The following is a 72,089-nucleotide window of genomic DNA, read 5'->3' as shown; positions in this document are numbered from 1 at the left end:
AATAATGACGATTATTATGACAATGAATACAAGGAAAAAATGGACGACTATAGACATAATGACGAAAAAAAAGTTGAAGAAAAAAATAAAGATGGTGATATAAATTTAAAAGAAATGGAAGATCTTGTAAGCAATGATAAAGATTCAGATGAATTAGATGAATTTGATGAAGAAAATAAAAATGATATTGTAAATGAAGATGGAATTGTTGTAAAAATAAGAAATATGAATTTTGATGAAAATCTTTTAGAATTAATCGAAATGAATAATGTTATAAATATAAAAGATGTTTCATTTATATCTTCTTTACTAGAAAAGGAAGAAATAGAAAAAATATTTTTAAATTGTATGTCTAATTTAAAAGAAAATATAATACCTAATATTGACAATAATAAAAATAAATGGCTATCTGATGAAGGAATTCATGACTTAACAATAATCGCCAAAGTTTTTTTTTTTTTTTATTTAAATAAATTTGAAGATTGTTTATTGTTAATAGAAGAATGGGAAAATAAACCTATATTTAGTATATATATTTTATACATAAAAGGACTATGTTATTTTTACCTTGGAGATTATGAAAAATCGGCATATTTATTAGAAAAGATATTTGATATAGAATGTTTGTATACTAAACACCTTCCATATTTATCTACATGTTATTGGTATAAAAAAGATATTGAAAAAATAGAATATATATTATTAACATATGAAAAGAAAGAAATAAATGAATATTATTTATGTCTTATTGGAAACTATTTTTCTTTAAAAAATAATAAAAGATTAGGAACCTTTTTTTTTAAAAAAGCTATGAAATTAAATATTTTTTATGAATATTCATATATTCTTTATTCTAGTGAACTAAAACACACAGGAAATATTAATAAAGCTAAGTTAGTATTACTTAAATGCATTTTAATAAATCCTAGTAATTTTAGAGCTCACTTATTATTGAGTGTAATATTTTTTAATGAAGGGAATATAAATATAGCAAATGTGCATTTAAGTTTATGTTTAAAATTAAATATGACAAATCCAATAATATGTTTATATTGTGCTTGTTTATATAACTATAAAGAAAAATATGAAACAGCTTTACTTTGTTTAGAACAAGCTCAAAAAAATAATTATAAGGGACCTGAATTATTTATCTTACAAGGTATGATATTCTTGAAAATGAAAAGAAATGTTGATGCCTTAAACAGTTTTTTGAAAGCTGAAAATTTATATCCCAATTGTGTTTATATTAATACATTTATTTCTTTAACTTTAACTCTTGAAAAAAAATTTGATAAAGCGAAAAAAATTGTGAAAGAAATTTTTTTTGAAAATGCTTATATAAAAAGCACAAATGCGTTATTAAAAGATATTTATAAATGTTGTAATTCTAAAACACTCCCAAGTAAATGTCTTTTAAATAAAATCGACCTCTTTCTTAAGCAAGAATGTTTTAATATATTTATGTAAAGTATAATATGGTTAACTTGATATAAATTAAAAAAAAGGATATCAATAATGTGATAAGCAATATTCACAAAAGGGTGTGCAGATAAAAAAAAAAAAAATATATATATTTTCAATTTAGATAATACAGACAATTATATTATATTATTTTCTTCTTTTTTTTTTTTTTTTGTGTTCCATAAACATATCTTTTGTTTGGAAAGTGGATTTTAAAACAGTTTCGTTTAATATAGGTTGAATGAATAAATAAATATAAAAAATAAAAAAAAAATATATAAATAAATATATATATATATATATATATGTTATATACCAAAATTTTTATATATTACCATAATATATATATATATATATATATATACATATTTTATTGTAAATATAATAAATGAATTGTTGATAAGATATTATTTATATGATGAATACCAAAATGCACTTATTTTTTTCTATTTTACTCAAAGAAAAAAAAAAAAAATATATAATGTTAATTAGGAAATTATTATATATATAATATATTATTTTATTTTTTTCTTTATGTTTCTATTCATATATATAGTTTAAATTAATAATTCTTCAATTTTTTAAAACATTATAATAATATATAATATGATTAAAAAAATACATGAATATTTGTTTATAAAAATTTGTGAAGCACCGAATGTGCACTGTGTGTGTTCTTTTTTTTTTTTTTTAAAACGTTGTATATATTTTCAACGGTATCATATAAATAGTGGTTACATATATATATATATATATATTATATATATGTATGATTCCAATTTAAAAAAAAAAAAAAAAAATTTATTTATTTATGATTATATATATTTAATTATATAATAAAATATATATTATTTATATGCATATGAAGTGCAAATGATAATATAATACATATATAGTATATATTAAATATATTTTTATATAAAAGAATATATACATAAAATAAAAAATAAAAAAAATAGACAACTTTGTTGTTCCTTTTCATTTTATTTTATTATGTTCTATATATTTTAATGTGTATATATTACAATTATAATGCCTGATAAAATCTTTAGGAAAAAAAATTATGAATAAAAAAGTGATAAAAATTAAAAAAAAATTTATTAAAGTACTAGATAATCATATAAATTTATTATTTTATACATTTCTTTTTTTCTTTTTTTTTGTTTTGTTTTTTTTTGTTTTGTTTTGTTTTGTTTTCTTTTTTTTTTTTTTTTTAGTGATTTCACCTTTTTATGATTTTATTACTCTTTAATGATTATTAATTTTTTATGATAATTTTTTTTATATTAATATTTTCAGTTTTTTTTTTTTTTTTTTTTTTTTTTTTGGTTATTGATTGTATATTTATTTGTAATCATTGAATATTAAAAATTAAATATTTTAATTTTTTGTTTTTATTTTTTTTTGTATAGTTAAAGTTTTTGTATAATCATATATATGTATATATATATGTATATTAATGAAAAGAATTTTTAAGTTTTTATTTTTTGTATAAGATATAAAGTATATATATATATATATATATATATTTGTTTTTATTTTTAATATAACATCATACAGTTAAAAAAAAAAAAAAAAGAGCAACAAAATGGGTTTAAAATTTTATGTATTAGTTTTTCTTATTTTATGTTTGAAGAATGTTGTAAAAGGGGATAAGTGTGAAACTGAATTTTCAAAATTATATCCGGAATCAAATTCTTTGACTGGTTTAATTTATGCACACACTGCAAATGTTCATAAATTATCTATGTGGGTTTATTTTATTTATAATCACTTTAGTAGTGCAGATGAATTAATAAAATATTTAGAAAAAACCAACATAAATACTTTAGAAAATAGTGATCATACATGTTTTGCTAGAGCAGTTACTTTATATTTGTTTTATTACTATCTTAAGGATATTAAGTCTATGTTAAGTACAGATGATTATCAATCATTTTTTAAGAATAAATTCAAAGATATTAATCCATTGTTTATTAATGATTTTATTTTAATTCTTAATGATAAGAAATTTATGGAAAATCTGGATTTATATATAATGAAAGAATCTGAGAGAGAACATTTGGTTATAAAGAAGAATCCATTTTTACGTGTATTGAATAAAGCATCAACTACTACACATGCAACATATAAGTCTAATCCATACTTTATAGTAGGATCAAGAGTTCATACACCTTATAAAGATTACTTAGGAGATTTTAATAAATATACTGAGATAAGTGTACTTAATTATGTTCGTGATTACAATTTTTTAATTTATGCTGGTTCAAGGGAAAATTACTACAATTCAGATATAGCTGGACCAGCAAGAAGTGTTAATAATGTAATTAGTAAGAATAAAACATTAGGATTGAGAAAACGTAGTAGTTCTCTCGCTTTAGTAGGAACAAATAACAATGACCCTATATTTGCTTATTGTGAAAAAGATAATAAATCAGAATATTACGGTACACCAGATGATTTAATTACATCTTTCTTTTCAATTATAAAAACTAAAATGTTAAATTCTCATAAAACGTTTTTAAGACAATTTGATTATGCTTTATTTCACAAAACATATTCAATACCTAACTTAAAAGGTTTCAGATTTTTGAAACACCTTTTCCAAAAAAAGAATTTAGTGAATTTTGTAGGTATGTATGAAAATCACGTATCAACAGAAATAAATTTCTTAGCTGAAGATTTCGTTGAATTATTTGATGTAACTATGGATTGTTATTCTCGCCAATATTCAAACCGTGCTGCAGAAAACTTCAAAGCTATTAGAGAATTAAATGTTCTTTAAATAAAATACATTTATAAATAAACATATAACTATTACAAAATACACATTTTTATATTTAAAGGTTTCTCATAAATATGTTTTTGTTTGCTTTTGTTTTATTAATATTATTATTACTTTTTTGTTATTTTATTTTATTTTAATTTTTTTTTTTTTTTGTTTTAAATATTTCTTTAAGTTGACATTTAAATATTATATTACAAGGAAAAGGACTTAAATATATATATATATATATATATGTATATATTTTCTTTTAATGGGTAAAAAGTAATTTTTTTTTTTTTTTTTTTTTTTTTTTTTTTTTTTTTAATCTTTAGTATGTTTTTGAGTGGAACCAATTTAATTTATATGATATTTTAAATTATGTTGTTTTATACAAAGAATATAAAAAAAAAAAAAAAAAAATGCAAATAGTAAAACTCATAAAAAAAAAATAAAAGGAAAAAATAAAAAATAGGAAAGCATATTATATATATATATATATATATATGTGAAGAATTTTTTTAAAATATTAAAAATATAAGTTTCGATAAAATCAATAAGACTATGTTGTCTTTTTTTTTTTTTTTTTTTTTTTTCTATTTTGAGGAGAACTTATCTCATAAACCTTCCATATACATATTAAATATTAAATGTATATTAAAATGAATAAGTTAGGATATTACATTGATTTCTTTAGAGGAAAAATATTCTTTTATATATATATGTATAATTTTTGTATGAAAATAGAATATATATAATGAGAATAATACATGATGTGTATTGTATTTGAATACCTTAGAGATATTTATATTTTTCCGTTGTTTTTTTTTTTTTTTTAATTATTATCAATATCCTATAATGTAAAGGTACTTAATATTAAATATATATATGGAATTACGGGTTTGTTCGCTTTTTTGTTTGTTTCTTTTCTTTTTTTTTTTTTTCTTTTTTTTTTTTTTTATTGTTTTGTTAAGTTATTTAATTTTTTATTTATTTAATTATTTATTTATTTATTTGTGTTTTTCTAAATAAATTTATATTTTATATTTACCTTTTAATTATAATGATAATTTTAATATTTAATTAAAAAAAAAGGAAAAGAAAATTAAAGTATTATTTTTATGCATGTGAAGTGCAAAATAAAAAATAAAATAAAATAAACTCTCTTTTGAATGAATATATAATTTAAATATAAGTATATATACATATATATACATATAATATAATACACTGATTTTGTTTAAATGGTGTATATTTTTTCTTTATTATATTGTCTTTTTGTCTTTTTTTTTTTTTTTTTTTACTTACATTTTTTTGTTGTATTATATATATATATATATATATATATATATTTGTTTGTTCTATATTCCCTCATGTGCACATATATCGTTTCATATATATTTCATAGTATTTTAAACATAATATAAAAATTGGATGGCGAGATATTTAAAAAGAAAAAAATATTTTTTCATAAAATTGTATGATGATAATTTATTGTATATTATGTTTTAATTAATTTTTTTTTTTTTTTTTGTAAAAATGATTATATGTATGTGAATAATATATATATTGTTTTGTTTATAGGTAAAATAATATTTTTGAATAATTAAAGTAATTGATATATATATATATATATTTATATATGTATATATTAACACATTTGAGTAATATATATATATACCTGTTTTATAAATTTATTAATATAATATTTAAGACTTTTAAAAAATGATTAGAAAATTTTTGATTTCGTTATTTTTAATATTTTTATGTTTGAACAATGTTGTAATTGGAAATAAGTGTAAGAAAGCATTGATAGATATTGATACAAAGGATTTGTCTTTGTCTAGTATATTACGTGCACATAAACCCGATAATACAACATTAGGTTCATGGGTTTATTTTTTCTTTAATCATTTTTCAAATGTGGATGAAGCAATAGAATATTTAAAGGGATTAAATATAAATGTATTAGATATTGAAGATCATGCTTGTTTTGCAAGAGCTTTTAGTGTATATTTGCTTCATTTTTATGCAAAAGATTTAAAAATGATGATTAGAAATGAAGAACATGAATCATTTTTCAAAAATAAATTAAGTGAAATTAATAATATAATATCTGGTGATTTCCTTTCAACATTAAAACATGAATATTTTTTTGATAAGTTACCATCTATTATAGTTAAAGAAAAAGATGCATCCCATATAGTAAAAAGGACTGATTTTTTACAAGATATATTAGAAAAAGCAGATTTAAATAACCATGCAATTTATAAAAACGATCCTACAAAAGTATTTATTTTTAATGAAATAAATTTTTTTAGAACATTCCAATTAGAAGGTAAACCACATATACCTGATGATCAACTTTCTTTTATGCGTGATTATGCTTTATTAATTTATCTTGGTACTAAGGAAAATTATTATAATTCTGATATAACAGAATATGCACAAGGAAATTATAATATTTCGAAAAATAGAACAAGATTAGGATTAAAAAAACGTAGTAAAACATTTTCTTTAGATGATCCCCAAAAAAATTCCAATATATTTGCTTTTTGTGAAAAAAATGGAAAAGAAGAATTTTTTGGTACACCTGATGATTTAATTTCATCATTTTTTTCTGATATGAAAGCTAAAATGGTTAAAGGGCATAAGAGATTTTTGATGGAATTTGATTATGCTGTTAAAAATAGAACTTATGCTTTACCTAAAGTTAAGGGATTTCGATTTTTAAAACAACTTTTTCAAAGAAAAAATTTAAAAAATTTCGTAGGAATGTATATAAACCTTCTGTCTACTGAAATTGATTTCTTAGCAGAAGATTTTGTAGAAATGTTCGATACTACTATGAATTGTTATGGACGCCAACATGCCGCTCGTGCAGCAGATCATTATATGGATATGAAACTATCGAACATATTCAAATAAAAAGATAGTTGGAACAAATATTTATATAAATATTAAAGTTTCATTAATTTTTAATATTTAATTTTTCATAAAAGGGGAGTATTTTTTAACATAATATGTCAACATGACTGGTATTATATATATATATATATACAAATATTAAGTAATTTTTTCTATATATATATGTTTTCATTTTAAAAAACTTTTTACTTTTAAAAATAATATAATTTTTAATAATAATGAATTATTAAAAAAAGATGATTATGAAAACATTCTTTGCAATGTCATGAAGGTATAAAAATATATATATATATATATATATATATATATATACAAACAAATGAGCAATGGAAAATATATATATTTTCGTTACATATATAATTTGGAAAATATTAAATAGTAATTTTAATATTTATATTAAATATAATAACCATTTAATGTTAAATATAATATTTTGTCCAACAAAAATGAGAGTATTGTTGTGGCAACGTAAACTAATGTTTTTATTCTGTTCTTTTTACTCTGAAAATTAAGAATATCCTTTAAAATTTTCTTGTATTAAAAATGTTTAAAAATTAAAAATTAGTTAAAATCAGTTATTTCGTTTTTACATATATATATATATATATATATATATATATATATATATATTGAAAAAATAGTAATGGAATCATAAAAAATGAAAGCAAAAAATGAATAACCATGAAATTACGAAATAAAAGAATAAGTGTATTATATATATATATATATATATATATATAATAAATTCGTAAATATGTTAAGAAATCATATAAAATTATTATTTTTTTTATTTTATTTTATTTTATAATTTTTTTTTTTTTTTTTTTTTTTTGTTCTATATAAATATACTATTCAAAAAAATTATATTTAAAGAAAAATAAAATATAAAAAAAAATTCTTAACCAATTAGCCCAAATTTATATAATATAAATATGTAATTTATTATATTTTAATATATATATTTTTGAATTTTTTATAATATATGTAAATACCCAAATTTCTTTTAAGATTTATTCTTATAAAATTTAATTCAAAATGTTTATATTATTTCATTTAAAATAATAATTATTATTTTTTTTTATTCCTCTAATAATTGTTCATTTATATAACTATAAATTTGTAAGATATGAAATGTTTCATTTAAATATCTATAATTTTCTTATAATTGTATTATTTATTGTATACTCATTTAACATTTTTTTTTCTTCTTTTCAATTATTTTTATAAAACTATTGCATTTCCCTTTATTTTGTTTATTTAGTTTTCATTAATGTTTCTTATATTTCTTCGATTATTTTTTACCCTTTCCAAAGCTCATCCATGATTTAGCGCCCCTTTTACTTTTAGTTGGTTGTCCTTCATTTTCCGTCGATGGACTTTCTTTTGATTTATCATCTGCATTTGATTTACTCTTATTTTTTTTATCACTCTTGTCACCTTTTCCAAAGCTCATCCATGACCTGGATTTTTTGTTAGCAGAAGATGTTGGAGCATCTTTCGTAGCAGCTTGTACTGAATCATTTACTGGTGTTACTGGTTGTTGTGGTGTTGCTGGTTGTTGTGGTGTTGCTGGTTGTTGTGGTGTTACAGGTTGTTGTGGTTTTACAGTTTGTTGTGGTGTTACAGGTTGTTGTGGTGTGACTGGTTCTTGTGTTGTTACTGGTTCTTGTGTTGTTACTGGTTCTTGTGTTGTTACTGGTTCTTGTGTTGTTACTGGTTCTTGTGTTGTTACTGGTTCTTGTGTTGTTACTGGTTCTTGTGTTGTTACTGGTTCTTGTGTTGTGACTGTTTCTTGTGGTGCGACTGTTTCTTGTGTTGTGACTGTTGCTTGTGGTGCGACTGGTTCTTGTGTTGTAACTGGTTCTTGTGTTGTAACTGGTTCTTGTGTTGTAACTGGTTCTTGTGTTGTAACTGGTTCTTGTGTTGTAACTGGTTCTTGTGTTGTTACAGCTTCTTGAGTTGTTACTGTTTCTTGTGTTGTGGCTGGTTCTTGTGTTGTGGCTGGTTCTTGTGTTGTTACAGGTTCTTGTGTTGTTACTGGTTCTTGTGTTGTTACAGGTTCTTGTGTTGCGACTGGTTCTTGTGTTGCGACTGGTTCTTGTGTTGCGACTGGTTCTTGTGTTGCGACTGGTTCTTGTGTTGCGACTGGTTCTTGTGTTACGACTGGTTCTTGTGTTGTAACTGGTTCTTGTGTTGTAACTGGTTCTTGTGTTGTAACTGGTTCTTGTGTTGTAACTGGTTCTTGTGTTGTAACTGGTTCTTGTGTTGTAACTGGTTCTTGTGTTGTAACTGGTTCTTGTGTTGTAACTGGTTCTTGTGTTGTAACTGGTTCTTGTGTTGTTACAGCTTCTTGAGTTGTTACTGGTTCTTGTGTTATATAAGGTTCTTGTGTTATATAAGGTTCTTGTTCTTCTGTTTGTGTTTCTTTTTCATATGTTTCTTTCACACTTCCTAATGATGCCTTTTTATCCTTTTTATCTTTTCTTCCAAAACTGAGCCAACTGGATGTTTTCTTTTTTGTTGAAGTTTTGTTTTCAGATAATTTATTCAATGCATTATTATCACTTTCTGACCCTTTTTTCTTGTCAATATGTTCTTGTGTAGTTATTGATACTTGAGCTGTATCTGCTTCTTGTGTTGTAACTTGTTCTTGAGTTGTGACTGGTTCTTCAGTTGTTACTGAATCTTGTCCATTAACCGATATATGTGAATCTGCAGGTTGTTCTTTTTGTTCTTCAGCATTTTGTTTTACACCTTCTAATGAAGGTTTTTTTTCGTTTTTACTTTTTTTGTCATTTTTATCTCCTCTTCCAAATTTAAGCCAGCTACTTTTTTTTTTTTTTGTGTGAGATTTTTCTTCAGTTTCTTCTGATAAGCTGCTCAATGAATGGTTATCACCTTCTGATGCTTTCTTCTCATCATCATGTTCTTGTGTTGTGGTTAGTTCTTGTGTTGTGGTTGGTTCTTGTGTTAAGGTTGATTCTTGTGTTAAGGTTGATTCTTGTGTTAAGGTTGATTCTTGTGTTGCGATTGATTCTTGTGTTGCGGTTGGTTCTTGTGTTTCGGTTAATTCTTGTGTTGTCACTGGTTCTTGAGCTGTAACAGGTTCTTGTGTCGTTATAGATTCTTGTTCTGTTACTGTTTCTTGTGTTGCGATTGGTTCTTGTGTTGTAACCGTTTCTTGTGTGGTTAAGGGTTCTTCAGTTGTTATAGGTTCTTGATCTGTAACAGTTTCTTGAGCTGTAATAGGTTCTTGAGTTGTTACTGAATCTTGTGCATTAACAGATATTTGTGAATCTGTAGGCTGTTCTTTTTGTTCATCAGCATTTTGTTTTACACTTTCTAATGAAGGTTTTTTTTCGTTTTTACTTTTTTTGTCATTTTTATTTCCTCTTCCAAATTTAAGCCAGCTGCTTTTTTTTTTTTTTGTGTGAGATTTTTCTTGAGTTTCTTCCGATAAGCTGCTTAATGAAATGTTATCACCTTCTGATGCTTTCTTCTCATCAGCATGTTCTTGTGTTGTGGATGGTTCTTGTGTTGCGATTAGTTCTTGTGTTGTGACTGGTTCTTGAGCTGTAACAGGTTCTTGCGTAGTTATAGGTTCTTGTGCTGTTACTGTTTCTTGTGTTGTTGTTGGTTCTTGTTCTGTTACTGTTTCTTGTGTCGTGGTTGGTTCTTGTGTTGCGGTTGGTTCTTGTATTGTTACTGAATCTTGCGCATTAACAGATATTTGTGAATCTGTAGGTTGTTCTTTTTGTTCATCAGCATTTTGTTTTACACTTTCTAATGAAGGTTGTTTTTCGTTTTTACTTTTTTTGTCATTTTTATTTCCTCTTCCAAATTTAAGCCAGCTGCTTTTTTTTTTTTTTGTGTGAGATTTTTCTTGAGTTTCTTCCGATAAGCTGCTTAATGAAATGTTATCACCTTCTGATGCTTTCTTCTCATCAGCATGTTCTTGTGTTGTGGATGGTTCTTGTGTTGTGGATGGTTCTTGTGTTGCGATTAGTTCTTGTGTTGTGACTGGTTCTTGAGCTGTAACAGGTTCTTGCGTAGTTATAGGTTCTTGTGCTGTTACTGTTTCTTGTGTTGTTGTTGGTTCTTGTTCTGTTACTGTTTCTTGTGTCGTGGTTGGTTCTTGTGTTGCGGTTAGTTCTTGTGTTGTGGGTGGTTCTTGTGTTGCGGTTGGTTCTTGTATTGTTACTGAATCTTGCGCATTAACAGATATTTGTGAATCTGTAGGTTGTTCTTTTTGTTCATCAGCATTTTGTTTTACACTTTCTAATGAAGGTTTTTTTTCGTTTTTACTTTTTTTGTCATTTTTATTTCCTCTTCCAAATTTAAGCCAGCTGCTTTTTTTTTTTTTTGTGTGAGATTTTTCTTGAGTTTCTTCCGATAAGCTGCTTAATGAAATGTTATCACCTTCTGATGCTTTCTTCTCATCAGCATGTTCTTGTGTTGCGATTGATTCTTGTGTTGCGGTTGGTTCTTGTGTTTCGGTTAATTCTTGTGTTGTCACTGGTTCTTGAGCTGTAACAGGTTCTTGTGCTGTTACTGTTTCTTGTGTTGTTATTGGTTCTTGTGTTGTAACCGTTTCTTGTGTTGTAACCGTTTCTTGTGTGGTTAAGGGTTCTTCAGTTGTTATAGGTTCTTGTTCTGTAACTGTTTCTTGAGCTGTAATAGGTTCTTGAGTTGTTACTGAATCTTGTGCATTAACAGATATTTGTGAATCTGTAGGCTGTTCTTTTTGTTCATCAGCATTTTGTTTTACACTTTCTAATGAAGATTTTTTTTCGTTTTTACTTTTTTTGTCATTTTTATTTCCTCTTCCAAATTTAAGCCAGCTGCTTTTTTTTTTTTTTGTGTGAGATTTTTCTTGAGTTTCTTCCGATAAGCTGCTTAATGAAATGTTATCACCTTCTGATCCTTTTTTCTCATCAATATGTTCTTCTACTGTTACTGGTTCTTGTGTTGTTAATTGCTGTTCAGTAGTTACTGATTCTTGTTCAATATTATTTTCTTGAATGAGTGTGCGTTCTTGTTTTTCTTCAACATTTTGTTTAACACTTTCTAATGAAGATTTTTTTTCCTTCTTATTTTTCTTGTCATTTTTATTTCCTCTTCCAAATTTAAGCCAGCTGCTTTTTTTTTTTTTTGTGTGAGATTTTTCTTGAGTTTCTTCCGATAAGCTGCTTAATGAAATGTTATCACCTTCTGATCCTTTTTTCTCATCAATATGTTCTTCTACTGTTACTGGTTCTTGTGTTGTTACTGGTTCTTGTGTTGTTACTGGTTCTTGTGTTGTTACTGGTTCTTGTGTTGTTACTGGTTCTTGTGTTGTTACTGGTTCTTGTGTTGTTACTGGTTCTTCTATTGTTACTGGTTCTTGTGTTGTTACTGGTTCTTCTATTGTTACTGGTTCTTGTGTTGTTACTGGTTCTTGTGTTGTTACTGGTTCTTGTGGTGTTACTGGTTCTTGTGTTGTCACAGGTTCTTGTGTTGTCGCAGGTTCTTGTGTTGTCACAGGTTCTTGTGTTGTCACAGGTTCTTGTGTTGTCACAGATTCTTGTGTTGTTACAGGTTCTTGTGGTGTCACAGGTTCTTGTGGTGTCACAGGTTCTTGTGGTGTCACAGGTTCTTGTGGTGTCACAGGTTCTTGTGATGTCACAGGTTCTTGTACTGTGACTGGTTCTTGTACTGTGACTGGTTCTTGTACTGTGACTGGTTCTTGTACTGTGACTGGTTCTTGTACTGTGACTGGTTCTTGTACCGTTATAGGTTCTTGTGTTGTTACAGGTTCTTGTGTTGTTACAGGTTCTTGTACTGTGACTGGTTCTTGTACTGTGATTGATTCTTGTGGTGTCACTGGTGCATGTGATGTGACTGGTTCTTGTGGAGTCACTGGTTCTTGTGGAGTCACTGGTTCTTGTGGAGTCACTGGTTCTTGTGTTTCGACTGTTTCTTGTGGTGTGGCTGCTGCTTGTGTTGTGACTGTTTCTTGTGGTGTCACTGGTGGTTGTGTTTGAGAAGACTCTTTTACTTCATTAATTTCCTTATTTTGATTACTATTTTCTTGCTGTGTTGCATTAGAACTTTGAACGCTTGCTAAATTAAATTTTTCTTCAAAATTTTTATTGTATGTTTGTGATTTCTTTCGCTAAAGAAAAAATATAAAAATATATGAATATAAATATTTACAATATTATAATGAATATGTATAATTAAAACATGTATGATAGGTTAAAATTATTTTATACATGAATATTTTTTATTATATAACATTTATTATTATTATGATTATTATTAATATTTATTTTATTTTCCTTACACAAAAATTAACAATAGAAATAATTATCAAAATTAATTGATAAAATGTCAATGTATCTAGGGTATTTGAAATTGATGATGGTACTAATGGATTTACTTCATTTTCGTTATTTGTTGTCAATGTAGAAGTAATTGTTTCTATATTTATTTCATTTGGTAAATGCGCATTCAATGCACTTATTTGATCAGGTGTTAGATTCGTAAGAGTAGCGGTATTTTGTGGATTTTCATTGTTGCTTGTAAGACTTGAATATTCATCTACATTTATGCTTGTACTAGAAGCTTTATTTTGTGATTCCATTTCTATATTATATACTATTGTAAGGTATCAAGAACAAAATAAAAAAAATATGATTATATTTTTTTTTATATACACTTATATTTAAAAAAAAAAAAAATGTGTCTCAAAACATAAAAAGTTGGAACAAATATATTTTTTTTTTTTTTATTCTATTGAATCTTTAAAATATAATTTTTTTATAAAATAAATATGTGAAGACAAGCTTTATAAATTGTAAATGAAAAAAAAAAAAAAAAAAAAAAAAGGTTCTTTCACTTATTTATATAATTTATATAAAATGTATACAAAAAAAAAATATGAATAATTTTTAAATACATGAATCTATAACATATAACACAAAAACCTAACGCATATATAAATATATATGATTATATTTAAATGTTTTTTTCTACCTTGTACATTATAAACAACTTTTTATTATTTGAAAAAAAAAAAAAAAAAACAATATGAATAACAATATTGTATTTAAAATATAGTATTATAAATAATAGTATTCATACATTTTTTTATAAATTTTATTATATTCTTCATAAATAAAAACAAGAAAGGTATATTAAAACATAATATAAAAATAAAATTTAAACAATATTATATTATTATTTCTTCTGATGTATTTTAAATTATTTTTTTTTTATAGTTTTTAATTTTCATAATTTTAAGAATTAAAAATTTCATAAGAAAGATAAAAACATATAAATGTTGTATATATATATATATAATTAATTAAAAGTGGTTGTATATATTAAATATAAAAATAATAAAAATTATTATATACATTTATACATAATATATATATATATATATATTTTTTTTATTAATATATATAATTTTATTTTATAAAAGATAAATTTTTTTTTCTTTCTTATTTTTTTGTTTATCTTTTGGGGGAATAAAATTTACAAAAAATATATAAATATAAAAATTATATATTATTTATAGTATAATTATGTAATATATATAATAATAATAAATAATAATAATAATAAAATTATAAAAATTTTATTTTATAAATTGTTTAAGCATACATTAATTATAATTTATTTATTTATATTTAAAAATAAAATTATATTCTTCTTCTTATAAAAGAAATACATTTTTTTATAAAATGCGGAATAATAATTTATTTTTGTTATATGCATGATGATGAAAAAAAAAAAAAAAAATATGCTTCCTCTAAAATTTGGTTTAGGAAAAAGTGACATTTTATTAAAATTAATAATGTTCTTAAGAATTAAATGATACATATTTTATTTTTTAAAATATTTCGTTACCTATGGAGGAATTATGAAAGAATACTATGTTTATATAATATAATATGTAATGTATTTTTTTTTTAATTTATTCATTTTATTCATAATATATAATAAAAAAGTCATTGAAAAAAAAGGAGAATGAATAATATAAAGTTTATTTTTTATAAAAATAATAAAAATGAATTCACTTTTTTGTTTATATTTTTATATTCATTTTTTAATATTTTTATTTTTCTAAATTTTTTATATACCTTTTTTTTTATAACGGTGTTGTTTTTATTTTACATATTTGTTGTTTCTATTTTAAATAAAAAATTATTTAATGTTAATATATAAATATATATAATAATTTTAATAATAAATATAAAATAATTATTATAAATTTTTATTTAAATATATTATATTATATATTTTTTTTAAATATAAAAGTATGCTTTAAAATAGGTTATATATATAAATATAGAAAAATAATTAAATTTTAATATTAAGGTAATCCCCATAAGTTATTTTTATTAATTTTTGTTTAATCGTTGTAAAATAAAATATATTTTTCTTATTTATACATTTATATATTTTTTATAAGAAAAAAAAAAAAATATAATTTTTAAAACAATACAAACTTATTTTTAATAATGTATAATAAAAAAAAATGTATTTTATAGCTAAGTCTTTACGAAATTAAAAATTAATTATTTAATTGATCGCTAAATATATATTATTTTATTTCTTCGTTTTAGTTGTATTTTACCATATTAATAAAATCCAATCATGGTTATAAATAAATATATTTATTTCTATATAAATTATAAATATGCTTATAAAAAAGGAGAATACATAAATAACAAAGTTTATTATTATTTAAATATTAACATGAAAATTATTTTTTCATATATATATATATATATATATATAATTTTCCCATTTTTATAAAAATGGGCTTATGGATATAATATAATATATAATATTATAATATATTTATTTAATGATTTAAATAAATCCTTGAACTATTATTAGGATATGTGAAAAATAAATGATATATGGCTTTAATAAATAGTTATTAAATTTTAATTTTTTTCTTGTATTTTAATTATTTAATAAGAAACAAATTTTTTAATTGAATACAATCTCATATTATCATATTACGTTATAAAATAACATTGAAAAAAATATATTAATATTTAAGAGTATATATATATATATATATATATATATATAGGTGAAATATGTATATATATTTTCCTTATTTTACATGAGAAATATTATGGTTATTTTTTTTTTTTTTTTCATTATATTTCATATTAATAATAAAATATATTTTCCGCATATTTTCGTGATATAAAAAATATGCGCGTATCCCTTTAGTACAAGTACATTTTATTTTATATTGTATATTTGTTATTATGAAACTTTATTTTATTTATTATTATTAAGTTTTTAATATTTTTTTTTATATTTTACAATTATATTATATTATATATATTAATGGTATAAAATAAAAATAATATAATATTTTTATATATTTTATTATACTTTCTATTATACAATTTTAATATATGCAATTCTTCTTGAACATTTTAATGCTATTCCATAATATATAAAGACAAAATTATAAATATATATATATATATATATATATATATATATATATATATAATATATTTATGTACATGTTTAATATATGCTTAAGTATTTAAATACGTCTGTCACTATTTTATTAAAAATTCCATAGGGGAATACAAAAATATTTAAGAGTATACGATGCCATATATATAATATATTTTTTCCATATTTTATTATTTTTGATAAAATATATTATAATATAAGAAATATATATTTATATGTGTATCCAATTAAATAATTAATAATATAACATAAAATAAAATGAAAAAAATATATATATATATATAATATATATTTATATATGTAGATATAATTTTCATGTGAATAAAAAAAAAAAAATATACTTAATATATATTGTTCACATTTTTTGGAGAATTAATTAAAAAAATATGATAATAATTCATAATGTTAAAAATGGGAACAATATTAATTTATTATTTAATAAATATATAACAAATGATATTGAATTCTTAATTTGTGTGTATAATAATAGGAATGAAAATATTCATATAATTTTTTAAGAATATTATAAAATAAAAGGTATAGCTATTGGGAAAAAATGAAGATATGAATTAATATATATTTATATGAAAAAATTATAATTGAAAAAGAAAAAAAGAAAAAGAAAACATATTAATTTTGAATAATGATAAAAAAAAAAAATATATATATATATATATGTGACATTTCTTTTAAGTTTTATTATGCAATAATGTTTATATTTAATTGTACAGTCTTTAGATATTTATAATATATGTGTACATTGTTAAATTCATTTTATATGGTTTTTTTAGAAGTAATAATGTATATTTTTTTGGAAAATATATAGAGAGTTTAATAAAAACAATAATTATATTATGTTGTGAACGTTTTTAATTATGTATGCATACAAAAAATATACAATAATAAAATATTCCTTATAAAAAATAATATGACATTTAAAAATATATAGAAAAAAAAAAGAAAAGGAATTTATAATACACAAAAAGAATTAAAAAAAATATACATATATATATATATATATATATATATATATATATATATATAATACATATGTATATATAAACAAAAACAAATTAAATTTTCATATACATAAACGATCAAAAGTTTTAATTAAAATATGAATTATGTAATAAAAAAAAAAAAAAAAGGTTAAAAAATAATAAAATAATAAAAGGAAAACATATATAATTGTAGCAAAAATATTAATATATAATAAAATTAATTTTTTAATTTAGGAAGAACTTACAAATAAATAAATAAATAAATATAAATATATATATATATATATATATGTTTATTTATACATATATAAATATGGAGAGAATTATTTAATGAAAAAAGAAAAAACATATTCATCTACAAATATATTCATATTTGTTAATTTTATTTAAGTAACGAATATAATCCATCTATTACGTTTTTGTTTCGTGAGGAATGATTGTCTTTTTTTTTTTTTTTTTTTTTTTACTATTTCAAATTCTCATTATTGTTGGCACAATTGATTTATAATAATTTATCTTTAGGTTTCTCTAGCAACTGTTTTTGTTGTGGATTTGGTTGTGGATTGTTGTTGTGTGTTTTGTTGTGTGTTTTGTTGTGCGTTTTGTTGTGGGTTCTGTTGTGTTTTTTGTTGTGTGTTTTGTTGTGTGTTTTGTTGTGCGTTTTGTTGTGCGTTTTGTTGTGCGTTTTGTTGTGCGTTTTGTTGTGCGTTTTGTTGTGCGTTTTGTTGTGCGTTTTGTTCTGGGTTTTGTTCTGGGTTTTGTTCTAGCATTTGTTCTTTTTTTTGTTTTTTTGCTAGGTAATATCCTTTCTGTAATATTAAAAATAGAATAAATAAAAATATTATGTATGAATAAATGGATCAAATTATATATGTACAGATAAATATATAAACATAATATGATAGATTATATATATATATATATATATATATTTATGTATAAATTTATAAATTTTTTATACTATTTTTTTTATTATTACTCTTTTTCCTAAGTTGTAAAAGTTGATGAACAATAATATGTTAATAACAAAGAATAGGAATATCACAACATAGAGATAATTTTGTTTAGCAACATGTACGGCTTGTTTTGCAAAATCTGCAAAAAATTGTACTCTAAGAATAGGGGACATAGATTCGGCTGGAGATTCTACTTCGTATTCATTAAGTAAAGCTTCTTGAGCCATTCTACGTTGCCAACAAGGAGTACTTTCAAGAAATTCTCTAAAGCTTGAAAAACCGTCATCGTCGAGATAATCATCTACTGGAGGTGATACCTCAGATGGTACCAAATCAGTTGTGGATTCAGTATTTTCTGGTATTACATCTTTTAATTCGGTAGTTGCAAGTGCCTCTGCTGCATCACCAACTAAATTTCCTAAACCGCTTGCTGCATCACCAACTAAACTTCCTATACCGCTTGCTGCACCTCCAACTATATTTCCTATACCGCTTGCTGCACCTCCAACTATATTTCCTATACCGCTTGCTGCTTCACCAACTAAATTTCCTAAACTACTAGCTGCTTCTCCAACTAAACTTCCAATACCACTAGCTGTATCACTTACTGCATCAGTAACATTTGTTGCTGCATCCGAAACTACTTCGGCCAATTTTTCGGTTGTCTCTGGTACTGCATCCTGTAATTGTGTTGGTTCGTCGGCTAAATCAGTAAAAAAATCAAATGCTCGAGCTGCGCTACACATTTTTTTCAAATTATTAAATTAAAATTTTTTTGATTCTAATAGATTTTATCTTAATTATATCCTTATTAATTACAAACAAATATCCCTATATTGACAATAAAAAAAAGAAAATAAAAAACAAATGAACAACATTGTAATAATATATATATATATATAAATATTGATAAAAAATATAAGTAAATGTTAAATGGCATATATTTTATTTTTAAAAATATTCATTCTCTATAATATAAATATAATTTAGTTTATATTATATGCATATAGAAATATTTAATATATAAAATTATGAATATGTATTATAGAATTAATATTTCAATAAATATACATACATGCATACATACATACATACATACATATATATATATATATATATATATATATATATTATATAAAAAATATATATTTCTATGTGAATTTACCTCTTTAACAAATTTAAAACATAAAAGGAGGGTTGTATCGATAATTTTTTTTTCTTATTTATTTTTTAAAAGAAATGAATATTTTCCTTAGGAATATTTTATTATATATATATATATATATATTTTTATTATTATTTTATATGTATGAAAATAAATTATTATAAATATAATAAGAAATATATATATATATATTATTATTATTATTATTTTATTTTTTTTTTTTAATGTACCTATAAAATTATTAAATTAAAAATATAGAAATATTAATAAAATTTATATAGAATGGTTGAAAATTAATTTTTATATTTTTTTAATTTTACTTTTTTTGTTTATTTTTTTATTTTATTTTTTTTTTTTTTTTGTGGCTTATAAAATAATGGATAACGGAATTTATTATCATATAAATTATAAATATATAAATATATTTTATTTTTTTATAAAAATATGTAATATTTTTATTTTTAAATTATATATTTTTTCTAGTTTTTTTGGTTTCTTAATTTTTTTTAGATTTGAATAAATTTAACAAAAAATGGTCATAAAAAAAAAAAGTATTTTAAGAATACGTAAATTTTTTTTTTTTTTTTTTTCCCTTGTTCTAAATAAAGAATTAAATAAATATATATATAATATATAAATAATTATATTATTATTAATATATAAATATGTAAATAATATATATATAGATATATGATATATAAAATAAAAATATTATATATAAAAAAATATTCGTTAGATAATAATTCTTTTTTAACTATGTTGTAAATTTTAAAAAAAATATATTTATTAATTAAAAAAAACATAATATAGTATATATTTTTTTTTTTATGTAACATATGTATCATTATAAAGGGAGAGATCATACATTGATACGTATATAATAATAATACATTATAATATTTTAATTTTATGTTATCATTTATTTTTTTTTTTTAATTACCTTTTTAGAAGAAAATAGATATAAAATTCAATTTTTTTTTGTATATATTTAAAATTTTATTTTTAAAAATAATAGGAAAAAAATAACATTTTTTATTTTTTTAAAATATATTTTGAAAATAGAAAAAAAAAAAAAATGTATATAAATATTTTTTTTATCCGTATTCTATATATGTAATTTATATTTTTTGTAAACTAAAAAAAAATACATATATGAAAATATGGTTGTATATAAAGATTAAACAAATTTAAATATTATAAATAATATAAAAATTATTATTAAGTATTTTTTGTTTTTCTAATTTAGAAAAAAATTATATTTTCGTTTTTTTTTTTTTTTTTTTTTTTTTTTTGGAAGGAAAAAATGAAAATTTTTTTTAATAAATAAGTTATTAAATAAGATATTATATATATATATATATATTATATATATTATATATATATATATGTATATAATATAATATATATAAATATCTTATATAAAATAAAAAGTAAATATTTGGTATATATTTTTAGGGGTCAACATGTGTTATATTATAATATTATTATATTGTATATTTTATCACCCATTGGGGGATAAGAAATATACATGTATTTTTGCATGTATTCTATTATTTTTGTTAATTGTAAAAAAGAGGGAAAAAAAAATATATATTATAATATATATATAAATATATATATTATATAAATAATAAATTAAACCCCAATTCTAATATTATTATATTATATAATATATAAAATATCTATAAGGGTAAAAAAAAAAAAGGTATATGAAAAAAATATATTACATTTTTATATATATTTTTTCCCAATAATTTTTTCTTATTATAACCAAAATGATACTAATATATCTACCATTCGTTCACATTATTTTACTTAAATAAATACTCATAGTTCTGTTAATATATTTTAGTACGTTATTTTAAAATTATATATTAATATTACCAATATTATATTACAAAAAAAGAAAAAAAAAAAGAAACAATTTAATATAAAAGATCTTATATATTTTATATATATATAAAGGCCATTTTGTATGTGTTTGAATATATCTTTATGTTTTTACTTTATTATAAATTATCATACACGAAATAAATATCGTTCTTTATTTTGTAAAGCAAAAAAAAAAAAAAAAAAAATAAATAAATGAAAATATTATAATATGATTTATTTTTGTACGTCCTAAATAAAAATAACATATATGATAAATTATTTTTATTAATTGTTATTAATTAAATATATATTTATTTTTAATTTTTTTTGAGTTGTATAAAAAGTACAAGGTTTTAACTAAATAAAAAATATATATATATATATTTTTTTTTTTTTTATAATATAAAATATATATGATGTAAATATATATTTGAAGAATTTTTCTGTTTTAGAATCACAATTATTAATATATGTGTCTGTATAACTTCTTATAGTTTTATTATATAATTTTTTAAATAAATTTTTATAACAAAAAAAAAATTAAAATATTTGCATATATATATTTTACAAGTTGCTATGTATATATTTAATGGATGGTTATGTGGATTAAATTTTGTGTAATTTTTTTTTTTTTTTAAAAAAAAAAGAATATAATATTTCGATATATTTTTTTGTTTTAATACAGAATTATGAACTTTAAAATGTAGATTAATTTTTTTTTTTTTTTTTTTTAATTTAACATTTTATATAAGGTACAATAGTATAAAGGCACATATATATATATATATATATATGATAACGTAAAAATGAAGATTATTTTTAATTATATAAAAAAATAATATTTTAATAATTTTAGTTCCTATATACAACAAATTTATATAATTGTTAGAGTTTTAAATCTATTATATAAGACATATATACGCATATTAGATGTATATATAAATATATATATATTATTATATATATATATACATATATAATATATTTCAGTGGTAAACATATTTATAATAAACAAACATAAGTTATAATATTACTTTATATTATAACACGAAAATATATGAAGGGACAAATGATTCACGAATATATAGAACAACAAAAATGGGTTCACATATATATATATATATATAAATATATATATGTATGTATAATTTAAGTTAGTAATAAATTATGAAGACCTAATGATATAGAAAAACTTAATATGGTCGCAAAAAATTCTTCTGGATTATTTTGATGCATGTGTAACATTACAGGTCCTAATATTGAAATACAAGATGCTATAAATATGACCATGATGCTTTTGTTATATATTTTTTTAAGTTTCATAACTTCATTAATATATTGTTCTTTAAGTTCCATATATTTATGTTTGTAAGTATTAATTTGTTGTAACAAATGTTTAACCAAATTGTCATGATTTTTTTTAAAGTATCCAAATATAGATCCTAAAAGTTTATCTTCTATAGATGCATAATCATTAGGGTCAAGTGCGTAACTAAATTTGTTATCCTCTTTGTTCCATAAATCCTCTCTTAATATTTCACCTGCTTGGGGAAATGAACCAAGTATTAGAGTTCTTGATTCTTGGCGTATCTCTTTTTCTGGAGGTGCTTGACCTACCATTTGAGGTTTATGATTTTCCTCATGTTTATGATTTTCCTCATGTTTATGAACTTCCTCAGGTTTATGAACTTCTTCATGTTTATGAACTTTCTCATGTTTATGAAATTCCTCAGGTTTATGAAATTCCTCAGGTTTATGAACTTCTTCATGTTTATGAAGTTTCCTATGTTTATGAATTTCCTCATGTTTATGAACTTCCTCAGGTTTATTATGTACATTTGATTCTGTGTCGTTTGCATAATTTTCAAAAAATACATTATAATATCCTTTCAATATTTCTTTGTACATATTTTTTTTATCTTCATATGAGGGACCTTCTTTATAGTTATGTTGATTTGATTCTTTACTTTCATCTTCTTTATGCATTATTTCATAATTGTTTAATAACGTTTGTAAAAATTGATCGAAAGCTTCTTTTTTATTAACAGATTTGTCATTGAAAGAATTATGATTGTTCATATTTGCATTTGACTCTTCGTGATTTTTTGGCAAATTATGAGAATATTCATCATGATTTGGCGTGTGTGTATTATTTGTATCTTGTTCATTTTTATAATGATTTATATGTTTTAGAAAATTAAATGTATTTTTTTGGTTTGCAAACATGTCATTAAAATCTGCTAATGTTCTAACTACTGGTTGATTTAATTTCGTATGTCCCTTATGGCCAGATTTGGGATATGACCTCTGAAAGAAAATAAAAAATAAAAAATTAATATAACAATGATTAAAGGTAAATTATAAATACATACAAATATATATATATATATATATATATAAAGATTTTTATTCTTTATAAGCGTTATAAAAGGCGTATTAATTGTACTATAAAAACATACATATATATATATATATATATTATTCTGAATATCATGTACGTCTTACCGTTTTCCCATATTTTAAAAGCCAAAAGAAAAAGGTAAATACGACAAGTTTTGCAAAAAAGAGTAACATGTTTATTTATTTATTTAACTATTAATAATTTTTTTGTATTTTTTTGTTAATATTTTTATATATAATGTTTTAACTGTTATAATATAATAATTCTTATGAATTTTATACGTTTTTTTTTTTTAATTTCAATTACTTTTAAAATTTATATACTACCACGATAATTGAAAAAAAAGGAAAAAAAAAAAAAAAAAAAAAATTAAAATGAAATAAGGATCTATATTATATATTTAAAAAAAAAAAGAAATGAATAAAAATAATAATAGATATATTTATTAATTTATAAAAACGTTATTACATTAAGTTTTATTATTATTAAAAACTAAAAAGAAGAATATATAAGAAAACAAAATTTTTTGGTCAGATTTAATATAAAAGAAATATATATATAAATAACTATACATATATATACATATATATATATATATATATATATAGTGGAAATTTAAATTTTAATATTATAATTTTTTTTTTTTTTTAATAATGATTTGAAAAAATTATATAATGTGTAAATATATAATTATATAATTTTAAATGCTTAATAATAAATGATTAAAATTAAAAGAATATTTCATAAATAATATTAGAATATATATTTCTTTAATATTATATAAGTGAGAACTATATTTTCCAAAAATGTTCCTAAAAATTAAGTACTTTATTTTCTATTTGAAATAAAGCAAAAGAAAAAAAAAATATATATATATATATATATATAAACAATAAAAAAACAATAAGAACACAATAAAAAAATCAAAAAAAATTAAAATAAAAAAATACATATATATATATATTATATATATAAACAATAAAAAAAAAACAATAAGAACACAATAAAAAAAAAAAAAAAAAAAAAAAAAAAAATTATATATATATATATATATATTTATAAAAGGTAAAAAAATCAATAAGAAAACAATAAAAAAATCAAAAAAAGAAAAAGGAAAAGAATTTAAATGTGATTATAAATCATACTTTTGTATATTATCCAATTAGCATTTTATTGTACATTTATAATCTATGATTTCTTGATAATATTAGTAATGCATATATTATATTTATACAAAAGGACTAGAAAATAAAACATGTAAACAATGTTATAATAATATCAATAAATTTTTTTTTTATAATCAATATTATAAAATTACAATATATTATGTTATATATTATCTTAGAAATATAAGAGATAAAGGTAATTTTTCTATAAAGTTCCATACATGCGCCATCATTTATATTACCTGATTATAATATATACATATATATATTGTTTATTTATATATGGAAAAATACGTAATATGCAAGGAAATAAAATTAGAAAAAAGAAGAAAATAGATACAGAGAGGGATAATAATATATATATATATATATATATATATATATAATTCAGAATAATATAATAATAAAATAAAAAAACTAATAAGATGAATTATGTATTATTTAAATATATTTTTTTAAAATAATAAAAAAAAAGAAATTTAGATGTTCCTATTATATATATATATATATATATAAATATATAATATTATAATTTTGCTTTATTTTTACATATATGTGTTATTGCTTTTAAAAAATTTTTGAATAATAATATATAATTTCAGTTGTGTTTCTTTAAAAAAAAGGATCTAATTAATATATTTATTACTTTATTATTATTACTATTGTTATATATTATATATAATATATTATAATGAAATTAAATTTATCCGCTATAATTTATATAAAGAATTTAAAAGGATTGATGCTGCATTGTGTGATATAAATCATATAATTACGGAGGGAGATTAAATAATTCGATTTATTTATATATATATTTTTTTAAATTAACATTTTGATTTTATAAATATTATTTGGATATAAGGTTCCATATCCCCAAAAAAAAATAGGTAAATAAATAAATTATTACGTATATGTATATATATATATATATTACATTTTGATATACATAAAAAGTGGGGAAAAAAAGAAAAAAAGAAAAAAAAAAAAAGATTTAATCAGTTTTTTATAAATGGAATATTTATTTATAATTTCACCATTTCCTAAATGTAAAATAAAGTAATAAATTTCATTGTGTTTACTCCTATATATGGAAAAATATATTATAACAATAAAAAATGTTAAGTAATAATAAATATAAAATTAGGAATTTAATAATTTCCTTTTTATCAATTATTACCATTTTGTAACATCATATTTATTCAAACATAAAATAAAAATAAATAAACAAATATATATATATATATATATAGAGGAACAGAAAAATATAGAATATTAAAATATTCTAGATATTAAATTTCTTTTCCTTTTGAAAACGTATATAATATCCGTAAAAATATAATAAAATAATGTAAAGAACAGAACAATACAAATATTATACATAATCTTTTGAAGATGTTTTTATGTGTTATAATATTTATAAACTAAATATTAAATCAATATTGACTAATATATATATATATATATATATATATATGTATATATGTATAATATGTATTTATATATGTATTATGTATTATAAATGTATATATATATAATGGTTCATTTAATTTATTTTGCCTTTTTTTTTTTTCTTACACTTATAATATAGTTTTATAATTTAATAATACCTAAACGTGTTTATTAGAATGTACTTTTTAAATTATTATTTTTATTCAACATGATATATATAATATTTTATTTGCACTTTTTCTAAATAATTCATAACTTTACGAGTTTTATAAATATATATATATATATATATATATATATATATATATATATGTAATATTTTTCTTGAATTAAATTACATTTTTATTGTGATGATATTTTAATTTTTTAATTTTTGCATTTTAAAAATAAAATATATATTTTATATTATGTAATATTTGTAGAAGCATTTTTTTTTTTTTTTTTTTTTGGTTCATTTATTTGTTTTTAAAAAAGTATATTTATAAATATATTATATTATTTTTTATTGTACTTAAAAATATTATTTGTTATTGAATTACTTAAAAAATATATAATTTTTAAAGGGTTACCAAAATTATATATTTTATTTATTTATTTTATTTGTTTTTAGGTATTTTGTTATTTTCTTAAAAAAATCCTTTAAATATATTAAAGAATTGAAAAAAATATTCTTACAAATTGCTACCAAAAAAAAATTATTTTTTTAAGATCAAAAGAATTAATGAATATATAATTTATTATATATTTTGTATTTATATATATATTATATTATATAATATATATTATTTATATATATATAAAATATATATATTTAAAATTATATATATTATATTTTTATTATATATTAAAAAAGAATATATTAATAAAATTACAGTGCTTATATAATAAGTATATAAATTTTAAAGATATTATATTTTTTTTCGTTTTTTGTTTTTTTATAAGTAATTAAAATATATGGGTAAAAAAAAAAAATATATCGTGTTTTAGAATTTGTACATTTTTATATGATATTATAACAAATAATAAATTATATAATAAGTTCTATAAAAAAAAAAAAAAAAAAAAAAAAAATGGACTTAATTTTAATATAAATAGAAAAGTTTTACCATAATATATTATTGTTTTATTTTTAAATAATTTTTTTTTTTTTTTCCGAAATTTATATTTCTTATATATCAAATAATTAATATATATAAATATATTATTAATATATATTTAATACATGAAAAAATTATAGTTTTTTAATTTAATTATAATATATAATAATATATATATATTATTATATATATAATATATATATATTTGAATTTGTTAAAGCCACCCGAACATAACAAAACCGTTAATTTGGTTTTTTATAATATTATATATTTAAAATATTCTTATTATATATATATATATATATATATATATAATATTATAGAATGTTTCTTTTTTAATTTTTGGTTATATAATTTTTGTTTAACAAGAATATATTATATAATTATTACATTATATATACAAAAAGATGATAATGTTTTTATGAGAATAATATGAGTTGCATTATTTTGTTCATAATGTAATTTTTAAGTTTTTATTGTTATATAATTACTTTTTTGTTATATATATAGTATATATTTATTTTATTTTTTATTTTAATTTTTTTTACTTTCGTTTTCCTTTGCGGTTTTTAAGTTAAATATAAAATTTAAAACTGTTAAAAAATTTTATAGAGGAAAAGAAAAAAAAATAATAAATAAATAATAATAATAATAATAATAATAATAATAATATATATATATAAGAAATATATTAATAATAATTATTTATTTTGTTATATTTTATTTTTCATGGCTTAAGACATAAGCAGAATTATTAAATATAAAATTCCGTTAATATAATAAAAAAAAGAAAAAAAAAATGTCCATTTTAAATAAATACGAAGGAAAGAAAAATAAAATCTTCCTCTTTATTATTAACATTATTTTATTTTATACCTTGGAATATGTATTAATTGGTTCTAATTATGTAAGACAAAAAGATAAAAATATAAATTAGGATTAAATATAATTATCATATTGCATTATAAATATATATATATATATATATATATGTTCATTTCTTTTTTTTTTTTTTTTTTTTTTTGTATAGGATAAACACAACCAATCATTTGGAAATGAAATATTTAAAAATACAAAAGTTTTTGATTTTACTTCATTGAGATCGTTAGCAGAGTTTAACTCGGGATCATCAAGAGAAAGTTCTAAGACAGATGAAACGGTATGTTATAAGTATCTTATATAGATATATATATATATATATATATATACATATATACATATATTCATATTAATGAAAAGATAAAAATAAAATATTAAGAAATATTATTTGTTATCAGACAAAGAATAAATATATTATACATATATTTTTTTCATATAATACATATATACATTTTTGAAACTTTTTTTTTTTTTTTTTTCTTTTTTTTAATTTTTAGGATTACTATGCTGTATTAGGTCTTACTAAAGATTGTACACAAGATGATATAAAAAAAGCATATAGAAAACTGGCTATGAAATGGCATCCTGATAAGCACCTAAATGACGAAGATAAAGTTGAAGCAGAAAGGAAATTTAAATTGATTGGTGAAGCATATGAAGTGTTATCAGATGAAGAGAAAAGAAAAAATTACGATTTATTTGGACAATCAGGATTAGGAGGAACTACAACTAACGATGAAGCATATTATACATATTCAAATATAGATCCTAATGAATTGTTCAGTAGGTTTTTTTCTCATGATGCAAGTTCTTTCTTTTCGCAAGGTTTTGATGACTTTCCATCTTTTCAAGGTTTCGCAAGTATGAATTCAAGAAGACCTAGATCAAGCAGATCAAGTTAGAAAGGGGAAAAATGAATCCTTCATATTATATATACGTGATATATGTTTATATATATGTATATATATATAAATGAATGAATAAACAAACATGCATATATATATATATATATATATATTTTTTTTTTTTTTTGCGCAGATATTTTTTCTCGATCATTTGGTAGAGCAGCTTCATTTGAAGTTCCCTTGCAAGTTACACTGGAAGAATTATATACCGGTTGTAGAAAAAAATTAAAGGTAACAAGAAAAAGGTTTGTGGGTCTTAATAGTTATGAAGATAATACATTTATAACTGTTGATGTAAAACCTGGATGGAGTGAAGGAACGAAAATTAATTTTCATGGTGAGGGAGAACAATCATCTCCTAATGAACAACCCGGAGATTTAGTTTTTATTATAAAAACAAAACCACATGATAGATTTATAAGAGAAGGGAATAATTTAATATATAAGTGTTATTTACCATTAGATAAAGCTTTAACTGGTTTTCAATTTAGTATAAAATCTTTGGATAATAGAGATATAAATGTAAGAGTAGATGATATAATTAATCCAAATAGTAAAAAGATAATAACTAATGAAGGTATGCCGTATTCAAAAAGTCCATCGGTTAAAGGTGATCTTTTCATTGAATTTGATATTGTCTTTCCTAAAAAATTAAGTCCTGAACAAAAAAGAACATTAAAGGAAACCTTGGAAAATACGTATTAGTTTTTTTTTCATTTATTATGTTTTTTTTTTTTTTTTTGAAAAGGGAAAAATCATACACATTCTTCATAATGAATGTAAAGTAATCATCTAGAAAAGTAGTTTAATAATATATTAAAAAAAATTTAGCAATATATTATGTTGTTTTTAATTATAATATTATAAATTTGAGCTAAAGAGAAAAATATCACAAAAGAAATGTAATAATATATATATATATATATATATATTATTTCATAACTATACTTAGAAGTATTTTTTTATTTATATTTTATTATTATTTTGTTTAAATATTTGTTTAATTTTTTTTTTTTTTTTTTTTTTTTTATATTGGAATTTTCACTTATTTGTATATTATACGTATTAAAATATATATATAATATATATATGTAGAACTAATGTTTTTATAAAAAAAATAATAATAACTATATCCGTTAATTTTTTAATTAATATTATATATTAACTGTAAATAAAATATTTTATGTTAAACACGCACAAATTTTATTTATTCTTTTAAAAGAAACTGTTACCTATTTAATGTTAAAATAAATTGGACAATGAAAATATTTATAAAATGTGATAATTAAATTGTTTTTTAATTTTAAGAGGAATCAAAATAATTAAAATACCTTTTAATTATATTATTATATTGACATAAATATATTTTTACCTTGAAATATAATAAATTAATAACGTTTTACGTATTTAGGATCTGAATGAAAAATATCAACATCATATGTGTTAAATATATTTAGAAACAAACACAAATTAATTAATGAAATAAAAATAATTATGTTCATGGTATTCAAAAATATTTTATTATTTATTTCATTTACGAAAACACCATTTTCACGATAATTAAAAAAAAAAAAAAAAAAAAAAAAAAAAAAAAATTAAATTAACTTACATAAATTATAGAAATAATTATATTTACGATAATTGCAAAAGAAATATATGCAAAGTTTATAAAGTACATAAGTCAAAATAAAACTTTAAAAGTTATATATATATATATACATATATATATATGTGAAAAATAAAAAATGGGTTATAATAAAAAAGAAAAAATAAGGGATATATATATAATTTTTTTTTTTATTTTTATTATATTAGTTTTTTTTTTTTTTTTTTTTTTTTTTTTTTCTGTTTATATGTTTATTTAAAATTCTATTTATTTGATTCTTGTTCGTTACGTAGTGATTTATGCATTAATTTAAATACAACCATGGATATTATAATATTGATTGGTATGTGAACAAGAAGTTCAGGGTGAAGTTTCATTAATAAAACTATTGGTTGTATAAGGAATGCTGTGCATATAACAGTACGTAAAATATCTAAATTGAATGCATTGTTAATTCTTTTTAAACTACCAACATAATGATCTACGACCTTTGAAAAATTGTTTGCATAAGATTGTATAGGTTTATATATATCCTTAATTAATGCATAGTGTTGTTTGCCAAAATGTATTTTCAAATCATTTTTAAGTTTCTCTTCTTCTTTTTTATCAACATAATCAATTATTTCTATGCCTTCATTGGATAAATCGTCTTGTGGAATGGCACAAGGATTTTTTTCAGGATTATGAGGTTCATCCCAATTACAGATGTCAAGGTCTCTATCAGGATAATTAGAATTATTTGGGTTCCTTATGTATTGATCTTCTTGCTCTGCTAAAACTCTTGTATCTCTTCTATTGAACGTGTTATGGAATTTATTTTTATTATATATCGATTTGGATGATACGTTCTAAGAAATTAATGTAAAGGGATAAATAAAGAAATATGTGTTTATATATAGGTAGTTATTATGGATAGAAATACAAAATCATTATTTTTATGTAGGGATAACATAATTTTTTATCGTTTTATGTAGAGCAATACAAATATAGGTGTACATGAATAAATCAATAAATAAATAAATAAATAAATAAATAAATAAATAAATAAATATATATATATATATATATATATATATATACAGAAAATATAAACTTACATGCTTTGCACTCTTTAAAATCCATATGAAAAGGGAGAATACCATAAGTTCCAATAAAAAAAGGAACGATTTTGCTTTACTCTTACTTTGGAATTTCATTAATCTTCTTTTATTTTTAGTCCTCACATTTTGATCTATACTTCCATAGTTCCTTTCAGATAAAAAGTTCTTAGTTTGCATTGATTTTTTATTCATCATTTTATATTTTTTGATTTTTTTTCTTAAATAAAATAATATATCATGTTAATTTGAAAAAAAAAGAAAAGGAAAAAACATTAAATAATAATAATATAATAATAAAATATTATTTTAAAATATTATATAATATTATAATATACTTGTGTTCATATAACAAAAAAAAAAAAAAAAAAAAAAAGAAGAAAAAAAAATAATAAAATGAAATGAAAATTAAAAAAATATATATTATATATTAAATGTAAATAAATAATTATATATTTCCAATAAATTTATTATATAATTGTTTTAATAGTAGAAAATATTTATTATTTAAATTTTAGAAGAACTAATTGAATTATATTCTTGAATTTATTATTCTTATAAAATTTATGTGATTTTTTATTATTTTTGAAAAAAGGAAATTTCTTTAAATGTTAAAATATTTTCCTTGCTTTGTAAAAATAAACTTTATTATAAGTATATTTGAATATATTAAAAAAATTGGGAAAGAAAGAAATTTATTCATTTTATTATATAGAAGAAAAAGGGTTTTTTTCTAAAAAAATATATATTTATTAAATTTGAATTTTTGTGTAAATATTAAATAATATATATTATTTTACCTATTATAATTATGTATATATATATAAAATATTACATAATATATTTATGTAATATATGTAATATTATTATATATAAATTTTTAAATTCTTATAATTTTTAAAGGAATTAACATAATAAAATAAGAATAATATTAGGGAAATTATTATCTAATTATTTCTTAAAATGAATTTAGAATTTAAATGTAAATTATATATATATATATATATATATATATATATTACATATATTATCTTCTTCAAAGATATAATAAAAATATAGAATAGTTATATATTATATATATATATATATTTTTTTTTTTTGAGTTATAAAAAATTCTATATGCGGAAATTATATGGATATAGAAAATATATTTTCTATATTCATTCACTATGAATCTATAATGTCATATTGCTTTAATTTAAAAAAAAAAAACCAAGAAGAAATATATATGTATAAATTAAAATTATATTTTTAATACAACATAAGCAGGAAGTTCTATATTCTTTTTGAAAATGTTAATATAACACTATGCATTATATATATATATATATATAATAATTATTATATATCTATATGTACTATATTATACCGATAAATTAAGTAAATTTAATTAATATAGGGATTCATGTGTTTTCACTTTTTTTTTTTTTTTTTTTTTTTTAAATGATATGAAAAAATATATTTTTTAAGTTAATAAAAATATTATAATATATATATATATATATATATATATATATATATACAAATGAACACATAATAACAGATTATATAAATTTATAAAGATTTTTTTATATTAAATATGAAAAAACTATAAAATTATTAGTACTAAAAAATATATATATGGAAACAAAGTTATATTGTAATTAAATTATATATATATATATATATATAATATATTATCATATAAAATATATTCTAGTTTATATTCAAATTATAATAACAGAAATAAAAAAAAAAAAAAAAAGAAAATTAATAAAGGAATAAAAAAAATATGTAATTTTAGTTTAGAAAAAATTAAATTCTTTTTTCCTCAAAAATTATATTTTATTAGATATTTAAATTCCATTTTTTATATTTTTTTAAAATATCTTTTTTATATTATAATATGGAAATTCCTTATCATATTAATTTTTTGTTTATGAAAAAAAATGAAGTGTATGATGTGCAGTATAAAAATTATTATGAAAAATATATGTATTATAAAATATGTTGTGCAGAAGTTTAAATTTTACTGAAACATACATATATATATATATATATATATATATATATATATATAGTATCTTATAGTATAAATATATTTACATATATGAATTTTGAAAATATGTTTATAACGTTCAAAATTTAGTAAAACTTTAGTATGTCAAAGTGTAATATACACATATATCTTTTAAATGACGTCCTTTTTTATCTTATGATTATTTTGAAAAAGTAAATAAATCTGTAATACAAGAAGATAAAATGTTAGCTGTTTTTAAAAATATACACACACAGATATTATATATATATATTTTTTTTTAGTGTTATATATAATATTATTTGGAAAGTATTTCTTATTAAATAATATTAGGGTATATAATATAAATAAATACATAAATGTTATTAGTATATAAAAGAACAATAAAAATATAAAAATTACAAATTTAAGGGTTATTTATTTTTTGTATTTAATTCTGAAATAATTTAATGTGTTATTTATATTTCTACTTATAATTTAAATAGCTTACATATGGTTGTATAATCTTTTATAAATATAACAATAATTATTAAATTGTTTATTTTGTATGATGCTTATATTTTCGGTTATTTGATATATATATATATATATATATATATATATACAATCATGTAATAAATATTTTTCAAAATATGTTTTAGTTTGTTTTTAAAAGAAAAACTAAAATGTAAAATTAATAAATAAATATATATATATATATTAATATTTTATACAATATAATAATCTGAAGTATTTGGTTTTCTATTCCTCTTGATTATTGCTTAGTAATAATATCCTTATAATTTCATAGATCCACTTAATGTTATATAAGTTTTTTTTTTTTTTTTTTTTTTTTTTTTTAATTTAATTATTTATTTATTTATGATATAATATATATATATATAATATATTTATTTTAAAAAGATTTGTATTTTTTTTATTTGCACCTTCTATGGATCTGAATAATTTGACGGTTGAATCACGTAAAATAAATTATATATTTTTTAATACGGTTGTTAATATATATTAAAAATATTTTTATATAAATTCATATTTTTTATGATAAATAAATTAATTATATTTTTTAATATATTTGTCTAATTTTTGATATACAATATGTTTTATAATAGAAGGAAAACAAACAAAACAAAAAGAAATATGTATTATATAATCATTAGATTGAGTATGTGTATAATATGAAAATATAAAAATTTAAATAACATTGTGAATAAAAATGGTGATAAACATATTTTTCTACCCATATGCATATATATATGAATCAAAATATTTCATTTTATTTGTATCATTTTATATGAATATTTATTTTTAATTTAAATTTAGGTAATATATATAATTATATATATTTTTACGTCTTAAATTATCATTGCACCTTTGAAATATTTTAATAAAAAATAAATATATATATTTATATATTTATTGTAATTTCTATTTTTTTTTTTTTTTTATTTAATTTTTTTTTTTTTTGTTTTTTTGTTTTTTATCTTTTCCGTTTAATATTATATTAATTAAATATGTTGGGTTTTAATTTTTTTTGTTCTTTTTTAAATGAATACACCCTAAAAGAAAATATAATAAGGCGCAATGATAGAGTTTGTGCTTCTTATATGGATAAAAAGAGAAAATTGAAACATTGTTCATTAAGTAGACCATTTAATATACAGTCATTTGTATCTGTACTTATATTTTCCTTATTAGTAGTAAGACACAAAAGAGGAAATATACATATATATATATATATATATATATATATATATATATATATATATCTACATATGTTGATGTGTTTGTTATTTTTGTTTTCAGATTTTTGTCTCTGGTGATAAAATATTTATTGATTCATTAGATATAAAAAGTTCCCATTGCAGAAAATTAAATGAAAGTGTTAATGTTATTGTTAATGAAAATTTTAATTCGGAAGATAATAAATTAAAAGGAATAAGTAAAATAGATGAAAATCGTTTGAATCATGAAGTTTTATATAATAATCGAAAAATATCAATTAAGAAACATGAAAATAAAGATGAATCCTTAGAAAATAGTAATAAGAATTTTGAATTAAATGGAGTTGATCTTTATCATGGCAATGTTGAATTAAAAAATATAAAAAATTTAGATGATAATGATAAAATGGATTTGAAGCATGAATATAATAATGAGAATGTTGGGGATACAAATAATTTAGAAGAAGAAATAAAAGATAAAACTATTTATACATGGGCTTTAGGTAAAGATGCTTTAAGTGATAAATTATATAGTTCATCTAATTATTCATTAAATGGTATACAATATAATTATTGGAGATTAAGTGCTATACCAACAATTAATTATTCTGTAAGAACTAGTAGAGTTCAGAAAATGTTTAAAACAATTATTGATCCAAAAAAAGAAAATGCAAAAGATCAAGTTAAAGCCTTTATAAAAAAAATCCCAGTGGATATATGGGTAAAACAATTTCATTCTATGAATGAATATGATGGAGAATTTCTTGTAGGTGGTGAAAATTTTGTGATGGAAGCTGTTACATCAGCTTTTTTAACGAAATATCATCCAGGTATAACTGCAAAACTTTATGCATTATTATATGAACCATATCGTAAATATATACAGGAAGATTCACCACCTAAATCTTCTTTTGAAAATATTGATTCTTTTAATGAAATGTTAGAAGAAAAAATAAAAAATAATAAGAAAGGAAATGTTGTATTAATATATGAATTATTTGGTGAAAGTCTTTTTACTAACTTGGTTAAAAGTAGAAGAAAACCAATATTAAAAAATAGGTATGCAAAAAAAAAAAAAATTATATATGATAGTTTAAATTTACTAATAAGGTTACATGATGCAGGTTTAACCCATTTAGACTTTACTCCTGAAAATATATTAATATCAGAAAATAATGAATTAAGATTATGTGATTTAGCTAAAAGTACTCCTATATATACAAGAAAGTTACGACATGTCCAAGAAACTAAAGGTTTATGTTTATTTGAATCTTGTGTACCTACTGTTGGTAAATCTGCTTATATGCCACCCGAATGTTGGAAAATATACAAAAGACATAGAATATTAAATATAAAAAACCCCTTACAACATTTGAATGCGATAACAGTTCAGGATGAAAGGAAAAAACATTATTTTAATGTTACATGTGCTGATAAATATATGCTTGGGATTTTATTCATTTGGATTTGGAATGATGGGCATATATGGCATTGTTCTGATGCATCAACTGATGAAAATTTCTATCAGTTTGAGAAATGTGATATGAGTCTTGATGTATTTCAATTGACTAGTACTTGGCCTAGTGGATTAAAAAACATACTCAACGTAATAAAAAAATATACATGCATATATATATATATATATATATATATATATATATATATTCCAACACATGGATAAAATATTAATAATATATATGCATAATTATTGAATAATGTGTTTTATAATTATAAACACACATCCATTCATATATATATATATATAATTTTTTTTTTTATTTTATAGGAATTATTACATATAGAGAAAAGAAAAATGTTGGTCTTAAGAAATTTATTAAGTTATCCATGGTTTACTAAAGAAAATGATTTTTCCCTTTGATATGTTATAATATTAATTATATATATTTATATATATTTATTTTTTTTTTTTTTTTTTGTCTATATATTTAACATCATTTATGGAATATAAAAATATTAAATGTATTACATTTAATAATAATATTTAATAAAAATTATATAAAATTAAAATCCATAAATATTTGTATTAAATATTTATGAACATATTTTTTTATAAGAATTAAATCATACATTTTTGTTTTACATGATTTTTTAGCTATCTTAATTTTATTTTTAAAATTGTACATTATTATTGTTATTTCAATGAAGAATAATTTTAATTCAATTTATTTTGTTATTTTTTTTTTTTTTCGACAAAATAACTTTAATAATAATTTGAATTTAACTATTATAAAAATGTACAAATGAAAATATTTTTTCCTCTTAATATATTTTTTCAACTTATTTTTTATTTATAATATATTATATTATTAATTTGAATAATCCTTACATATTATATAGTTTTTTTTTTTTTTTTTTTTTTTTTTTTTTTTAAAAAAGGAAGAAAGTGTGTATAAGGTGTTAAATATTTAGAAAAATGTAAAGTTATCTTAGTAAAAAAAATCTATAAGAAATACATTTTTTTTTTTTTTTTTTTTTTTTTTTTTTTTTTTTTATATTTTTTTTATGTGATTATAAAGAAAACTTTCGTTAAGATTCATATTATAATTTAAAAAAAATAGAATAAAAATGAGAATTTTATTACACACTTTAATATATTTTCACATTTTTTTAATTAAAATTAGGAGGGTTCTATTTTTTTTTTTTTTCTCTTATTAATAAAAAAAGAACAAATTTAACTAAAAGATTTCATATTATAGTATTATCTTTTGAAATGTGCTTAAGAATTTTAATTATATTTATTGTAGACAAATAATTTTTATTTTGAGATAGCTAGAAATATACATTCTTAAAAAATATATATATATTATACAAATTTATGATAACATTTTGGTGAAAAATATTAATTTTACACATATCTTGAGGAAAAATACTTGTTCTTTTTTATATTGTAATAATGTTTGATAAAATTAATTTGAATATATATTTTTTTCTAATATATAAAAAATAATTATATTACTCATATATTTTTATATGAAATATTAAAATAGGAAATAAAACAATTTATTTGTTATTTCAAGAAAATGATATATATGTATATATATAAAATATATATTTAATTAATAAAAACGTAAGAATTAACTTGAATGGACTTCTTATGAAATGAATAGGATAAGGAAAAGAGAAAGATATACATATATATATATATATAGTATAAGTTGAAAAAACTTAAATTATTTCTTCTTGTTTCTTTTCTGTAACATAAATGTGTTTAATGTATTTATAGTAAAAGGAAACTTGGATATTATATTTTCGAAAAAATAAAAAAAATTCCATATATATATATATATATATATATTTTTTTATTTTTTTGATTTGAAATGATTTCATGTTCTCATGTTTTAACTTTTATCACTCAATTTTTTTATATAAAAAAAAAAAAAAAAAGAACAGAAGGAATCATAGTAAAGTTAAAAAAAATATAAAAGAAACAACTATCTAACCAAATATTTATTCAATATATATAATTAGAATATTTTAAGAATTCAAATATAATATTATTTGATATTTTTTTAAAATTATTTAATAATTAAAATATCTTATTGTTGCCTAGTACAAGTATTATGTATACCTAATATTTTTTTACTGTTATTATTATTTTTTATAGTTTAGAATATTAAAAATAAAAAGAATATATAATAAAACAATAAGGAATAAAATATGAAAACAATTAAATATGCATTATTTCCTTTTTTTTTTCTATATTTATATTAATTTTTTAGTATGATGAAATTATCTAAATTTATATTTTTTTTATATATATTCTTGTAAATATTATAAGTATGTAGAAAAAATAAAAAATATATATTATATGTAATTAATTATTTCTGCATGTAGAAATAATTTCACCTAGTGTTATTATTAATGTTTCTTTAAAATACTAGTATGAAATTAATTTAAATATGTTTTTTTATTTTATCCTTATATATTTTGTTATTATATAAATAAAGGAAATGTTTTTTCTTTGTTTTTTTTTTTTTTGTTTTTTTTTTTTTTGTTTTTTTTTTTTTTTGTTTTTTTTTTTTTTTGTTTTTTTTAATGTATTATTATATATGTATGAATGATATATATTTATTTATAATATTAAATAGAAAGTAGCATCATATATAAGTTTATAAAAGCTTCTTTGTGTATTTCCACATTGAATATGATTTTTTAGTCTATTCTCATAGTTTCCGAAGGAGTATATATAAATATAAGTATTTAACTATGTTAATATTATATATAATAAAAAAAAAAAAAAATTAAAAAAAAAAAAAAAAAAAAAAATAATAAAATAAAATTGAAGAATAATATTAATGACTACATGAATAAACAATATAGTTGTATGTTATTTTTAAGGTTTTTTAATTAATTTAAAAAAAAAAAAAAAAGGATACAAATAAACTATTTTTTTTATTTATTATTTTATTTTTTTATATTTTTTTTTATACTTTTATTTTATTTTAATTTAATTTATTTTATTTATTTATTTATTTTTTTTTTTATTATTTGTTTCTATATAAATTTTTATGGAAAAATATGGAGGTAATTTGTAGAAATTTATGCTACGATAAGAAAAATAATATGATGGAAAATGAAGGGAACAAAGTGAAAAAAGTGTATAATAATTCTTCTTTAAAGAAATATATGAAGTTTTGTTTATGCACTATAATATGTGTTTTTTTATTAGTAAGTTGCTAAATAAATATATAAATAAACATACCTCCATACGTGCATACATATATATATATATATATATATATTTAATGAAATGAAAAAAAAAGTATATTTATTATCACCGTAATATATTTTTTTATAGGATATCTATACGAATTGTGAATCACCCACCTATTCATACAGTTCAATAAAGAATAATAATGACAGATATGTAAGAATTTTAAGTGAAACTGAACCACCGATGAGTTTAGAGGAAATAATGAGAACATTTGATGAAGATCATCTATATTCTATAAGAAACTATATTGAATGTTTAAGAAACGCTCCATATATCGATGATCCTTTGTGGGGTTCGGTTGTTACAGATAAACGTAATAATTGTCTTCAGCATATTAAATTATTGGAAATGCAAGAATCCGAAAGAAGAAAACAACAAGAAGAGGAGAATGCTAAGGATATTGAAGAAATAAGAAAGAAAGAAAAAGAATACCTTATGAAAGAATTAGAAGAAATGGATGAATCCGATGTAGAAAAGGCATTTAGAGAATTACAATTTATTAAGTTAAGAGATAGAACTAGACCTAGAAAACATGTGAATGTAATGGGAGAATCTAAGGAAACAGATGAATCTAAGGAAACAGATGAATCTAAGGAAACTGGTGAATCTAAGGAAACTGGTGAATCTAAGGAAACTGGTGAATCTAAGGAAACTGGTGAATCTAAGGAAACTGGTGAATCTAAGGAAACTGGTGAATCTAAGGAAACTGGTGAATCTAAGGAAACTGGTGAATCTAAGGAAACTGGTGAATCTAAGGAAACTGGTGAATCTAAGGAAACTGGTGAATCTAAGGAAACTGGTGAATCTAAGGAAACTGGTGAATCTAAGGAAACTGGTGAATCTAAGGAAACAAGAATATATGAGGAAACAAAATATAACAAAATAACGAGTGAATTTAGAGAAACAGAAAACGTGAAGATAACAGAGGAATCTAAGGATAGAGAAGGTAACAAAGTATCAGGTCCATATGAAAACTCAGAAAATTCCAATGTAACAAGTGAATCTGAAGAGACCAAAAAATTAGCCGAAAAAGAGGAGAATGAGGGAGAAAAATTAGGAGAAAATGTTAATGATGGGGCATCAGAAAATTCAGAAGATCCCAAAAAATTAACAGAACAAGAAGAAAATGGTACAAAGGAAAGTTCTGAAGAAACAAAAGATGATAAACCGGAAGAAAATGAGAAAAAGGCAGATAATAAAAAAAAAAGTAAAAAAAAGAAAAAATCATTTTTTCAAATGTTAGGATGTAATTTCCTATGTAATAAAAATATTGAAACTGATGATGAAGAAGAAACGTTGGTAGTAAAAGATGATGCTAAAAAGAAACATAAATTTTTAAGAGAAGCTAATACTGAAAAAAATGATAATGAAAAGAAAGATAAATTATTAGGAGAAGGAGATAAAGAAGATGTTAAAGAAAAGAATGATGAACAGAAAGATAAAGTATTAGGAGAAGGAGATAAAGAAGATGTTAAAGAAAAGAATGATGAACAGAAAGATAAAGTATTAGGAGAAGGAGATAAAGAAGATGTTAAAGAAAAGAATGATGGAAAGAAAGATAAAGTGATAGGATCAGAAAAAACACAAAAGGAAATTAAAGAAAAAGTAGAAAAAAGAGTTAAAAAAAAGTGTAAAAAAAAAGTAAAAAAAGGAATTAAAGAAAATGATACTGAAGGTAACGATAAAGTGAAAGGACCAGAAATAATAATTGAAGAAGTAAAAGAAGAAATTAAAAAACAAGTAGAAGATGGAATTAAAGAAAATGATACTGAAGGTAACGATAAAGTGAAAGGGCCAGAAATAATAACTGAAGAAGTAAAAGAAGAAATTAAAAAACAAGTAGAAGAAGGAATTAAAGAAAATGATACTGAAGGTAACGATAAAGTGAAAGGGCCAGAAATAATAACTGAAGAAGTAAAAGAAGAAATTAAAAAACAAGTAGAAGAAGGAATTAAAGAAAATGATACTGAAAGTAAGGATAAATTGATAGGACAAGAAATAATAACTGAAGAAGTAAAAGAAGGAATTAAAGAAAATGATACTGAAAATAAAGATAAAGTGATAGGACAAGAAATAATAACTGAAGAAGTAAAAGAAGGAATTAAAGAAAATGATACTGAAAATAAAGATAAAGTGATAGGACAAGAAATAATAACTGAAGAAGTAAAAAAAGAAATTGAAAAACAAGAAGAAAAAGGAAATAAAGAAAATATTCTTGAAATTAAAGATATAGTAATTGGACAAGAAGTAATAATAGAAGAAGTAAAAAAAGTAATTAAAAAAAAAGTAGAAAAAGGAATTAAAGAAAATCATACTGAAAGTAAAGATAAAGTGATAGGACAAGAAATAATAGTTGAAGAAGTAAAAGAAGAAATTGAAAAACAAGTAGAAGAAGGAATTAAAGAAAATGATACTGAAAGTAAAGATAAAGTGATAGGACAAGAAGTGATAAAAGGAGATGTTAATGAAGAAGGTCCCGAAAACAAAGATAAAGTGACAAAACAGGAAAAAGTAAAAGAAGTTAAAAAAGAAGTAAAAAAAAAAGTTAAAAAAAGAGTAAAAAAAAGAAATAATAAGAATGAAAGAAAAGATAATGTGATAGGAAAAGAAATAATGAAAGAAGATGTTAATGAAAAAGATACCGCAAACAAAGATAAAGAGATAGAACAAGAAAAAGAAAAAGAAGAAGTTAAAGAAAAAGAAGAAGTTAAAGAAAAAGAAGAAGTTAAAGAAAAAGAAGAAGTAAAAGAAAAAGAAGAAGTAAAAGAAAAAGAAGAAGTAAAAGAAAAAGAAGAAGTAAAAGAAAAAGAAGAAGTAAAAGAAAAAGATACCGAAAGCAAAGATAAAGAGATAGAACAAGAAAAAGAAAAAGAAGAAGTAAAAGAAGTTAAAGAAAAAGATACCGAAAACAAAGATAAAGTGATAGGACAAGAAATAATAATAGAAGAAATAAAAAAAGAAGTTAAAAAAAGAGTAAAAAAAAGAAATAATAAAAATGAAAACAAAGATAATGTGATAGTACAAGAAATAATGAACGAAGATGTTAACGAAAAAGATACCGCAAACAAAGATAAGGTGATAGAACAAGAAAAAGAAAAAGAAGAAGTTAAAGAAAAAGAAGAAGTTAAAGAAAAAGAAGAAGTAAAAGAAAAAGAAGAAGTAAAAGAAAAAGAAGAAGTAAAAGAAAAAGAAGAAGTAAAAGAAAAAGATACCGAAAGCAAAGATAATGTGATAGTACAAGAAATAATGAACGAAGATGTTAACGAAAAAGATACCGAAAGCAAAGATAAAATGATAGGAAAAGAAGTAATAATAGAAGAAGTAAAAGAAGAAGTTAAAAAAAGAGTAAACAAAGAAGTTAACAAAAGAGTAAACAGAAGAAATAGAAAAAATGAAAGAAAAGATGTGATAGAACAAGAAATAGTAAGCGAAGAAGTTAACGAAAAAGATACCAAAAACAACGATAAAAAGATAGGAAAAAGAGTCAAAAAACCAATAGATGATTGTAAAAAAGAAAGAGAAGTACAAGAAGAATCTGAAGAAGAGTCTGAAGAAGAGTCTGAAGAAGAATCTGAAGAAGAGTCTGAAGAAGAATCTGAAGAAGAGTCTGAAGAAGAATCTGAAGAAGAGTCTGAAGAAGAATCTGAAGAAGAATCTGAAGAAGAGTCTGAAGAAGAATCTGAAGAAGAGTCTGAAGAAGAGTCTGAAGAAGAGTCTGAAGAAGAATCTGAAGAAGAATCTGATGAAGAAAAAAATACATCAGGTTTGGTACATAGAAGAAATTGTAAAAAAGAAAAGAAATATAATAATGGAGAATTAGAAGAATATTATAAAGAGAAACAGAATGAAGAATATTTTGATGAAGAATATATTATTCAATCAAAAGAACATAATACTTTGAATACATTCCCAAATATGGCATTAAATGAAGATTTCAGAAGAGAATTTCACAATATATTAAGTATTCATGAAGATACAGATTTGATGGAACTAAAAAGAATCTTATATAATTTATTTTTAGAATATAATCCACATATGAATAATAAACAGAAAGCAGAATTGGATAAGAAATTTAGTGAAATGAATGTGGTACATCAAATATTAAATTATGAAGAGAGAATACGCATGTATGAAGAAAATGCAGCACGAGGAAGACTAAATACAGTTATTCTGGATCCAATTATTACATTTAATGTAATATTCGGAGATGATACAATGTTTAAGTTTATTGATGAATAAAATTATATTATTGAGTTTTTTTTTTTTTTTTTTTGAAGGAAAAGATTATTTGATTTCAACTGTATAATAATATGATGTGTTGTCGTCGGTATTATAAAAATAATGTTAGGAAATAGGTATGAAAATGGAAAAATATTAAATTAGTTATATGAATTACTAAAATAATGATTAGACTAATAGAGGAGCGATAACGAATTATATATTGTTCTGAATAAAATTTTTTTTTAATGAATTTTGTATGTACAAGGGGAAAATGAAATTCCCGGTGTTAAAAAAATGGATACATATAAAAGATATTATGTGAAAATATAATTATTTGATATGTGAAATAATTTTGAGAAAATATGAAGATCATTTTTTTTATGTAGTGAATAAAATAATATACGGAGAGTTTTTATATTATTAAAGATAAAATTTATGTTACAAAAAATAAATTAGTTGATAATTTAATGTTAAAGAAAAAGTACTACACATATTATGTGTTTTGGTAACATTGGATACTCAAATGATGGTTAATTATATATTTTTAAGAATTTTTATTTTTGTGTGAGTATATTGAATATTTTAAAAGCTTTTTATACAACCAAATACATATTATACATATATTGGAATAATTTAATATTATATATAATTTTTTTATAATATATAAAGAAAAGCAACAAATTAATGCAATTTTTTTTTATTTAATTTTTTTCTTTTTTTTTTTTTTTTTTTTTATTATTATTTTCCTATATTATTTTAATATGATTCATTCAATATAAATTTTGCTCTTGCATATTTTTTTCTTTTTTCATTTTTTTTTTTTTCTTTTTTTTTTTCATTTAAATAAAATACTGCTTTGAAATATAATTTCACATATGCAAACTATATATATTTTTATAATTTTATCTTTATAAAAAAAATATTTATATATATATACACATATATATATTATGAGTTCTATATTCATATTTTAACCATTTAGAAATTTGAAAATGAGATAAATTTATTGAGAGAAAAAAAAAGAAGGAAAATATTGTTAAAATTTTGTAAATAATTATACACTATAATAAAACTATGTATAATTTATTCGTATAATTGTCTTTATGTAAAAATATAATATATATATATTATATTTTTATTTTATTAAATTAAATAAAATATATTTATTAAAATTATGTATTCTTACAAAGGAATATCTATCTATTTATTTATATTTTTTTTTGTTTTCAAAAAAATTAAGGAATTATATTCTTATATATATATATATATATATGTGTTACATTTTTTCATATGTATAAACCACATACATAATAAATTATTATATAAGAGTGTTATATTATTGAGGAATTAAATTTAAAATATAAAATAAATTCTAATGTTATTTTTAATATAAGTAATATATATATATATATATATATACCATATTGTATTTATAAAGAATGATGGTATTCTATAAATTATTAAAGGAAAAACTTTTTAATTTATAAATATTATTTTATTTTAAAAAAATAATTTATTTTTACAATTTATATAATAGTATTTCAAATAATTTATACAAACCTAAAGGCATATATTTTTAAAATCATTTTATAATATGTACATAATAAAATTTCAGGTTTAAACCATTTTATAATTATTATAATTATTTATAGTAATTAAATAGTTAAATGTAATATAATACTTCATTAAATTACTTAAGTATTAAATAAATATATTTAAAACTTATTAAATATTATATGAATATTTTTAAGAATAAATATTAAAAAAATTTCTCATCAAAAAATAAAATGAATGATACGATTAAAATTAAATATGTGATATGTAATAAATATTAAGCTGATAAAATAGACATATAATTTTGTTATGGAATATATTTCTGTATAAAAAATTATAATGGAAAAAAACGGAAAATAACAAAAAATAACGTTTTATTGTAAATATAAGGTTATATATATATGTACATATTTATATGTATTAATTTCCGTTTGAGGTGCATCAAAAAAAAAACAGAAAAATCACAACATACCTTATACACGAAATAAAAAATAATCAATATCTAAACCAAGAAAAACTTTATGTGAATGTGAAATTTATGCACCAAATTAAAAGAAGTAATAGAAAAATTTTTTCTGAAAACAGCACAAAGATTGCATGAACATGAAGAACATATATAAGAAAATCGAAAACAGTGTAAAAAACAATATGATAAGAATATAAAAAAAAATCATACGAAAAGTTAATTTTGAAAAAAAACTAACAGAAAACTTGTCAATATTACATATTATTATAAATCACAACTATTGTCAGCTTTTAAAGAATTTTAAATATAATATGTTAGGATATTTATTATATATATATATATATACTTTTAATTGTTATGATACAAATATATATATGATTTAGACATATAGCTTATTTTCTTTACACATTTATGTATTTTGTAACAAAAATATATTATTAATACTTCTTATTATATAATATATATATATATATATATATATATAATGTATATTTGAATATATTTGGAAATTATTTTATTATAATTTATTTATATATATGTAATTGAATTACTTTAATAAATATTAATAAATGTAAGGAACAACGAATGAATCAATGTTATGTATTAAATATATATTTTTTTAAATTTCACATTTGATCTCTTTAATATTAGTTGAATATTCGTGAAAAAGATTTGTATATATTTGACGAAAATATAAATATGCAATATCCCAAAATTATAATGAATGATTATTTTATATATTCATGATAAGATTAAGATAGAATGAGTTATGTTGTTTTATTTAAATTAGTTTATTTTTATTGTAATAATAAAATATAATTTTTTTTTAATTGAAAATGAATATATATTATAATAATATGTTAGTAATGTCCTTTTTATTGAATGTTTTATTGTTATCAGATAATGTAAGAAAGAAAAATAATAAAGGATATATTTTTATTACAGTGGCATGAATATATAATACGTTAATAGATTTTAGTATTGTCCATATATATATATATATATATATTATTTTGTTCTTTTTAGGTAAATAATCAAAATAAAAAATATAATGTAGGCTATGTTAAAAATAGCACACGAATGATAATCATGAAATCAAGGCGTTTATCTGAAATCCAATTGCCTAGGTGTCCACACTATCACAATGATCCAGAGCTTAAGAAAATAATTGACAAATTGAATGAAGAAAGAATTAAAAAATATATAGAGACTAATAATTCTTTTGAAGAAATACATGAATTATTAGGGTAAGGAAAGAACAAAATCTTTTTATGTGAATGGTATGAAGAAATCCTCGAAAATGGAAAACGAATTATTGAAAAAACATGATGATTCAATTCGTGATAAACATAATGTTATGTTAAAATTAGAATTTTACACAAGTGAAGATATAAAATTAAATGATAAATCTTGTGAATATCAAAATATAAAGATATCGGGAGATGAATTGGCTTCATCCCATAAGATACATGATAATTATTTAGATAATTTAAGAAAGGGTTGCTTTGGAGGTGTAGGTATATGTACATTGTGCTCTATTCTTGTGAGCAATATTGGTATTGGATATGCTGTGACTGCTGCTAAAGGGATAATTACCAATTCTTATTCTTTGGTTATTGCTGATAAATTTGCAAAGGTTCTTGCTGGTGTATATTTTTTTTTTAGCTCTTCTATTGAGAATGCTGCTGTTCCTATTTTTAGTCTTTTTCATTGGGATGCTATGAGAATAGCTAGTACTGCGACTACAGCTTTTTTACCTTATGGTATTGCAGCTTTGGTATTAATTATATTAGTTGTTGCACTTATAGTATTATATATATGGTTGTATAAAAGACGAAAAAAATCATGGAAACATGAATGCAAGAAACATTTATGCACATAATTTATTTTATAAAATATTGATGATATTTGTTATTATGTTTATATTTTTTTATCTTTTGTAATAGTTTTTTTTCCATTGAAGTTTATATTATAATATTTATTTTAAAAACTTCTTTTCAATTTTTATATTAAATATATATTATACAATTAAATTAAAAAATTATTTAAATATTAATCATATACTTAGTAAATGCCACATATTTATATATGATAGAGATGTTTCAAAAATATATTGTATTATATTTAAATCAAATAAAAGCTAATCATTTTTTAAATAGTAAGGTTTTTTTCTTTTTAAAATATTATATCTTATTAACTTTTGCTTTTTTTTTTTATTTTATCTTAAAAAAAAAGGTAGACAAAATTTTCATAATGAAAAAAAAAGAATATTCAACATTGTTTATAAAAATATTTTTTCTATCTAAATATATGGTAACATATTTTCAAATACCAATAATAAAATAAATTAAAAACGTTTCTGATTTAAGAAACAAATGAATGAAAATACCATATTTTAATGTCAATCAATTACGTAATCATTGGAATAGATATTATATGTGTTTTTTTAATTATTATAAACTTTTTACATAAAACATTTATTTTTTAAACATAGTACATTATGAGTCAAAATTATAATAATAACGCTGAATATATACAATTCATAAAATATATATAATAATGTTTCTCTCAAATAAATACATAATATATGTCAATAGAAATAAAAAAAACTTTAAACACAATTTTGAAAATTTTTAAAAAGTTAATGTTTTTCATAAAAAAATATGATCGAAAAATATAAACCATGTTACAATCTTTACTTTCAAATATCACAAAATAGAAAATTGAAATAATATATATTAAAATAATAATAATAATAATATTAACATATTATCAGAATATTACCATCTTAAATTATTAATATAAGATATTTGTATAATGTACAAAACTATATAAAACTATAAACATATAGTATTTTATTATATTTATAATTTCTCGCATCCTTAAATTATTGTTTTGTTTTTTTTTTCTTTTAATTAATAATAAATATATTTATTTTTCTTTTTGTAATAATTATATAAATTAATACTTTAGTAATATATAAATAAACGTTTTAAATGATTTAAAATATTTTTGTATAAAATGATAATAATAATAATATTTATAATCAAATAGATAAATTAGAGAGAAACGTATAACATACAATTTTTAGGAAAAAAAAAAAGAAAAAAATTATAAAACATAAAAAAAATTCTATTATTAAAAAATATAATTACTATTAGTTTGGAAAAATGTATGTTTGTTATATTATGATAATCAATTTTTATTGTAAATTGTTTTATATAATTGAAATGATACCATGTTTATGTTGGAATATGTATTTCACATATATATATATATCGTAATACGTTCTTATATACGTATAGTACAACTTTAACAATTATTCTCTACACATTGGTATATAATTTACAACACAAAAAAAAAAATAGTTGTTTGTAACTATAGTTTTACTTATATAAATGTTTAAGAACAAAAAAAAAAAAAAAAAAAAAATTAATATAACAATATATCGTATGATATAAAATTAGATTATATTAGAAATTAAAATTCAAAATTATAAAAAATGTAAAAGGTTTTATTATATTATTTTTTTAAAAATATTAATTAATAGTTTTTTTTATTTGTTTTGAATAAAAGGGAAAATTAAGGTTGCACTAAAAAAATATCTTTTTATAATGGGAAAATAATTGTATATTATATTATAGAACTATAATAATATTTTAGATTAAACATATGTAATTCTTTTAATAAAGCGCAATACATTTTTATATATTAATTATTATGATTTTAATCATAAAATAAAATAAGTATGGCAATAAATATGAAACTACACTGCTCTAAAATATTATTATTTTCGCTTCAATTAAATATATTGATAACATCATCATATGTAGGAATAAAAAAAAATGATTATTATTATTATATATATATATATATATATATATATGTAATGTTTTATTATTTACTTCAATATAACATATACATATTATTATAAATATATAAAATCATAAATTACAATTAAATATAACATACATATATATATATATTACATTTCTTATAGGTAAATAATAAAAATAAACCATACATCACACCACATACATCTGCTATTACATCAAGAGTATTAAACGAATGTGACCTATATATGCCCAATTATGATAAAGATGCGGATATGAAATCTGTGAAGGAAAATTTCGATCGACAATCATCACGACGTTTTGAAGAATACGAAGAACGTATGATCACAAACAGACAAAAATACAAAGAACAATGTGAAAAGGATATACAGAAAATTATTTTAAAAGATAAAATCGAAAAGTTATTAGAAGAAAAAGTAGAAAAATGTTGTCTTATATGTGGGTGTGGGTTAGGAGGTGGTGTTGCACCATTTGTTGGATTATTTGGTGGACTTGCTGTAAATGAGATGAAAAAAGCTGCTGTGGTTGCTGCTACGGATGTGGGTATAAAAGAAGCCATTAAAGAAGTCGGAAGTATATTTTACTTAGCTGATGGATCTACTATGGAATGGACGAAAATGATTAACGCAGGAAATTATAGTCAAAAAATGTCTCTTGTAGAGATAGTGACCATTCTAAAGAATAAGTGCGAGGAGGATGAAGCCCTTGCAGGTCCGTTATTTTGCAAGGCTTCAGAAGCTGCAACTGAAAGTGGTGAGGTTTTTGAGTTTAGTGGAAATATTTCTCGAATGGCAGCAAATGCTGCAGAAGCTGCTGGAAATGCAGCAAATGGAAAATATGCAGAAATGACAAGTGTTGGTACTATTTGTTCTAATCCTGTTGTAATTTCTGCTATAGTAGTAGTGATTATAGCTGTTATACTTTTAATTATTTATTTAATTTTACGTTATAGAAGGAAAAAAAAAATGAAACAAAAACAACAATACACAAAATTATTAAATCAATAAATATATGGTTTAACAATATTAAATTCAATTTAATATTTTGTGAATTTTAAATTTATAATACAAGGATATTAATATTATTAAATTCTAATAACATTAAATTTTTTTTTTCCTTATAATTTTTTTTTGTTTATTCTTATGTGGTTATTAAATTGTTTAATTTATATTTATTTATTTTTTTTTTAGTCTAACGAGTGTAAATTATATATTTTTTTTAAATGAACAAGCTATAAATATATATATATATATTTATTATACACTATTTAACAATGCCTCGGAATATATATATTTTAAATTCTTTATAACAAATAATATATAATAAAATATATTATAGAATAAAAATATTATATTATTAATCTTATTTTGATATATTATTTTTAATCTAATTATATTTATATATATAAACTAATATAAATAAATATAATTTTAATAAATGACATTCATCATTATCATTTTATTTTTATAATATATATAATGAATATTTATTATTATTTTTCATTACAATGTCCTGTGAAATATAAGATATTATGTTAATTATTTTTTTTTTTTTTTTATAATTTCCCTTTAAATAAAATAAAATGTGTATTATTACAGAACAAATATATATATATATATATATATAATTTGTATAATATACAAACTACAAAACAATTTTCAAAACGACCTATCGATATATCGAATTATCAACACACTATAATAAAATAAATATGAATTAACTTAAACGTACCATAAATATTATTATAAAATAGTAACAATATATTATATATTATAATTATAATTCTATTATAATAATTATATTCGTATGATATACTTTATATTATAGTATTTTACTACATATAATTAATATAATAGGAAATTTTAAACAATATATGAATATTAATAATTTATAGAATATTAAAAATAAATATATATATAGTTTATTTATTCTATTAATATAATATTATTAATACATTATTATTATTATTGTTTTTATTATAGAATAATAAAATTACTATAAGATTATATATTAAAAAGTACTTTAAAAATACATCTATTACAATGTAATCCTACAATTAATTTCTTATGTATTGTACAAATAATGTATGATATTTGATATTATATAAATATATTATATATATTTAATATTTTACAGATAAAAATTATAAATATATTAAAATTATATTATTTATATTTATACACAGAAATTTAAATTACAATATCTCACTATCTGGCATGTTTGGAAAATCTTTATATTGTATTCGTGCAATAATGGTACACTTATAAATTATTCAAAATTTATAATTTATTATTTTTTAATATATAATTCATTTAAATATACTATTAAATATATATATATTAATATATTATTATTTATAAATTATTATAATATAATTAACATAAAAAATAGTAGATACAATAGAGAGTTATTTTTATTGGTGAATACGTATTAGGAAGAAAAATTAAATAAACTAAAAAGATAAAATATAAATAATAAAATACGCTTGAAAATTATTTTATTATATTAGTTTTAAGATTAATATTATATTTTATAAATTACAAGAAAATTTTGTCTTTAGTTCCACCATAGTAATTATATTATAATATAATTTATTTGATAAAAATCATGAGAGCTATTATGATATATATGTGGTATACAACCATAATAACTATTGTTCTACACATTTTTATGTTATTTGCAAAAAAAAAAAAAAAAAACACAAGTTGTTTGCAACTGTCGCTTTATTTGTTAAGTATATTTATAAAAAAAATTTTAATTGTTATTTATTATTTGAAATAAGATTAAATTTTATTACATATTAAAATTTAAAATTATAAAGAATGTATATATTCTGATATATTATATTTTTAATTTTAATTTTTAATTTTTAATTTTAATTTTTTTGTAATGGAAGAATTATTCAGGTCCAATGGTGCAATATATTTTTGTAATAGAAATTAATTGTGGTATATTGTAAAAAATATAATAATATTTTATATTGAGAATAATTTATAAACAAAAAAATACATATAATAAATTAAAATATTTTATGTTTTTTTATTAGTTATAATTTTTATCATAAAATAATATAGGTATCACAATTAAAAAAAATGAAGTTCTCCTATTTTAATATATTACTATTTTCCATTCCATTAAATATATTGGTAATTCAATGTCACATATGTATAAAATATTGATTAATATAATTATAATATATATATTACGATAGCATTTACATTATTATAATATCTATATATAATATATATATATGTAGTCAAAAATTACATATTTATTATAAACATATATAATTATGAATTACAATTAAACATTATATATATATATATATAATTAATACTTTATAGATAAATGACCATAGTAAATATAGCAGCTGTAAACATACATCAAACAGTAAAACAACAAAACCACATAGATCATTATACGAATGTGGATTATATTCACCGGCCAATAATGATAATGATCCAGAAATGAAAAGGGTGATGCAACAATTTGAGGATCGTACATCACAAAGATTTCACGAATATGACGAACGTATGCAAAGTAAACGAATGCAATGTAAAGAACAGTGTGATAAAGAAATACAAAAAATTATATTAAAAGATAAATTAGAAAAACAAATGGAACAACAGTTAAACACATTGGAAACAAAGATAGATACCGATGATATTCCCACATGTGTTTGCGAAAAATCCTTAGCAGATAAAGTGGAAAAAGGTTGTTTACGATGTGGGTATGGTCTAGGAACTGTTGCACCAACGGTTGGATTAATTGGTGCAGTTGCTGTGCATGTGTGGAAACCTATGGCACTTGAGGCCGCTATTGAAGCAGCTATAGCTAAGAGTGCTGCTGAGATTTCGGCTGCCGCTAATGCTGCAGGTATTCAGGCAGGTAAGATTGCAGTTATTGAATCATTAAAAAAATTGTATGTAGATTATTTTTGGCCTGAAATGTCGAACTACATTCTTAATATGAGTCATTATAATGGTGTCGCAAACCTTACTGCATTTATTCATGAACCTAAATTTAATGTCTGTAAGGATGCCGGTGAAGTTATTCTGGATAAATGCAATGCATTTGATATGGGTTTTGGTATATTAAAAAAAGATGGTGTTACTAATGGTCTTCTACCGAAAGATGCCGTACCAAGAGTGTTAAAGGGAATTGTTGGACAAGCCGAAGGGCCTGCTAAAGTCGCTGCTGATGCTGCTAGACAAACTGTTACTGCTGAAATCACAGAAAAAGAGACTGCTGCGATAAATACTATATTTATGAGTAAGCAGACTGCAATTATTGCTTCTGTTGTTGCAATAGTGGTCATAGTTTTAATTATGATAATAATATATTTGATTTTACGTTATCGTAGGAAAAAAAAAATGAAGAAAAAACTCCAATATATAAAATTATTAAAAGAATAGATATATAATGCTCAGATGTTTAAAGTAATTTAATGTATTGTGTATTTAGTATTTAATATACAATGATATTCTAGTAATAATGTTATTTAAATATTAGATTTTTATAGCTTGTTGCCTTATATTGTTTTATTATTATATGATTATTTAATTATTATAATTTTATATATAAGTTTTTTTTACATTAAAATATTATATATATATATTTATATTTATATAATTTTAATATATTAGATAAAACCTTAAATAACTATATAATTATTATTTTTTTCATATGTAATTTTATATAATGGAATATGCTATACCATATAATATTTTTATTGTTCATATTATACGAAAATATTTTCCACGATATAATTATATATATAATAAGTATTAATAAAATATAAAAATAATACAAAATGTAATATAAACAGATATTGTTTTAATATACAAATCCTTTTATTTTTATTATAATGTATAATATATATATTATTTTAATTGATACATAATATAAAATAGTATTATTATTTATGCTTTTAATTTTGCCTACTAATAAAATAGAAAGATTTTTCCTTGTTACACGTGGAATCATACCAAGAATAATAAATGTATATAATTATTAAATAAAGACAACAAAATAAAACACTGAACAAAAAACTAAATATGTAGTTATATTTATAATAAAATAATAAATGTGAACATATTTTTCAATAGGTATACCTTTAAAAAAAATAAAAAGAGTTTTATGCAATAAACATGTTTACATTACAATAAAATATCTCTATATTTGTATATATTTATAAATATTTTATTATTCCTTTATTATTATAATATATATTAATAATATAATAGGAAATATAAAAAAAAATATATATAAATATTAATAACTTGATAAATATTAAAAATAAATATATAGGTAATTTATTTTTTTTCTATTAATATAATATTATTAATAATAAATAATTATTATTGTTATTTTTATTATATAATAGTAAAATTACTATAAGATTATTTTTAAAAAGTACATCTTTAAGAAAAAAAATGAATATAATGTAATGATACAATTAATTTCCTATGCATTGTACAAATATTATGTGATATTTTGTATTATATAAATAAAATTTATATATGTAATATTTACAACATATAAATTATTAATACGAAATATTTATATTCTTTATATTTATACACAGAAATATAAATTACAGTATGTCACTATGTGGCATGCTTGGAAAACCTTTATATTATATTCTTGCAATTATAGTATATTTCTAAATTATTCAAAATTTATAATTTATTATTTTTTTAATATATTATTAATTTGAATATGCTATTAATTATGTACATATATATATATATATATAATATTATTTAAAAATTATAATAATATAATCAAGTAACATAAACCAAAAGATACAATAGAGAGAATTTTTGAACATAGTATAACGCTCAGAAGAAAAAGTGAAATAAACTAAAAAGGTAAAATATAAATAATAAAATACACTTGAAAATTATTTTATTATATTAGTTTTAAGATTAATATTATATTTTATAAATTACAAGAAAATTTGTTGTTAATTGCAAAATATTAATTATATTAGAATATATTTTAGGATATTTATTTGATAAAAATGATGAGAGCTATTATTATATATATGTGGTTTGCACCCATAAGAACTATTGTTCTACACATTATTATATATTTTACAACACAAAAAAAACAAGTTGTTTGTAACTATAGTTTTATTCGTTATATAAATGTTTAAGAACAAAAAAAAAATTAATATACAATTTATCGTATGATATAAAATTAAATTTTATTACAAATTAAAATTCAAAATTATAAAAAATGTAAAAGGTTATATTATATTATCTTTTTTTCTTCCTATATATTATTTATTAATTTTTTTTTTTTTTGAATAAAAGGGAAAAATATGGTTGCACTAAAAAAATGTAATTTTATTATGGAAAAATAATTGTGTATTATACTATAGAACTATAATAATGTTTTAGATTAAACATATATATAATTATTTTAATAAGGCACAATATATTTTTATATATTAATTAGTTATAATTTTAATCATAAAAAAATATAAGTATTGCAATAAAAATGAAACTGTACTACTTTAAAATATTATTATTTTCCCTTCTATTAAATATATTGGTAACATCATCATATATATGAATAAAAAAAATGATTATTATATATATTTATATATATGTAATTTTCTATTATTTATATAAATATACAATATACATATATATTAAAAATATATATAATCATAAATAACTAATTATAACATACATGTATACATTACATTCTTTATAGTCACGTAATAAAAATAAAACATACGTCAGATGACGTAGACCAACTACTGCATCACGAGTATTAAGCGAATGTGACATAGAAACGTCAATTTATGATAATGGAGCCGATATGAAATCAGTGAAGGAAAATTTCGATCGACAAACATCACAACGTTTTTATGAATACGAAGAACGTATGAGCAAAAAACGCCAAAAATGTAAAGAACAATGTGAAAAGGACATAAAACAAATTATTTTAAAAGATAAAATGGAAAAATCATTAGCAGAAAAAGTAGAAAAAGGTTGTCTTATGTGTGGGTGTGGGCTAGGAGGTGTTGCAGCAAGTATTGGAATATTTGGTCCAATTGCTATAAGTGAGTTGAAAAAAGCTGCTTTGCTTGCCGCTATTGCATCCGCCCAAAAGACCGGTGTTCTAGCCGGTGAAGCTGCAGGTATTGAGGCAGGTAAGGAAGTAATTATTGGAGGATTAAATGCATTGAAAATAGAGATATTAAGTATTGGACCATGGGAAACCTATTTTGCTGAAGGTTATAGTATTAATGTCAAACAGCTTGCTACTGTTATTTTACGTCGACGTGATGCGGTGTGTTCGGCGACGGGGTTAACTCCTCCTGGGGATACATGCAATAGAATCAGTATTAGTATAGGTACAAAGCTACCAAATGGTCAATATGCTGCTCCAGGCCCAGATCCTGTAATTAACGTGTTAAACGGAATTGTTGAAAGAACCAAAGATGCTGCTGATGCAGCTGCTAAGACAGCTAGAGAAACTGTTACTACTGGAATCACAGAAAAAGAGACTGCTGCGATAAATACTATATTTATGGGTAAGCAGACTGCTATTATTGCTTCCATTATTGCAATAGTCGTCATAATTTTAGTTATGGTGATAATATATAAGATTTTACGTTATCGACGAAAAAAAAAAATGAAGAAAAAACTCCAATACATAAAATTATTAAATCAATAAATATATGGTTTCATGATATTAAATACAATTTAATGTTATGTGAATTTAAAAATTTTCAATACAAGGATATTATGATAATTAAATTTTTATAACTCTATATAAATTTTTTTTTTTGTTTATACTTATGTGGTTATTAAATTATTTAATTTATATTTATTTATTTTTTTTTTTTTAGTGAAGTGAGTGTAAATTATATATTTATTTTTATAATATTTAATATGTTTAATCTAAATAATATTAACTACTTATGTTATTATATTTAATATATATAACACTATACATATACATATGATTGTATATAATGAAACCACAAAATTAAAAAATATAACATAATATATAACACAATACAATCATGTTATATATGTGTACATATATATGATATAATATAATTTATAACACTAAAAATTAAATACAAAAAAAAAAAAGAAAAACACATAAAAAAAACCCACATATATTTCCATATTACCGGAAATGATGTCGATTTCGGCTTTTCCTTTAAGTGTAGGAATTGCGTTTGCTGCGTTGAGTTACTTTTTAATAAAGGTAAATGGATGTATTTATATGTGTATGTTGTGTATGTGTGGGTGTATGTTTGGAAATATGTATGTGTTTTATATATATTTATGTATTTAAAATTTAAAAAGAAAAAAAAGGAAATAAGAAAAAGGAATATAGGAACATAGTTATTAAAAAAAAAAAAGAAAAAAAAAAAAAAAAAAAGAAAAAGAAATTTTAGAACAATAAAAATTAAAATAAAAATAATTAAAAATTTTGATAAAATAAAAATTCAGAAATTCTATCAAAAAAAAAAAAAAAAAAAAAAAAAAAAAAAAATTTAAAAAAAGTGTTAAAAAAAAACAAATAATTTATTAAATAAAAAAAAGGAAAAAAAATGTTAAAAAAAAAAAAAAATTTTATACAATGATAACTAAATTAAAATTTAAAAAAAAAAAATAAAAAAAGTAAAAAATAAATTATCTTTAAAAAAAAAAAAAAAAAATTTTAAATATATCATACAAATTTCATATATATAAAAAACAACAAAAAAAAAAAAAAAAAAAAAAAAAAAATAAATAAATAAATAAATATATAATATCAAATAATATATACATATTATACAAAAAAAAAAAAAAAAATAAAAAACATATAATTTAGTACATGAAAAATTATATACATATAATATATGCATGTACCAATCAAATATATGAAATAATTATAACTAAAACAAAAAATACAACATATTCCACCAATAAAAAATATAATATAATGCACACATAAACAAAAAAAAAAAAAAAAATTCAAACATATATAAATACATATTATATATCCCACACATCTGATATAGGATATTTCTCTTTTATCGTCTTTTTATTTACATCTAATTCAATCTTTACCTTACTAGGTTTTTCCATATTATTAGGATTTACAGTTGATGTATCATGATCATTTACATCATAATAAATATCATCTTGCACATCATAATAAGGTTCATTATATTTATCCAGATCTTCCAAGATAGTATCCATATTAGTAAATTCCTTCTTTGGTTTTCCATCATCCATATCTATCTGTATAGAAACATCAGTATTTAACGTTTTGTTACTATCACTAGGGTGAGTGTTACCACTATGTGTCTCATTTTCCCACTCTTCTTTCAATTTGGCTAATCGTTCGTGATGATTTTCCCACTGTTCGCACATATCTCTATGTCGATCTAACCATTTATGGAATAGTTCCAGTTGGTTGTGTATGGGGTCACTATTTGTATTTTTTGCAACACTATGTATACTTGTTTGTTTCACATGATTTGTCCCAAATAATTCATTTTCTTTTCGTTTCAACATTTCATCGTAAATGTCATAATCACCATTTAGTGCGTCATTAATTAAATCTATACCACTATAAACATTATTATCACGATTAATTGGAATATCATCCATACTATTAGTACTCATATTAATATTATAACTATATTCTTCTCCAGTATATAAATTTCTATCATGAATAGAAGTAATAAAAGGTTTTTCTTCAGGTTTATCAAAATATAAAATATTAGGTTCTGTATTTAAAGTAACATTTCCACTTTTATAATCATTTGGTAAATCATTTGGTTGTTCACTTTGTAGATATTGTGATATAAAATCATCTTTCAATGTATTCCACTCATTATCACTAAATTTATTACTAGGTATACCATCATTTTGTATATCATTTTGTGTATCACTAGCTGTTGTGTTGTTACCACTAGCTGTTGTGTTGTTACCACTAGGTTCAAGTACCACTTCTATCAACGTTTTATATTTAGGACTACCAGGTACATATATATCATTAATATCCATCTCTTCATACTCACTTTCGGAAGATGAAGTAATATCACTATAATGATCGGTGTAACCACTATCAGTTCCACTATCTCCTTCAAGGTAAATGTACCGTTTGCCTCTGTATTTACCACTAGTATAAGGTATATATCTATTGGGTGAAAGTTTTGTCGGTATATCATAATCACTTTTGGGGATATTAATAACACGCAAAAGATCAATAGTAGATTTGGTTTTTTTCTAAAAAAAAAAATGAACATATATGTGTATGTATATATATGTATTTAGGTATAAATATGGGTTTGTTAATGTATATATGTATTTATGTATATCTATGTGTTTTTTAATGTATATATGTATGTAGTTATGGGTATATATATATATGTATGTGTATATGTGTATGTAGTTATGGGTATATATATATATATATATGTATTTGTATATGTACATGTATTTAATTTAATTTTATTTTTTTTATTTAATTAAATTTTTTATTTTTTTTTTTTATTTAATTAATTTTTTTTATTTTTTTTTATTTAAATAAATTTTTTTAATTTTTTTTTTATTTAAAGAAATTTTTTTTTTTTTTTTTTAATTTTATTTTTTTTTTTAACATTTTTTTAATTTTTTTTTATTTTATTTAAATAAATTTTTTAATTTTTTTTTTATTTTATGATATATATTTTTTTTTTAACATTTTTTTAATTTCTTTTTTTTTTTATGATATATATATTTTTTTTTTTTAAAATTTTTTTTTCTTTTTTTTTTTTTTATTTAATAAATTTGTTTTTATTTTATTTCTAATAAATTTTTTTTTATAATCATTTTTTTTATATATAAAATTTTTTTTAATTTTTTTTTGATAATATTTTTCATTTTTTATTTTATCAAAATTTATATTTTTATTTTAATTTTTATTATTTTTAAAATATTTTTCTCCTTTTTTTTTTTTTTTTTTTTTATTTTAATAAATTTTTTTTTTTCTTTTTTCTTTTTTTCTTTTTCAATATAAATATATATATATATATAAAATATATATAAAACACATACATATACACAAATATATATCCAAACACACCCACACATACATATACACAAAACACATATATATACATATATCCCACACATATATATTCACTTTTACCTTCAAAAATAAAAAAGCAATAGATCCTAAAGCGAAAGCAATACCAAAAGGGATGGTCGTTGCCAGGATGTCACGATTGAATGGCTCGTCCGCAGGGAGGGTTGGTTGTGCTGGTGCTGCTGGAGGCGCCGCAGGGGCCGGTGCTGGTGTTGGTTTGACTGGTTCCGGGGGTTTGGCTTCCTCTGGGGGTTCAGGTGGAGGTGGAAGTTCCTTTGTGCCTTCACTAGGTGATGGTGATGAAGGGGCGCCACTTTGTTCTTCATTTCCTTTGTCTTTTTCCTCCTCTTGTTCTTTTTCTTCTTCTTTATCTCCACACTTTTCATCTGGTTCCTCTTTCGGTGGTTTTTCTGGAGGTGGACAAAATGCTGGCGCTTTATTTCCCACTTTTTGATTTTCCACTTGGTTTTCATTTTCTTCTTCAAGGAGTAAGTCCTCTTCATCGGGTTCAGGGGTGTATTCTTGACACTGTTGTTCTGTTTTGTCACTATGTTGGGATTGACAAGATGTTGCTTTTACTTGAAGCTTTTCAAGCAAACATTCTACGATATCTCTTTCGTCAGTATTTTTTTTTTGTGAGTTATCAGAGCAATTACATCCAAGGGACGTCTTTAATTTATCTAAACTCCCACGTTCTGCTTTATCAGTTGCAGCAGCAATTCGGGATATCAATTCCTCCAAAATAGTTTTCACTGGGTAATCACCTTCATTGCCATTTTTATATTGCTCATTGAAACGATTTTTTATATTTTCCCATTCATCTTGTTTCAGCTTTATCCATTTTCCAGCACAATTACATTTTTTATCACAAGTTTTTATACATTTAGGTTCTTTACCATCATTTATACATGGCTTTAATTTTTTTCTAATTTTATTATAATCTTCTAAAAAATATTCTACCCAACGTCTAACCAATGCTCTAATTTGTATAATGTATGTACCTTCATTTTTTCCATTACCGTTTTTCGGTTTACATACAACATAACCACATACCTTATCACATTTCCATTTATTTTCTTTAATACCTTTAAAGATACCTGCACCGTTACAATCCTCTAAACCATGACCTTCAAATTTCGTTGTATCATTATCACTGACACGCATAACAAATTCTTTAGCAGTCTGTCCCATTTGTTCAAAATTTTGTGCATCAATAGTCTTTTTACCATTGCACTCCTGTCCTTTAGTCTTATCGCAATTACCTTTTTCACAATTTATTTTAAATTCAGAACATGGACCACAATAATTTTGATGTCCAAACGTTTTCTCTGTATCCTCAAATATTTTATTATTATCCTCTCCACTCTCATTATAAGTTTTAGAACATGGTCCTTTTTTTAATCTATCTAAAAATGAATCAATTGACCCATAGTTTTTAAGATTTTGAAGAAATTTTTGATCACAAATATCAGATTTATTTTCAACACCCTCACTTTCCTTTTCGCAGTTTTTTTTTTGTTGTTCATATGCCTTTTGTTGTTTCTCATATTCGTCTTTTTTTATTTTTATCCATTTTCTATAAGAACTACAAGATTTGGGACAACTGGAACCTAAATCCGGAAGTGTAGTAGGATCCTCATGAACCTTGTCACAATCTTCCCCATCCCCACTATATTGTCGTTTTATAACACCACCACGACCACTTCCACTGTCATCCACCTTACACTCCCCCTTTATCTTCCCCAACCTCCTCGTCCGTTCCCTACAAAATGTTTCACCCCATTCTTCAAGGTAACGGAAATAAGGGGGGCGTAACACAAATTTGGACAGGGGAGTGTTATCACCAGGGGCTTCAGCGTGGCCTTTGGTGACGCCAGTACCACTATTTTCTTCTTTAAGTTCCACTTGGTCGTATTTGTATTCGCTTTTTTTTGGCTCGTTCGTTTTGTCGTCCCAAAGTGCCTTTTTCAAATCATTATCCTGTGTTGGTGGTCCACCATTCGTGTTGTCTTTGTATGTTAGTGCACAAACCATTCCTTTCCATATATGTTTTGCATTATTTTCCCACCAGGAGGAGGGGGTTGTACCACTAGATGGGGAGTGGGTGACAGGTGTGGGAGGAGTTGTGCCACTTTGTTTGAGAATTTTATCTATTTTCTGTTGTATTTCTTTCATTTTCTGCTTGTCCTTCTCGTCAGTACCACCAGCTTCAATCACAATATTTTTGAGGTTGTCATTACTACTACTAGGTGTCTCTTTACCAGTTGTGTCACTTGTGTTACTACTACTAAATAATATATCTCTATAATCACCTAATGTATAAAACATTAATCTCAAAAAATCGGGGGGTATCTTACCAACTTTTAACAGTTTTTCGGGGTTATTGTCATCACTGATAGTATCACCGTTGATGGGTTCTAGTAGTGGTAACACACTTTGTCTCTTCGTGTTTTCCTTTTTGTACCTATCCCATAAAAAAAAAGTTTCTACAGCAGCAGATTCAATAAATGCAGTACGTAGTTTTTCACTAGGATCTTGTGACGCAGTTTGGGCCTCACTTTCTGATGGTGTTTGACCTTGTGGTGTTGTCTCACCACTAACTTGTGACGTCTCCGTGTTACCACCACTCGCCTGTGTCTCCACCTGTGTGGTACCACCACTCGCCCATGTCGTTAGTGGTGTGACATATAATCGTCGTCTTCGCGGTGGCACACAAATACTACCACCGGTGGTGGCATCACTACCAGTGGATTCACCACTACCACCTGTGGCTTTTTCACCACCACTAGTTGGTATGCACTTCCAACCTAAACGTGAGTTATTTCCGCCATATTTTTGTGTGCAGGCTTCTTTCAGATTGTCCACGTTACTAAATAGTTCGGCCACCGTTTTGCAAACGTCTACTGACTTCTCTGGTGTTGTTGTTTCTTTTGGTGATCCCTCTTCTGTGGTCGCCGGTACCTTCTTTTCTGTGGTCTCCCCCTGCCCATCCTGGTCTACCACCGCTTGGTCCTCCGGCTCCTCCGACTCCTCGCCGAGGTCCTCTTCTTCTTCTTCCTCTTCTTCTTCTTCCTTTTCCTCAGTGGCCTTAGTGTCGGGTGAGGCGGTGTCGGGTGAGGCGCCGGAGCGGGAGACAACTTTATCGGCGGGTTGTTTTTGTCGTTGTTGTTTTTTTTGTTGCTTGCATTCTTCCTGTTTTTCTATGCATTTGGTGGCAATTCCTTTTTCTTGCTGTAAGAACTTGGTTATTGAATTATCATCTTCTTTAACTTCGAAATTGTTCTTATTTTTTTCAATTATTTGTTCAATTTCTTGTACGGGTTTTTCTTGTGCATAATACTTTCGAATCATTTCCAAATAACTGTATTGTAAATTCCCTTCAAGAGTCACATAAGGACTAATTCTTGGACCAAAATCTCCACTAAAATTTTCTTTTTCATAGTGTTCTTCTAATTGTTTCCATTCTTGTTCTTTTTGTACAACCCATTTTTTAAAACAATCGCATTTACTTTTACACTCACGTATACAATTAGTTGGTTTTTCATTATTTATACAGGTTTTAAGTTCTTTACTCCAATCTATCGAATCTTTTAACATTTCATTTATCCAATTTGGAAATAAGGTATAATAGGATTTAATTGTCCTATGTTCTGGTTTTTTTTTTTTGTCATCTTTTAGTACACAATAATCCTTATCAAAACCATCTTCATATTGACTTTTTTTTTCATAATGACATTGCCAATTTTCCATTTGAACAGTTCTTTTAGAAGAATCGTTACACAAACCTCCTAGTTTCTCCACCATAGTTGTTCCTGACGTATCCTTGACAAGCAAATCAATATCAGTACTTTTACTTTCATCAATGGGTTTCATTAAATAGTTTTCGCATCCTTCTTCATACTTTTGTTCTTCCCAGTTTCCATCAATTCCTTTTTTTTTGGTAGCACACCACGGACAGGTTTCGCAATATTCCGTATGAGAAAATGTTTTTTCAGTACCTTCATTGAAATCAATATCAGATTTTTCTTCCACTTTAGGGTGATCTTTGCATGTTGTTTCTTTATTTAACAATTCTAAAAAAGCATTGACATCTCCATAGCCACTTTGTAGTTGTTGATAAAAATCTTTTCTATACATATTATTAATTGTTCCATATTGAGTTCTTATTGTTGTTCCGTTTGATGTTCCGTTTGCTTTTTCTATTTCTTTTGTATATTTTCCTTTTTGTTTTTCAAATTCCAGTTTTTTGTTCTCTATCCATTTTACAAAAGGAGTGCATACAACAGAGCAGTTAGTACATTCCGAATCGGAGACAAGAATGTTTCTTCCTCTAATAGTTTGTGTGCAATCGTAGCCATTACGGCTACAATATCGATCCGTACCACTTTTATATTTTTCACGACATTGTTCTTTAGCATTTTTTAATTTATGTTTCCTTATTCTACAAAAATCTTCTGCCCATTCCTCGAACCAGCGAAGATACTGCGGCACATAATCAAAATAGGTTGGGGGATCGACATTTGCCTTGTCTTCACCTGGTTTGTCGCCGTTACACCGGCAGTATTTATTAGGTTGAGAAAAAGTTCCACTATGTTCACTATCATTGCATGTGTTTCGAAAATATTTATCACTTTCTCCTGCATGACATGTGATGGCTTTCCATACTGTGGCGCGATTCGCAGTCCACCAATCTTCTCGTAATTTAAAAAATTCTGGATCATTAATATCTTTGTAGCGTGTTTTTAGCACCTCCTTCTTCCCATTCGTCACGTCCTCATGTATTTTCCCGAAAATTCTTTTTAAATTCTCTTCTAATTTTTCTCTTTCTGTTTTTTTTCCATTTTGCTTTTTTTTTATATCACCGAGATACAGATCTTTTCCTCGTATAATGTCTCCAATATCTGCAAAACTTCGTGCCAACTCAGTACATAATTCAGCAGCAGAATCATTATTTGTGTGTTTATGTATTGTATAATGTGTTTTTATTGAGTCCCCTTCGTATTTTGCTGCCATACATACTTCTGCCAACAAATCATGCTTCGTTGTCGACGTTTTGCCCATTTTTTCCAAATTATAATCACATAAATGTAAACGTCGATACGGCGCGCAGGCGCCACATGCATTATCATCGGTTTCATTATCTTTTATTCTATTATATGTACATTGACTTCGACTTTCATCGGAAAAACGAACTGGTGATCTATTAGCGCACGGATACCTTTTAACATCACCATTAGCCTTACTACGATAATCCTCTACAAGTTGGCATGTTTTAAGGCTGCTAACTCTTTCCCCCAAAAGTGTTGCTTGTGACAACTTTCCTTCCAATTCACTAATATAATTTTCAGCTTCATTTTTCACTGTTTCGTACACTTGTTTCCCTATCCTATCAAACATATGTTTGGCAGTTTCACCCTGCGTACCAGTAATACCTGGCGGCCCCATTTTCGTTTGTTCGTGCACTACATGATGTCATGCCATACATATATTTGTGGGTTTGCATGGTTCGTGTGGGCGGTGGAGTGGTAGGTGTTTGGTAGGGGTATGTATGTTATGTTATGTTATGGGAGTATTGTTATATGGTAGAATAATAATAATAGAATTGTGTTGGAATATATATATATAAGTATTATATATATATTTATATATAGTAATTATAATAGTAGTAATATTATAATATTATATATATTAATAAATAATATTTCATATGTTTGTATATAATAATTATTAGTTTTATATATTTTCTAATCAAATATTCAAATAGGTTTATAATAAATTTATAATAAATTTAAATATTCTAACAAAAAAAAAAACAACAATTACATTTTATGAAAAATATTATATATCATGTATTCCTTTATTTATATATTTAATTTTATATATTATTTTTTTATGTTTTATTTATTTTGTAAAATTATAAATGAGAAAAAAAAAAAATACGAAAATACATACATATAAAAACATACAACATGTTTCTATATTTAATTATAAACCTTAATATATTTTTTTTTTTTTCGCCTTATATTAATTTATTATATATATATTTTAGAGATAACAAAAGAGGCAAATATGTTCTTCCGTTTCTCTCTATCTATATTATCTATAATATATCTACATAAAAAAATATATATGCATATATATATATATATATTTATATTTTTCATTATATTAAAAATAATACATTATAAATATAAATATAATATTTCTTATTCTTATTTTTTTTCATAATGTAATTTATAATATACTATATAATATATAACATATTTTGTAATATAACGTAGAAATGAGATCGAGAACAAAAGGGTATCGAAATAAAAAAAAAAAAAAAAATTTAATAACAAAGAGATAAAAAAAAATTATTATATTATTAATTAAAATAAATTTTAAAATTATTTTTATTTAATGTTTTATCTACTACTTAATACTAACTTAAATGTATACATATAAAAGAATACGTATTCCTCCAACATAAATATATACAAGAGCATACGTATTCTCTCAACATATATATATACATATAGGCATACGTATTCTCGATACCATTAATATAAATATATACAAAAAGAATACGTATTCTTCAATCAAAAATATACATATATATATATATATATATAATAATTCTCGGCTACTGCATGTGTCCGTGCACGATTTCGATTTTTTGGTATCTTCCATTTCGATTTTCATATTTTTGGCAGTTACATTGCTATGGATTTCGTTACTTCAATATAATAATATAGGCTTTATCTCTTAATTCTACTTTGAATTATTATTTCTTGGTCCTTATGATACTGAAATATGAATATCACATATGTATGAAATTACCTTGATGAACAGATATGTTCTTTAACAATATACTTCCACATACATATACATATATATATTTATACTTGCATAGCGGATGTATATATCCTTATCATATATAATTAGGTAGTAACTATAGATCCTCACGTTCTATGAGAATACAGATCTTTATATAGTAGCTATAGATCCTTTACATATTTAACAATAAAACCATATAAGATACAAAACATACATAAATAATAATATAAACAAAATATATACCTAATCCATAATTATAGATATAATCCATATATAAACCCTAACCCCTAAATGTATACCCTTAACACTGGTATATGGGAACCGAACAAATTTTTAAACCCTAAAAGTATATCCTTAACCCTGGTACATGGGAACCCTAAAGACTAGATCCTCTTTTTTTTAAGACTAGGTCCTTATTTTTTTTAAGACTACATCCACTTTTTTTAAGACTAGATCCACAATTTTTTTTTTTTGAGACAAAAAAATTTTTTTTTTTTTTTTTTTTTTTTTCTTTTTTTTAAGATATATATTTTTTTATATACTTTTAAGACATAGAAAAAAAAAATTTTTTTTTTTTTTTTTTTTTTTTTTTTCTTTTTTTTAAAACGTACATTTGTTTTTCCTATTTTTAAGATTTAAAAAAAAATTTTTTTTTTTTTTTTTTTTTTTTTTTTTTGAGACAAGACCTAGATCCTAAAATTTTTTTAAAGCGCACCTCCATGCAGTGTTTATCAAGTTGCACCTAGTTGCACCATATAGTAAAGTTGCACCCATATGCACCATATAGTAAAGTTGCACCCATATGCACCATATAGTAAAGTTGCACCCATATGCACCATATAGTAAAGTTGCACCCATATGCACCATATAGTAAAGTTGCACCCATATGCACCATATAGTAAAGTTGCACCCATATGCACCATATAGTAAAGTTGCACCCATATGCACCATATAGTAAAGTTGCACCCATATGCACCATATAGTAAAGTTGCACCCATATGCACCAAAGTATAAATTCGCACCTCCATGCACCATATAGTAAAGTTGCACCCATATGCACCATATAGTAAAGTTGCACCTCTATGCACACAATTTTTTTGACCACTGGGTTTATGGTAGCACCACTATTTTTGAACACTTGGTTTTAGGTAAAAGCAACACATGTGAGAAAACACCACTTGTGTGGTATAACCACTTGTGTGGTATCACTATATATGTGGTATAACCACTTGTGTGGTATCACTATATATGTGTTATATTACCACGTATGTGTGGTATCACTATATGTGTGGTATAACCACGTATGTGTGGTATTACCACGAACCAGTGTTTATCTAACACTTCGTTTACAGATACTATTTTTAAAGTGCACCATAGGTGCACTACTTTTTAAGACCTATATTCGTACCTATAGGACTTAAATTAGTAAGCTTAGGACCTAAATTAGGTATATTAGGGCCTACGTTAGTTAAGTTAAGACCTATATTACCTACATTAGGACCTACATTAGGTATCTCTGGACCTACTTTCATGATCTTAGGACCTACATTAGGTATCTCTGGACCTACTTTCATGATCTTAGGACCTACATTAGGTATCTCTGGATCTACTTTCATGATCTTAGGACCTATATTGCTTAACCTAAGACCTAGGTTAGTTTATTAAGACCTACGTTAGTGATACAAGGACCTATATTAGTTACCTTAAGACTTACATTACTGTAGTTAGGTCCTAACTTAGTGATATTAGGACCTTATATTAGTTACGTTAAGACCTAAGTTAGTAATGTTAGGACCTATATTAGTTACCTTACGACTTATGTTAGTTACATTAAGACCTAAGTTAGTAATGTTAGGATCTATATTTGTTACTTTAAGACCAAACATAGTACCTTAATGACTTATTTTAGTGACCTTAAGACCTAAGTATGTAATGTTAGGACCTATATGTCTTACCTTAAAACCTACGTTACTGTAGATAGGACCTATATGACTTAACTTAAGACTTACGTTACTGTAGATAGGACCTATATTACTTACCTTAAGACCTACATTACTTACCTGACGACCTACATCACTTACCTTAAGACCTAAGATAGTAACCTTAAGACGAAAGTTAGTAATGTTAGGACCTATATTTGTTAAGTTAAGACCAAACAAAGTACCTTAATGACTTATGTTAGTGACCTTAAGACCTAACTTAGTAACCATAAGACCTTAGTTAGTAACCATAAGACCTATATCAGTGAATGTAAGACCTGAGTTAGTTAATGTAAGACCTATGTTAGTCGAAGTATGACCTAAGTTAGTAATCGTAGAACCACACTTAGTAAAGTTAAGACCTATATAAGTCGAAGTGTGACCTTAGTTAGTTAACTTAACACCTATGTTAGTCAAGTTAAGACCTATATCAGTGAATGTAAGACCTAAGTAAGTACCTTAATGACTTAGCTTAGTAATTTTATGACCTATGTTAGTTAAGTTAGGACCTTAGTTAGTTAACTTAAGACCTATATCAGTGAATGTAAGACCTAAGTTAGTAAAAGTATGACCTTAGTTAGTCAAGTTATGACCCATGTTAGTGAACGTAAGACCTTACTTAGTTAAGTTAAGACCTAAGTTAGTAGAAGTAAGACCTATGTTAGTCCAAGTATGACCTTAGTTAGTAAAAGTAAGACCTATTTTAGTTAAAGTAAGACCTATGTTAGTCGAAGTATGACCTTAGTTAGTGAAAGTAAGACCTTAGTTAGTTGAAATTAAGACCTAAGTTAGATGACTTAAGACCTATGTTAGTGAAAGTAAGACCTACATTAGTCGAAGTATGACCTCAGTTAGTTGAGTTAAGACCTTAGTTAGTTAAGTTAAGACCTATGTTAGCTAAGTTAAGACCTATGTTAGTTAAGATAGGACCTATGTTAGTTAAGATAGGACCTATGTTAGTCAAGTTAGGACCTATGTTAGTAAACGTAAGACCTAAGTTAGTAGAAGTAAGACCTAAGTTAGTGAAAGTAAGACCTATATCAGTGAAGGTAAGACGTTAGTTAGTTACCATAAGACCTATATGAATGAAAGTAAGACCTTAGTTAGTTAATGTAAGACCTATGTTAGTAAAGTTAGGACCTGAGTTAGTCAAGTTATGACCCATGTTAGTGAACGTAAGACATTAGTTAGTCGAAGTATGACCTATGTTAGTGAAAGTAAGACTTAGGTTAGTGAAAGTAAGACTTAGGTTAGTGAAAGTAAGACTTAGGTTAGTGAAAGTAAGACTTAAGTTAGTAATAGTAGGACGAGAGATAGTGAAGTTAAGACCCATATTAGTCGAAATATGACCTTAGTTACTCAATTTAAGACCTAAGTT

General features: G+C 21.6%; 13 protein-coding genes and 4 pseudogenes across 14 annotated transcripts in view, besides 4 other annotated features; 12 read left to right on the top strand and 5 right to left on the bottom strand.

Moving 5' to 3' along the window:
* Positions 1 to 1,467, top strand: part of PF3D7_0501700 (anaphase-promoting complex subunit 3, putative) — a gene marked incomplete at both ends in the record, with an annotated part of 2,382 nt that extends 915 nt beyond the window's left edge. The window contains one exon of the mRNA XM_001351540.1: positions 1 to 1,467. This exon is cut by the window's left edge and continues 915 nt beyond it. Within this exon, the coding sequence (XP_001351576.1) occupies positions 1 to 1,467 (1,467 nt within the window).
* Positions 1,468 to 3,049: 1,582 nt separating this feature from the next.
* PF3D7_0501600 (rhoptry-associated protein 2) lies at positions 3,050 to 4,246 on the top strand (the record flags this gene model as incomplete). The annotated part of the gene is made up of 1 exon (XM_001351539.1): positions 3,050 to 4,246. The coding sequence occupies one exon, from the start codon at positions 3,050 to 3,052 to the stop codon at positions 4,244 to 4,246; it is 1,197 nt and encodes a 398-aa protein (XP_001351575.1).
* Positions 4,247 to 5,950: 1,704 nt separating this feature from the next.
* Positions 5,951 to 7,153, top strand: PF3D7_0501500 (rhoptry-associated protein 3; the record flags this gene model as incomplete). Its single annotated transcript, XM_001351538.1, has 1 exon — positions 5,951 to 7,153. One exon carries the CDS (start codon positions 5,951 to 5,953, stop codon positions 7,151 to 7,153), a length of 1,203 nt encoding a protein of 400 aa, XP_001351574.1.
* Positions 7,154 to 8,444: 1,291 nt separating this feature from the next.
* On the bottom strand, positions 8,445 to 13,778 carry PF3D7_0501400 (interspersed repeat antigen; the record flags this gene model as incomplete). Its single annotated transcript, XM_001351537.2, has 2 exons — positions 8,445 to 13,307; positions 13,479 to 13,778. 2 exons carry the CDS (start codon positions 13,776 to 13,778, stop codon positions 8,445 to 8,447), a joined length of 5,163 nt encoding a protein of 1,720 aa, XP_001351573.2.
* A 4,395-nt stretch (positions 13,779 to 18,173) lies between these two features.
* Positions 18,174 to 19,357, bottom strand: PF3D7_0501300 (skeleton-binding protein 1; the record flags this gene model as incomplete). Its single annotated transcript, XM_001351536.1, has 2 exons — positions 18,174 to 18,464; positions 18,635 to 19,357. 2 exons carry the CDS (start codon positions 19,355 to 19,357, stop codon positions 18,174 to 18,176), a joined length of 1,014 nt encoding a protein of 337 aa, XP_001351572.1.
* A 3,440-nt stretch (positions 19,358 to 22,797) lies between these two features.
* On the bottom strand, positions 22,798 to 24,222 carry PF3D7_0501200 (parasite-infected erythrocyte surface protein; the record flags this gene model as incomplete). Its single annotated transcript, XM_001351535.1, has 2 exons — positions 22,798 to 23,955; positions 24,154 to 24,222. The coding sequence occupies 2 exons, from the start codon at positions 24,220 to 24,222 to the stop codon at positions 22,798 to 22,800; spliced, it is 1,227 nt and encodes a 408-aa protein (XP_001351571.1).
* A 4,338-nt stretch (positions 24,223 to 28,560) lies between these two features.
* Positions 28,561 to 30,250, top strand: PF3D7_0501100.1 (heat shock protein 40, type II; the record flags this gene model as incomplete). 2 transcript variants are annotated; one of them, XM_024473425.1, is made up of 4 exons in its annotated part: positions 28,561 to 28,668; positions 28,792 to 28,920; positions 29,138 to 29,501; positions 29,679 to 30,250. In XM_024473425.1, the coding sequence occupies 4 exons, from the start codon at positions 28,561 to 28,563 to the stop codon at positions 30,248 to 30,250; spliced, it is 1,173 nt and encodes a 390-aa protein (XP_024328997.1). The 2 variants fall into 2 exon arrangements, with proteins under 2 accessions (XP_024328997.1, XP_001351570.2); XM_001351534.2 differs by having other exon boundaries at positions 29,138 to 29,537.
* A 1,164-nt stretch (positions 30,251 to 31,414) lies between these two features.
* Positions 31,415 to 32,446, bottom strand: PF3D7_0501000 (Plasmodium exported protein, unknown function; the record flags this gene model as incomplete). Its single annotated transcript, XM_001351533.1, has 2 exons — positions 31,415 to 31,999; positions 32,249 to 32,446. 2 exons carry the CDS (start codon positions 32,444 to 32,446, stop codon positions 31,415 to 31,417), a joined length of 783 nt encoding a protein of 260 aa, XP_001351569.1.
* A 3,330-nt stretch (positions 32,447 to 35,776) lies between these two features.
* Positions 35,777 to 37,865, top strand: PF3D7_0500900 (serine/threonine protein kinase, FIKK family; the record flags this gene model as incomplete). The annotated part of the gene is made up of 3 exons (XM_001351532.1): positions 35,777 to 35,962; positions 36,069 to 37,592; positions 37,773 to 37,865. 3 exons carry the CDS (start codon positions 35,777 to 35,779, stop codon positions 37,863 to 37,865), a joined length of 1,803 nt encoding a protein of 600 aa, XP_001351568.1.
* A 2,660-nt stretch (positions 37,866 to 40,525) lies between these two features.
* Positions 40,526 to 44,960, top strand: PF3D7_0500800 (mature parasite-infected erythrocyte surface antigen; the record flags this gene model as incomplete). Its single annotated transcript, XM_001351531.1, has 2 exons — positions 40,526 to 40,675; positions 40,806 to 44,960. The coding sequence occupies 2 exons, from the start codon at positions 40,526 to 40,528 to the stop codon at positions 44,958 to 44,960; spliced, it is 4,305 nt and encodes a 1,434-aa protein (XP_001351567.1).
* A 1,923-nt stretch (positions 44,961 to 46,883) lies between these two features.
* Positions 46,884 to 47,158, top strand: PF3D7_0500700 (annotated as a pseudogene).
* Positions 46,884 to 47,158: a sequence feature (rifin, pseudogene).
* Positions 47,159 to 47,798: 640 nt separating this feature from the next.
* On the top strand, positions 47,799 to 48,844 carry PF3D7_0500600 (annotated as a pseudogene).
* Positions 47,799 to 48,844: a sequence feature (stevor, pseudogene).
* Positions 48,845 to 50,722: 1,878 nt separating this feature from the next.
* On the top strand, positions 50,723 to 51,823 carry PF3D7_0500500 (rifin; the record flags this gene model as incomplete). Its single annotated transcript, XM_001351530.2, has 2 exons — positions 50,723 to 50,791; positions 50,963 to 51,823. 2 exons carry the CDS (start codon positions 50,723 to 50,725, stop codon positions 51,821 to 51,823), a joined length of 930 nt encoding a protein of 309 aa, XP_001351566.2.
* Positions 51,824 to 53,908: 2,085 nt separating this feature from the next.
* On the top strand, positions 53,909 to 55,231 carry PF3D7_0500400 (rifin; the record flags this gene model as incomplete). The annotated part of the gene is made up of 2 exons (XM_001351529.1): positions 53,909 to 53,962; positions 54,161 to 55,231. 2 exons carry the CDS (start codon positions 53,909 to 53,911, stop codon positions 55,229 to 55,231), a joined length of 1,125 nt encoding a protein of 374 aa, XP_001351565.1.
* A 2,092-nt stretch (positions 55,232 to 57,323) lies between these two features.
* PF3D7_0500300 lies at positions 57,324 to 58,511 on the top strand (annotated as a pseudogene).
* Positions 57,324 to 58,511: a sequence feature (rifin, pseudogene).
* Positions 58,512 to 58,982: 471 nt separating this feature from the next.
* PF3D7_0500200 lies at positions 58,983 to 59,054 on the top strand (annotated as a pseudogene).
* Positions 58,983 to 59,054: a sequence feature (erythrocyte membrane protein 1 (PfEMP1), pseudogene).
* Positions 59,055 to 59,830: 776 nt separating this feature from the next.
* Positions 59,831 to 67,358, bottom strand: PF3D7_0500100 (erythrocyte membrane protein 1, PfEMP1; the record flags this gene model as incomplete). Its single annotated transcript, XM_001351528.1, has 2 exons — positions 59,831 to 61,072; positions 61,977 to 67,358. The coding sequence occupies 2 exons, from the start codon at positions 67,356 to 67,358 to the stop codon at positions 59,831 to 59,833; spliced, it is 6,624 nt and encodes a 2,207-aa protein (XP_001351564.1).
* Positions 67,359 to 72,089: the final 4,731 nt, after the last annotated feature.

The sequence above is a fragment of the Plasmodium falciparum genome (assembly GCF_000002765.6).
Source record: "Plasmodium falciparum 3D7 genome assembly, chromosome: 5".
Taxonomy (NCBI): domain Eukaryota; phylum Apicomplexa; class Aconoidasida; order Haemosporida; family Plasmodiidae; genus Plasmodium; species Plasmodium falciparum.
The sequence above is the reverse complement of the archived record's forward strand: the minus strand, read 5'-3'. Positions and strand labels throughout refer to the sequence as shown.